The sequence below is a fragment of the Lepus europaeus genome, chromosome 5 (assembly GCF_033115175.1).
Source record: "Lepus europaeus isolate LE1 chromosome 5, mLepTim1.pri, whole genome shotgun sequence".
In the NCBI taxonomy this organism is placed as follows: Eukaryota; Metazoa; Chordata; class Mammalia; order Lagomorpha; family Leporidae; genus Lepus; species Lepus europaeus.
The window spans coordinates 142,518,509-142,590,597 of NC_084831.1; positions in this window are offsets into that span (position 1 = coordinate 142,518,509).

The window sequence follows — 72,089 nt, forward strand, 5'->3', positions numbered from 1 at the left end:
CTACTGAGCCAAACAGCCAGCCCCTGTGCAAGTCTCTCATGTTTCCTTTAACTTAGGCTTATTAACGTTAACATCTACCTGCAGGTTTTGCTTGCCAACATTATGCATCTAACTGTGGATTTCAACTTGGCCTCTCTGCACTTTTTTCTTTGCCCTCATCCTTTTTCTTTTTTTTTTTTTTTTTTTTTTTTTTTTTTTTTGACAGGCAGAGTGGACAGTGAGAGAGACAGAAAGGTCTTCCTTTTGCCTTTGGTTCACCCTCCAATGGCCGCCGCGGTAGCGCGCTGCGGCCGGCGCACCGCGCTGTTCCGATGGCAGGAGCCAGGTGCTTCTCCTGGTCTCCCATGGGGTACAGAGCCCAAACACTTGGGCCATCCTCCACTGCACTCCCTGGCCACAGCAGAGAGCTGGCCTGGAAGAGGGGCAACCGGGACAGGATCGGTGCCCCGACCGGGACTAGAACCCGGTGTGCCGGCGCCGCAAGGCGGAGGATTAGCCTGTTGAGCCACGGCGCCGGCCGAAACTTTGATTTTTTGAATGCCTGTCAAGAATGCCAAGAAGGCTCAAAATCCAAAATATCTGGTTGAAATAAGATTTCTTAAAATCATGACATAACATAGACCAAATTTGATCATTGTTACAAGGTGATTATTCAAATTTTTGAACAAAGCACATATTTAAATAACCCATAGCTCTTACTAAAAATTCAGCTGTTTTTGAACAATTAGAATTTAACAGACATCAAGAGAACATAATAGATTACTTTAACACATTGCTTTAACAGAGCATCAGAGTTTAATTCTATGTCAAAGAGAAATTGAACTTCCTGTGATCTTTTGCTGTGAGGTTTCCTTCCTTTACCTTCTTTCATATTGGTGACCATGTTTCTGTGTTTCTGTGTGTAACACATCTTTAAGCATCTTTTGCAGGGCAGGATGAGTGGCAACAAATTCTTTCAGTTTCTGTTTGCTATGAAAAGTCTTAATTTCACCTTCATTCACAAATGAGAGCTTTGCAGGATATAGTATTCTGGGCTGGCAGTTTTTCTCTCTTAGTACCTGGGCTATGTCTCGCCATTCCCTTCTAGCTTGTAGGGTTTCTGATGAGAAGTCTGCTGTGAGTCTAATTGGAGATCCTCTAAGAGTGATCTGACGTTTCTCTCTTGCACCTTTTAGGATCTTTTCTTTATGTTTCACTGTGGTGAGTTTGATTACAACATGTCGTGGTGAGGATCTCTTTTGGTCATGTTTATTAGGGGTTCTATAAGCTTCCTGTACTAAGATGCCTCTGTCCTTCTCCAAACCTGGGAAATTTTCTGCTACTATCTCACTGAAAGTGCCTTCTAATCCTTTCTCCCTCTCCATGCCTTCAGGAACTCCTAGAACCCGAATGTTGGGTTTTTTAATAGTATCCTGTAGATTCCCGACAATATTTTTTAGATTTCTAATTTCTTCTTCTTTTCTTTGGTTTGCCTGTTTCCTTTCCTGTTCTCTGTCTTCTAAGTCTGATATTCTCTCTTCTGCTTCGCCCATTCTGTTTTTAAGGCTCTCTAATGTGTTTGTCATTTGATCTATTGAATTCTTCATTTCATTATGATTTCTAGTCACTATCAGAGTTTCTTGTTCCACTAGTTGTTTCATTTCATTTTGATTCCTCCTTAATATTTCACTTTCACGAGAGAGATTTTCTATCTTGTCCATGAAGGATTTCTGTAGTTCAAGAATTTGTTTTTGAGAACTTCTTAATGTTCTTATCAATTTTTTGAGATCCGCTTCTTGCATTTCTTCTATCTCATCATCTTCATAATCTTGAATTGGGGTGTCTTTTTCATTTGGGGGCGTCATAGTGTCTTCCTTGTTCTTGTTAGCTTGGTTTTTGCGTTTGTTGTTTGGCATGTTGGAGATATTTGGATTCTTCACTGTGGTGTTCTTTCTTGTTACACTATGGCTCTATATTAAGTGGACTGTCTGCTTTCAGTGGAGCCTTAGAGGCTTGAGATAAGTGTGGACTGTGAGCTGTGTTTGGTTCCTCAGGGTTGAGGGTGTGTCAAAGATGACACTCCCAGGTTAGGCGTGGTAAATCTCTCTCTCTCTTTTTTTTGATTTAAAAGGGAAGTAATTCCGCACAGCTGAACGTAATTGGAGGTAGTTAGCAGGCAAATGATATACCCACAGGAGCCAGAGATCGGAAGCTCTTTCCCAAGGACCACACAGGGAATCTCTGCTGCCCTCAGTGTGGGCTCCAATTCTCCTGCAGTCTCCCACTGGGTTGCCAAGTTAGATGCTAATCTCCTGTTATTTCACCCCTCCCCCCAGAGTCAGGTGTTTCTGCTAGGCTCAGGGCTGGTGCAGACCTGAGGTCGCCCTGCTTATGACGTATGTCCAAAATGGCGCCTGCTCTGTCTTGCTCGCCTTTGAGAGGTGAGCAGAGAGAGAGAAACTTGTGTCCGTATCAGTCACTTTTTTTATTTTTTTTCTCTCTCTTCTAGTTAGCCTAGTGAATTTTTCCCCATGGAGTTTCAAGCCTCGTTCCCTCTAGTTTCCCTTTCCGCTTGCCCGCTGGTGTCTCGGGCTATGGAGGTTCGGCTCACCTCGCGTTCCAGCACTGGTGCGTTGAGTCTGCCGCTGGTGTCCCGAACTTGGGCTCCCACGCTCTCCACGCAGGTCCACTGTGAATCACTAGTTCCGGAAGAGTTTCCTCTGCTGTTTCATCCCCTACTCTTCCTTGACCCTGCAGTATCTCCACTTATATTAAACTTTCTCTCCCCCCGGACTAAGTGTGCTCCCTGCCTATTCCGCCATCTTGCTGCCTCCGGTTCGTAAAAAGGTATTTTAAAAGTGGCAGGAGTAAACAGACACAATTCTAAGGATTGAGGCAAGCATTTGCCCCCATGTCTAGGATGCCATGTGGGATGATGCATTCCCTGTCAGAGTGTCTGGCTTTGAGCTCCAGATCTGTTCCAGGTTTAAGGCTCCCGATAATACCCACCCTAGGAGGCAGCATATGATGGCTTGGGTAGTTGGATTCCTGTCATTCATGTGGGAAACCTGGACTGAGTTCCCCGCTCAGGGCTGCGGCTTAGCACAGTCTGGGCTGTTGCAGACATTTCGGGAGAGAACCAGGGGAGATTTCTGTCTTCTCTGTCTCTATGTTTTTCCTCTATCTATGTCTTTACTTTTGTGATAAATATTTTTAAATTAAAAAATAAATTCTAAGTGTTTATTGATTTCATATCTGGGGAGAATACTAGGCTCAAGCTTCAACGCTGTCAATCTGGCATCAGCTGGTGTGAGATTAGGCAATACTTCAGCTAGTTGCAGAATAAAAAAATGTTGAGGAAAACTCTTCAGACAGGGGGAAAGTGATGGCAGATGTGAATATGAAGACACAGAAAGGAAGAACAGCTGCACTCACTCTCAACCTCCCTCTCCTGCCATGGACCTGGGAAAAAACCTATCTGCCTTCTACTGCTTTGGGTCCATCCCTGCCAATTCAGGATTCCCAGAACGACCTGTGCTTACCCCATGGGATCCATGTGAGTTACCCCTGAGTACTACAGACTGCTGATGCTACATTCCCTAATCGCCTGTGATCACCGTGAAGTATCTAGGGAAGGTCTTACCTGCATTATATTGCTCCAGAACCATCCTACGATCTCTAGAAAAGCCTGCACTTGCCACGTAGGTGTTCCCCAGCATAACCTGCAGCCCTGGGATTGTGGCTGTTAGTTCTCCAAGCCCCAAGAACATCTGTGCTCGCACCATGGGAGCCAGGGAAGACCCTAACTGCATTCCACTGCTCCAGGCTCACACCTACTAGCACACAATCCCCAGCATAACCTGTGCTTACCCCACGGTACTTGAGTAAATCTTCTTTATATCCCCAGTGACAGAACTGTGAATTTTGGTGCTATAAGCCCCAGCATCACCAATACCAACTAGGAGGACGTGGGGAAGGTCCCATTCACAGCCCACAGTTCTTAGGACCACAGTTATCAGTGCTATAAGCCCAAGCATCACCCCCACACACCTAATGAAACCCTGTAAATGGCTCCCTCTATGTCCCAGAAACATGGCTGCTGCCATCCCAAACTCCAGTGTGATTGGCATTCTACCTGGGAGGCCTGAGTGTACACACCATTGAAAGCTCACATCCAGTACTAAGTCACACCACCTACCTCTGAGCTTTGACAGACTGGACAGTTGTGGCAATCAGGATCTGATTTTGATCACAGTTGAAGAAGTCAAGGAGGTTACGTTCTGGGTTTACCTAGAGCCAAAGCCAAAGCAATAACCCAATTGACACCCCATATCCCATATCGACAAAGAAGTGTTTTCCAATGAAATCTACTTCATAAAGAAGGAGCAGCTGTTTTGCCACATACGTAGACATAAGTGTAGGGACACAAGAAACATGAAGAAATAAGGAAGTATGACATCCCCAAAAGAACATGGTTTTTCAGCAGAAATAGATCCTAATTTGAAGGAAATTTTAAAAATGTCTGAAAAATAATTCAAAATAATGAATATCAGGAAATTCAATGAAATGCAAGAAAATGCAGATAGATAATTCAAATAAATGAGAAAAGCAAAATATCATATGGAAGAGAAATTCAGCAAAGGAGTAGAATTCATAAAAAAAAGAATCAATCAGAAATTTTTAACTTAAAATTTATATCAATGAAATAAAACACCCCAGAGGGATTGTGGGATATCACCCATTCTCTTCTGGTCTATAAGGTTTCTATTGAAAAGCCTGCTGTTAGTCTAATGAGTTTTCCTTTATGTGTAACTTGGCACTTTCCTATCACTCTCTTTAAGATTTCTGGAGGGTTAAGCTTGTGATTAGAAAGAAAATTGAAAGTATGTCATTGTGAAAATTAAAAAAAAATACAAGAGAAGAAGGAGGGAGGTTTGGAGTGCTGTAGAGGAGGAAGTATCATTACATCGTAAAACTGTCTATATGAAGTACATGGAATTTATAAATTATTTTATAAAGAAAAGAATTTTAAAAATTTGTAGCTAAATAATGACCATTATAAATGCTGAAATGACAGAAGAATTCAATGATATGCATGATCTTGGAATCTGATTGTCTTTCTGCTTGGCTACAGAGAAATTAAAAATAGATCATAAAGTAGAAAATAAATGTTTTAATTATTTAAAAAATGGAAGTAAAAAATAAAACTCTGCAAACTAAAAATGCCATGTCCAGCAAAGCTATCCTGAAGGAGTAAAGAAGAAATAATGTCTTCCCTGGGTGGGGAGTGGGGAGACCAAGGAAATTCATCCCCACCAGACCAAACCTACAAGAAACACTTAAGGGAATCCAATTACATTAGAAGTAACATCATCAGGGTGGGCATTGTGCTGCTTATAATGCCTGCATCCCATATCAGGGTACCAGTTCTAGTCCCAGGTCCTCTGCTGTGACCCAACTTCCTGCTAATTCACCCAGGGATGCAGTGGAAGCTAGCTTAAGTGCTCCAGCCCCTGCCAGTCAAGTTGAAAACACAGATGGAGTTCTGGGCTCCTGGCTTTGGCCTACCATAGCCTTGGCTATCATAGGCATTTGGGAAGTAAACCAGCAAATGGAAGTTCTCCCTCTCTCTCTTTCTCTCTCTCTCTCTCTCTCTGCCTTTCAAAAATAAAATAAACACTAAAAAAATTTAAAAAGAGGTAAAATAATTATAACAACTGCCATGAAAAGACATTAAAGTATAAAACTCACTACAAGAATGCACAATAAAAAAGAAGAGAATCAAACGTTATCATGACATAGAACTACAAAATAAAAGATATTACTTGAAAGTTCTATATTTTGAAAGGCTTAGGTATCTGGGAAAATTAACCCAGGATGATCAACTCAGAGATATATCTTAGCAAAATTTTAGATTTCAAAGAAAAAGAAAAATTCTCAAGACTTCAAGCAAAAGACCAAATAATTTATAAAGATAAAAGAACAAGATTGACATCTAACTTTTCAAAAAGTAATGTACAAAGGGAGATAAAAATGAAGCAGCATTTTAAGAAAGTATGAACTTCAGAAAACAGTTTTCAGCACGTAAGAAATGAGGGATTTTTTTTTAAGAATTATTTGGAAGGCAGAGTTAAAGAGAGGCAGAGGTAGAGAAAAAGAGAGAGAGATCTTCTATCCATTGGTTCGCTCCCCAAGTGGCCACAATGGCCAGAGCTGAGCTGATCCAAAGCCAGTAGCCAGGAGCCTTCTCCAGGTCTCCCATGTGGGTGCAGGGGCCCAAGGACTTGGGCCATCTTCTACTGCTTTCCCAGGCCATAGCAGAGAGCCAGATCAGAAGTAGAGCAATCGGGATTCGAACCAGTGCCCATATGGGATGTCAGCACTGCAGGTGGCGGCTTTATCTGCTACGCTATAACACCGGCCCTGGAATTCTTTATCCATAAGTCTTTCCAGAAGAATTTAATAGAAAATGAGCTTAATATATTACAGCAACCAAATTGGAACAATTTGGAGAAAAAAAGTAAAAAAAAAAAAAAAGCAGTGGTTAAAAGCTAAGGAATAAATTGTCAATCCATATTAATATAAATCAACTGAAGAGCAAGGCCATTTTTCCTTATAATAGAATTCTAATTAATATATGTAGAATGAATGAGAGAAAAGAAAATATTAGATAAACACTACATGGAAGTTGTTTTAGGCAAAGATGATATATAGTGACTAAAATTAGTGTACAAAAATATGGGAAGAAACAGAATACTTGTATATATTTCAAGAATCTTCCTTCAACATACTTATCAAAAAATAGATAAATCAGAAAAATAATAACTTCCAGTATGGAGACATGTAGCAAAACCTGTATTAACCAAATGATAAAGCTAACATCACTATTAATAGCACATATAGGTGCTTCTTTATATGCTTTACTCAGAAACTGAGATTAAGAAAATGATTCCATTTTTGCAATGTAGTAGGATTAATTTTAACAAAATGCACATATTATCTGTTCATGGAGATATTAATGGTTTTTTTAAAGATAAAGAAGTTAAAAACACATTTACTAATGTGGAGCTATATACCGTGACTCTGGATAGGAAACGTCATTTTACTTGGGTAGTAATTCTCCACAAAACTTGGCACATGGATTCAATGCAATTATAATCTAAATTCCATCTAGGTATTTCATAATTTTGATAAGAGGATTTTAAATTTATGTGAAAATGCAAAGAGTCCTAAATATTAAAACCATCTTGAAAGAACAATGTCAAAGTTAAAAACTGATTCAAGGGGCTGGTGCTGTGGTGCAGTAGGTTAATCCTCCACCTGCAGTGCCAGCATCCCATATGGATGCTGGTTCTAGTCCCGGCTGCTCCTCTTCCTGTCCAGCTCTCTGCTATGGCCTAGGATAGCAGTAGAAGATGGCCCAAGTCCTTGGGCTCCTGCACCCACATGGGAGACCCGGAAGAAGTTCCTGGCTCCTGACTTCGGATCAGCGCAGCTCTAGCCGTTGTGGCCATCTGGGAAGTGAACCAGAGGATGGAAGCCTCTCTCTCTGTCTCTACCTCTCTCTGTAACTCTATCTTTCAAGTAAATAAAACAAATCTTAAAAAAAAAAGACTACTGATTCCTATCATAAAGGTACAGTAATGTAGCTAATGTGAGGGTTTGAAGAATGCCAACTCACAGAGGAATCAAGAAAGAAATCCCATTCACAATAGCCACATAAAAAGATCAAATATTTACTAATAGATTTAACCAAAGAAGTGAAAGATCTCTACGAAGGTTATCAAATATTGATCAAAGAAACCATCAGGACACACATAAAAAATGGAAAGATATTCCTTGCTAATAGAACCGAAGAATCAATATCATTAAAATGTCTATACTACCTATAGCAATATACAGATTCAATGCAATCTCTATCAAAAAATATCAATGACATTATTTACAGGAGAAAAAAATCCCAAAATTCATATGGAATGACAACAGACTCAGAATAGCCAAAGCAATCCTGAATAAGAAAAATAAAGCTAGAGGCATCATTACATGACTTCCAAGCATACTACAAAGTTATAGCAATTAAAACATGATGAAGGCCAGCGCCACGGCTCACTAGGCTAATCCTCTGCCTGCAGCACTAGTAACCCGGGTTCTAGTCCCAGTTGGGGCACCGGTTCTGTCCCGGTTGCTCTTCTTCCAGTCCAGCTCTCTGCTGTGGCCTGGGAAGGCAGTGGAGGATGGCCCAAGTCCTTGGGCCCTGCACCTGCATGGGAGACCAGGAGGAAGCACCTGGCTCCTGGCTTCGGATTGGCGCAGTGTGCCGGCCGCGGCCGGCCATTGGGGGGTGAACCAACAGAAGGAAGACCTTTCTCTTTGTCTCTCTCTCTCACTGTCTAACTCTGCCTGTCCAAAAAAATAATAATAATAATAATAATAATGGTACTGGCATCAACACTGATACATAGATCAATGGAACAGAATAGAAAGCCTAGAAATTAATCCACCTACATACAGCCAACTGATTTTGACAGAAGTGCTTGTCCCATGCAGTGGAGTAAGGATAGTCTCTTCAGCAAATGTTGCTCACAAAACTGGATTTATATATGTAGAAGAATGAAATTAGATGCATAGCTCTCATCATATACAAAAATCAACTCAAGACCTTTTTAAAAAATTGTTGTTATTTATTTGAGAGGCAGAGTATCAGGCAGATAAAGGAAGAGACACAGAGAAAAAGAGAGAGGGAGAGAGAGAGATCTTGCATCTGCTGGTTCACTTTCCAAAGGGTTTCAATGGCCAGAGCTGGGCCAATACAAAGCCAGGAGCTACAAGCTTCTTCTTGGTCTCCCATGTGGGTGCAGGGGCCCAGGCTCTTGGGCCATCTTCCACTGCTTTCCCAGGTCCTTTTCAGGGAACTGTATTGGAAGTGGAGCAGCTGGAAGCTTGAATCAGCACTCATATGGGATACTGGTGCCATAGGCAGAGGCTTAATCTTCTACGCCACAGCACTGGCCCCACAAAGACCTAAAAAACCAAAACTACAACTCAAAAGCAAAACTAAGTACACGGGACTATATCAAACTCAGAAGGATTTCACAGCAAAGGAAATAATCGAGTGTCAACAGACAGCTGACAGAATGGGGGAAAAAAACATTTGCAAACCAGCTCTCTGAAAAATGACTAGTATCCTGAATACTTCAGTACCTTAAAAAAGCTCAACAACAACAACAAACAGCCAATCAGTTGAGAAATGGGCAAAGGACAACAATAGAGTATTCTCAAAAGAAGAAATACAAATGGCCAACAAATATATGAACAAATGCTCAACATCACTATCCATCAGGGAAATAAATACAGACCTGAAACACAATGAGATATCACCTTAATCCTGTCAGAACGGCTAACAACCAAAACAGTAACAAATGCCAGCAAGGATGTGGGTGAAGGAGAACATATACTCTGTTGGTGGGAATGCAAATTAGTGGCAAACAGTGAGCAGATTTCTTAAAAAAAAACTAGAGATAGGCTTGCCATGTGATCCAATAATCTCTCCACTGGATATACACCCAAAAGACTCAAACACAATGTATCAAAGAAACACCTGCACTATCATGTTTAAGGCAGCACTCTTCATAACAGCCCAAATTTGGAACCAACCAAGGTGTCCATCATCGGATGAATGGATGAAGAAAATGTAGCATTTATGCACAATGGGATATTATTCAGCTATACAAAGATGAAATTCTAACATTTGTAGTAAAATGGACACACCTGGAGGACAACATGTTGAGGGAAGTAAACCACACCCAAAAATACAAATACTGCATGTTCTCCCTTGTATGTGGGAGCTAAAATTTTAAAAAAAAAAAAACAAACCAAAGAGAGAGAGAAAGAAATATCTGTGTGTATCATTATTGCTGCAAATATAATTTTGCAAAACTTTAATAAGAATGTTATACTACTGTAGTTTTTGTTTTTTGTTTTTTTGTTTTTGTTTTTTGACAGGCAGAGTGGATAGTGAGAGAGAGAGACAGAGAGAAAGGTCTTCCTTTTCGCCGTTGGTTCACCCTCCAATGGCCGCTGCGGCCAGCGTATTGCACTGATCCAAAGCCAGGAGCCAGGTGCTTTTCCTGGTCTCCCATGCGGGTGCAGGGCCCAAGCACTTGGGCCATCCTCCACTGCCTTCCCGGGCCATAGCAGAGAGCTAGCCTGGAAGAGGGGCAACCGGGATAGAATCCGGCGCCCCAACCGGGACTAGAACCCGGTATGTTGGCACCGCAAGGCAGAGGATTAGTCTGTTAAGCCACGGTGCCGGCCAATGTTATACTACTGTAGTTTTAATTATATGTGATTACTTTTAAATTTACTGTATATGGGTTAAATAGTCATTTTTCCATTTGATTATTGTTGATAGCCATTGTCTACAGTCCCACTAAAATCCAGTCTATTTGTTTTTTACTTATCAAATTTCTTATTCATCCAAGTATTAAGCATTTTTACTGTAATGTAAATTTAAAATGTTATCTCAAATACCAAAGAAAAGAAAGAAAGGGGGATAGAAGGAGGGTGGGAGGGAGAAAGGTGGAGGGAAGAGGGGAGGTGGAAGGGAATATTATTATGCTCTTAGTCCTGACTATTGAGGAACAGTGTCTTTTTCTCCATACTCTTTGTGGGACTCTTTATCTTATTAGTATAAAGTTCACTGAACACAGATCTTTGTAGAAATTATGAAAGGGAATAGGAGAGGGAGGGGGGTGGGAGCATTGGCAGGAGGGAACATAGGGTGGGAAGTATTACTATGCTCCTGAATCTGTATATAGAAAAACATGAGATGTGTAGACATTAACTAAATTTAAAAAAAAATAATTGTATCTACAAATCACATTTAATCTGTTAAAACTAATTAAAATTAAAATAAATGATTTAGAAAAAGAATATCAGTGTTGCCAAATGAATAGAAAAGAGATATGAGAATTAGAACTAAACCTAAATGGTACATTGATTTCAATAGCGTTGCTTAGTTAAGTGGAGAAAAAAATAGACATTTCAACTCTTAACATTGAGACAACTGAATATTTAAAGAGAAAGATTAAGCCTCAGCTAGAAGCCTGAGATTGTAAACTTCTAGAAGAAAATATTGGAGCATTTCCTTGTGGTGTCACAGTTGGTAGGATAGGGAATTTCTTATGTAGGACCCCAAAGCAGTACAAATTTTGTGCATAAAACATATAAACTGATTTAACCAAAATTTAATACCTCTATTCCTGACGTATTTAAATACATGAAAAGGAAAGCTACATACTGGTAGAAAATATTCACAATCCATATATTGACAGAGAGCTGGTATCCAGGTTATGTAAGAATATACAAAGGGCTCTTATTATTCAACAAGCAAGGGGACGTCATTGACAATGGTCAAAAGATACTCTTACCTGCTGACACTTCACAAAGAAGAGACAGAGAGACTCACAAGGTTCATCAGGAGATCCTCAACATACTAGCCATCAGAAGAGTTAAAACAAAAACCACTAGGGTGGTCAATGATAAAAAGACTGACAATACCAACTTGTGACAAAAAGGTGAATCAAACGTAGCAAAGACATGTAGCACTTTGGAAAACAGACAGACGCTGTCTCATACATTGAGGTTCGTATTTACCATCTCTCACAGAAATTCAACTCCTCGGTGCTTAAGACAAATAAAAACAGATGTCTGCCTGAAGACTCGTTTTACTCAGAATAACCCAAAACTAGCAAGGACCCAGTGTCTATGGATGGTTGGAAGGACAAACAGATTCTGTTACATTCATATAATGGAAAATGAACTTACTACTACTCTTGAAGTAAAGGGAACGTCCGACATATGTGATGACATGAATGATTCATAAAAACCTAATGAATGAAACACGCCTGGTGCAGAAGAGTAGAGCACATGACTCAGTTTCATTGCAATCCTATCAGAGCTGCACCTAACCTATAGTAACAGAAAGCACATAGGCTTTTACTACTCCTAAGAGTTAGGAGAATTGACTGAGAGTGTATACAAGGGACCTTCTCGGGGTGATGAAAATGTTCTGTCTTGGAAGTAGGGTTGGTTCCATGAGGGTACACATTTGTGTAAACTTATTGAACGGGGCACCTAAAATGGGTGTTTTTTTTGTTCTGTAACTATACCTCAATAAAATTGATTTTAAAACAATCACCCTTTTGAGGCCGGCTCAAGGCTCGGCATTGCCTCTTATCAATATAATTTGACTGCCTGAGAATAATAAAACCTTGAAAACTTCTGCAAGTCCAATTGATTTTCCTACTTTAGGTTACCTCAAAACACAAAAGGGCAATGAAACTACTTGGAGAATTCTCTGGCTTGCTTGTGCTACACACCCACTTTGCAAATCCAGCTTAGCAAATGGAGAGCACCAGAGAACTCTGTTCACCCACAGCAAAGCAGCAACCTCTGAGCTGAGACCCAGGGCCTGCTCTGCAACTCACAGATCATAAGGAATTTCTTCTAGTGGGAGCTTAAAGTATTTGTGCTTTGGCTTATTTCAAGAAGCATTCAACAACCACTTTGCAATAGCAAAGGCCTTGTGAATCTTGCCATTATATCATCTGTATCTTGAACTCCATTATATCATCTGTATTTAATCAAATACTTGAGTCTAGGAAACACCTAAGTAGTATCTTCTAGGGTCCAGTACTGTGGTGTAGCAGGTAAAGCCGCGGCCTGTGAACACTGGTATCTCATATAGATGCCGGTTCATGTCCCAGGTGCTCCACTTACTATCTAGTTCCTTCCTTACGTCCTGTGAAAAGCAGTGCAAGATAGCCCAAGTGCTTAGGCCCCTGCTACCCATATGGGAGACCTGGAGGCAGCTCCTGGCTCATGGCTTTGGACTGGCCCAGTGTTGGAATGGTATCTATTATATATCCAATTTATAAGTGAGGAGACTAAGGTCACACAGCAGAGCCATGTTTGAACCCAAGCTATTTCTAGTGCCTGAACTCCTCTCCACTGCACCATGATACATGGTTACCACCACCCGGCCTGACTATAATCATGGTATTAATAAGTAGTAGTCAGAGAAATCCATACCCTTAAGTCAAAATGTATGGATGTCCACCACCCACTCCCTGACTTACTAAATACAGATAGGTCTATGGAAATAGAAAATGCTGAAAGCAAACACATTACAAAGCCACCTGTTTGCAGCGGGTGGCTGGGGAGTCTGCTGCTCTCTGGAAGCCCTTAGACACATTGCTGTAATAACTGGCTACTAGTGACAACTGGAGCTCTTAAAATGTGGTCCTCAGTGATCTGTAGTCCCCTAACTTCATAAAGGACATCTAGTTTATTGGAGACCCTTCTGACTCCTTATTTTGTTAAAATGTGATAAGCCTGGATTTCACCTCATGATTTGCATGGTAAGGGCTGATGGACTCACCAAATTGGCTTACTTTTATTATCTCCTCAATATTTTGCAAATATGATTATGTTTTACAATGACATAGTTTCAGTTTATCTTATAATTACAACCTTAATCCTCCACTAAATAAAGAATTCAACAAGCAGTAAGTAGCAAAAGCACCGCTCCTTGAGAGTACAGACATTGGATATAAAGACCATCAAATCTCAAAATGTCAATTCACTCATATACATTACATTTTTTGTAGTCTGTATATTAATTACCACAAATAAGGGAAAACATGGTATTTGTGTTTTGGGGGCTGGTTTATATCACTACCATAATGGTTTCCAGTTGGATCCATTTTATTATGAAACACAGAATTTCCTTCTTTTTATGGCTGAGTAGTATTCCATAGTGTATATATTCCACAGTTTCTTAATCCAGTCATCAGTTGATGGAATTCTGGGTTAAGTCCATATCTTTCTATTGTAAATTGAACAGCAATAAACATGAGGATGCAGATAGCTCGAATTTAAACCAAAATTATATATGGTGGGCAGAGCACAGGTGAGCAGATTTCCTGGCCTTCAATCATACTCTGAATAAAGGGCATGTCAAACAGGTACATGGAGAAAATTTCTACAAATCTCATGGTTAAACTCTCTTACGAATAGTTCCATTGACTAAATCATGGCAAAGCTCCATCTCAAATGCTGAAGGTATAGCAGGTATGAATTTTTAAATTCTCTTCTTAGGTTATGTCTCTGGCACCATCAATAACCCAATTACAGGCCATTATTTATTTGAATGTCCTATAAAATAGCAGAAGGCTGGGATACCTTTCCAGAATGCTAAGGAAATGACACCAGTGACAATGACCACATATCAAATATAATCTACTGACTCTTTTCGTATGTGCTTTGTACTGCAGTTAGTGGTTAGATGCATTAGCACTGAAAGATAGAGTAATTTGTTAGAGGTCACGAAGCTATTAAGTTGAATAGCTGATTTTGATTCTAGCTGTGCTCTTCGTTATGTTGGTATTACCAGAAGGACGTTCAGCAGTGTGGGCCAGGAGAGAGATCACCAACTACCTCCCTGTTTTCCCTGTACTTTGGCTCATCGAGGAGCTAAACGCTTGTTATCTGGCCAACAAGTGATACCATGGACCGTGCATGGTGCGTGACCACTGAAGTGATGGACTTTACCTAACACACTTTCTTGTTTATCTCAAAATTTGTTCCTTTATACTACGTCCCAAGAGTCTGTTAACATTTTTCTAAAAAGTACTGTTACCCAAACAGAAAATGTTGACACCTGCACCTGTTGTGTGGACAGGATATGTTTTCCAGAAAAAAGGCCCCTGACTCCCAGCAGAGTTTAGTACATGTTCAACAAACACAAGTTACAGTTCAAAGACACATGTTTGGGCAGGACCAGATAATATATTTTATATTTCTGTTACCACAAAAAAATGTGCAATAAGAAAACATAATACAAATGAAAAATAATAATGTGGAACTGAAGTTTCAATGCAGGTCCCAAGATGTTTTGATTGGGCTATAAGTTTGGCTATGGACTTAAAAATCCTCCACTGTTCCTTCCTGCCTTTCATTAATATTTCTCTCCTATATAAACATGCATCTTACAGATGAACTCATGATTGCTTTGATCCTTAATAGATATTATTCCTCCACATGAGGACATTTGGGTCATTCTGTTTTATACAGAACTTATATAGAGCAGTTATTTTTATGCAGAGTGTAAGACAATGCTTTCTCCAATTTTTCACTTAGCCACAGTAAAGAACATGTTACTATTTGCATCATTGTCATTGGCACCAACTTAGCTCCTTTTCATGATCTACTCACTCCATATGTGCAAATAGCCTGAGAAAATCAATAGTTCTTAAGGAGGCATTGTGTGTATAAATGATCATTAATTTAGCATGTTCACGCTCTGCTAGAATTTTGATTGATATATTGAAATAAGGAGTTTCTTGCTGACAAATAAATACTATGAAAGACACTGTGTTATTTAATAATGTAAGATTCTATGAAAGCACAAGACATAGACATATGGTTGATTAGTATTCAGAGTTGCTATTTTCAATCAACGACCACATTTAAACTTCAGTGAACAATAAATGATTTATTCTGGAGTCTCACGGAGCAGTAAATTGTCTCCATATTTTGTAGATGTTTTTCTTCTCTTAGAAGTTTGTAAGAACATTCTAAATATGTGAGGATTTTTTTATTACTTTATATCCTTTATATTTAATAGTTCAGCAGTTCTTATCTACAGCCAACACTGTTAAGATATCATTTTGCCTCCAACGGCCATGGTGTTTCTCTGATGGATTGTCTAGGCAATAGATGAGCAGAAATAGATTAACTATCAAGAGAAAAGTGAAAGATTAACTTCATCACTTACCAGCAACAATATATCATCAGCATTTTCTTGATTTAATGTATTTGTTTGAGTCTTATATCTAAACGAATTTTAAAAGATGAATAAGCAGTAATGTACTTTCTGTTTGGTATCATTGAAGAAATGAGTTATGTCATTAATAATAATTCATTATTTTTTCTTATTACAGCAATAATCTATAATCATTTTTAGATGTGGAAAAAGCAAAAAACAATGTGAAAACACTATGATTCTAGCAATGGAGACAGCATTCTAACCATCTCAATTTAAATGGTTTTAGTCATTTTTTTTCCTTTTGCATATTATTTATTAAGACTTACTGTTGGCCGGGGCCATGGCTTAACAGGCTAATCCTCCACCTTGCGGCGCCGGCACACCGGGTTCTAGTCCTGGCTGGGGCGCCGGATTCTATCCCGGTTGCCCCTCTTCCAGGCCAGCTCTCTGCTATGGCCCGGGAAGGCAGTGGAGGATGGCCCAAGTCCTTGGGCCCTGCACCCGCATGGGAGACCAGGAGAAGCGCCTGGTTCCTGGCTTCGGATTAGCGAGATGTGCCGGCCGCAGCGGCCATTGGAGGGTGAACCAATGGCTAAAAGGAAGACCTTTCTCTCTGTCTCTCTCTCTCACTATCCACTCTGCCTGTCAAAAAAAAAAAAAAAAAAAAGACTTACTGTGCATTCGGTTTTATAACATATGCAGTAATTTAATAAATCAGCAAATGTTTTTCTATGCCACTCAACATTTTTCTACCTTAAACATTTTAAAGAATACATAGGATTCTCTCTTTGGAGCTATTCTAATCTGTTTAATCAATGAACATTGTTAAATATTTAGATTTTTAAAATTTTAGGTAGTTTTAAATTATACAGTTATGAGCAGTTACTAAGAAGTACCCTGGTAATTTCTCATACAAACCTGATTATTTCTTTAGGTTAAAACTCTTACCAGTAGAATTGCTATGGTAAAGAGAATGTATAATTTTGAGTCTTTTCGTATGTATTGCCAAAGTGCTGTCCAGAAAGTTTGTACTGATTTACTTTGAAACAAGTAGCTCCGTTTTCTCAAATCTCTCAAAAGCTAGTTACAATATAACTTACTATATTTTTCCTGATAAATTGTAAAATATCTTCCTATCTTAATGCTGGTATAATTTCAGTTTTCGTTATTAACAGTGATGTTTGTTTTCCTTGTAGTGTTTATTCCTGGATTATTTTGGAGGGAGTGTTTCTAACAGATACTATTTAGCTGTAATCTGTCTGTGGGAAACCAATGCCCACCAGCTTCGTGGAATGAAACAACAGGTGTTGCTGGTGTCATGGTTTCTGTAAGCCAGGAATCCAGTGTGACTTAGCTGGGTGTGCTGCATCCGTGCCTCTCACAGGCTGCAGACAGGATGCCAGCCAGGGCCGGGATCTCCTCCGATGGCTCACTGGGAAAGGAGCCTCTCCCAACCCATCTCCCTGGGTTCTGACAGGACTCGGTTGATCCTGGGCAATGGGTCAGCCCTTGGATGCCTGTGAGCTGGAGTTCCTCATCATGTGGCCCTTCTTGAAACTGCAGGGAGAGGGGCAGCTCGAGGATGGAAGCCAAACTCCCATAATCTAAGCACAACAGGATGTCTCTCTCAAACTGAGTTACCCTACAGGTTGGAAGGAAGCTACTCTCAGAGACTCCCTAAGGCTGTGCATACCAAAGTCAGGGATGGCCAGGGCCACCATGGAGGATAACCACCAAAACACACCATTTAGTTTTCTCAAAGATAGGCACAAAATCGTAACTGATGACTCCTAGCCTTGGGTCTAAGTTCCCTCATTTCCAAAACAGGGGTAAAAATAGTAGCTAACTTAATCATGGAATTGTTGTGAAGATTAAATCATTTTGCAATGCTTAGGAAAACATCTGTCATGTTCTAAGCATACATCAGTGAATATAGTTATTCTCAACATCATCATCAAACCCACCATTAGCCTTACTGTATTATAATGCTTCTAAGTATACAAGTTTTTATATCTTTGCTAACTTCTTCAGAAATATTTGTTGAGTATATGACGTGATGAGTAAATGAGTGAAAGAATTAACACCTCCATTATTTTATCAATCCATATTATACAGGTTTCCATGGTGTTCTGTCTTGTAGTCACATTTCCATTGTTGGCCCTCCATACTGTCGGTTTTCTGGTTCCTCCATAACTTCCTTTTCCTATCTGGAAAGTCTGACTAACAGACTAACCCGCAGAACTTGGTTATTCAATCACACAAGGTGTCTAGTTGATTACTTAACTTAGCATGATTGCTGGACAGGAAATCAAGCCTACTCTGGTCTCCTGCTGCTGTGGAGCTTCAGAAAGGGACCAGGGATAGCTTCTTCCTTTCCTCCTCCCTTTTCTACTCTCAGAGGCATCCAGGCCTCTATTCCTAACGTCTAAAATATCTTTGTTTCTGAGGCGTTGACTGTGCGTGTGTGCTTGCTTTAGAACTCTGTAAGTTGTTGCCAGGAACCTGCACAAATGATAACTACGCTTTTTCCCCCAGGGGCAACTTCAGAATGTCTTAATAAAATTGATTTCAGGGGAATCGATTTTCCTGAAGTCAAGTTTACCTAGAATGTATGTCATTTTTACTTAAGTTGCAGATTTTCCTGCCATGGCCTTTTTCAGAAGGCTCGTATACATCAGGGAGGAGGAGCAGAGAAAAAAAAAAAACAAACTACAGCCCATGCCTTGGAATCTCCATGTTGCAGATACAAAGTTTTATAGAAGAAAGGAGAGATGACAAGGTCAAGATCACACCATTGGACTGGGGACCTGGGATTTGAAACCAATCTTCTGCTGAACTCCCCATGCTTGCCAGCAGAGAACATGTGAACGCCTCCAGTATCCACTGGGAGAGCTGGAAGATAAAGACACATCTCTGAAGTCTTGCTACTTTATTCTTAATATATCCAGTAAGGTTTTCTACATTCAAAGATTCTTATTTTTTTCTGTTATCACAAAAAGAACTGTGATCTAAGAACTCCGAATTTTATTTTTGACATTGACCAGCTGTATGGCATAAAAATTGATCTACTTATATACTACATTTTAGGTACTCTATTTAATGATTGTTTACTGCCCTGTCTCTACTGCAGAAGAACAGAGGTTTTTTTTTTTTTTCAGACTTTGTTAAACTCTTTACTTTGTGTAAGGTTAATAGTAAGAGTATAAAGTAAACTAAAAATAGATCTTTGTAAAAATCAAGAGTGGGAATAGTCGAGAGGGATAGGGAAGAAGTGTGGGAATGTGGGCTAGAGGAAAGGTGGAGTGGCAAGTATCTCAGTATGTTCCTGAATCTGTAGATATTAAATACATGAAATTTGTATACCTTAAATAAAATTTTAAAAAGAAAAATAAATGCTATAGGAGAAAAAAATTGATCGACCTGATGCCAAATTTTCCATTTTTCCGTTACTGTTAATTTTGGTTTATGGTCTGTGTTTCCAGCACCAAATGAATTCCGCTAAAAGAGGATATTTCTTAACTAAAATTGAACTATGATTGGCCACATCCACTGCTCTGTGGCCAGTGATATGTTCTCGGCGAGGCTTTGAGAAAGGCTCCCTCAAGGAGGCACAGAGTTGGAGAGCTCCATTCACCCTTCTGTCTCTCTGTTTGTTGCTGCCTGGAATGTGGATAAAATGTTGCAGCCTCTGCCTGGGATTCAGAGGGGAAACCATGGAATGGAAGCTGCATGTGGTCGGGACTTCCAAGGAATGTGAGGCTACCATCCCAAACTGGGACTGCTGCCCTTGGCCACCTTTTATGTGGAATAAAATTTATCCTTGTATGTTTAAAGAACTGTTAATTGGCATTTTCTCTTATAATCAACCAAATCCTTACTAATTCTGTAGTCTGGATCCCATAAATTCACATCTCTGTCCCTGTATTTTTATATTAGCAAAACAGGTTCCTGAGATACATGGGAGAAAGAATTTTGAATTCTGATGAGATGATTTAAAAGGATTTTTCCATCCCTATTATTTTTTGGTTGTATTTGTTTCCCAGTTATCCTACATATTCCAAAGCATCAGAATATTGACTCTTGAGTCTTTGACTAACCTGAAAAAGCCCAAGTTTTAATATGAGTCATTTAACTAAAGGAATGAGAGCAGATCCACTTCTGTGAAGCACCTCTTCATTGTACATGTTTACATCTTTGTGTACCCATTTATCAAAACCTACCTTTATGAATAAATTTAATTCTTTGCATATTGAAACTTTCTTAAATTAGATTCTTTTGGTTAAATTGTGGCTCAAAGATACTGTCAATTTACTATCATCATTGCTATTGAAGGAGGGAGGGAGGGAGATTAGTGGGGAGGGAGGGAAGAAGGGAAAGAGAGAGATGGAGAGTCACACTTCCAACCTTCAATCCATTACCAAATTCTTGCATCTCCTGGGGCTAAGCTAGGTTAAAGGCAGGAACCAGGAATTCAATCCATGTCTCCCATGTGTGTGTCAGGGACCAAACTACTTGAGCCATTGTCTGCTGTCTTCAAGGGTCCACATTACCAGCAAGATAGAATTGCAAGCAGAACCAAGACATAAACTCAGTTACTCTGCTATGGGATATGGATGTCCAAATCAAAGTCTTAACCACTAGGCCAAATGCCCACCCTTAAATTATTTTTTTTTATGAAAATAAAAAGACTTTTCAAATAAATAAGAATTTTAAATAAGGAAATTTCTATCTGCTTAAGAGAGCAAACTCTTCTAAATTTCCATGGAAAATCTAGTTACATAAAATTAATTAGTGCACTAATCAGAAATCATTCTCCCTAAGCTCATTAAGTTTTTCTCACTGGCAACATTTTGCTAGAGATTCTGTATTTAATGTTAGAATAGAACTGGAACACTATTTGAAGTGGAATTCCAACCAAATTACTTGGTTTATGTAAGTCAGTGAGGTTTATTCTTGGTTAATTTACACTTGTAGACACAGAAGCAGAAAGATTAAATGTCATTCCATTGTACTTAAATTATTTTTTATCTCTTTTTTTTAAACTTTTATTTAATGAATATAAATTTCCAAAGTACAGCTTATGGATTACAATGGCTTCCCCCCCATAACTTCCCTCCCACCCACAACCCTCCCCTTTCCCGCTCCCTCTCCCCTTCCAATCACATCAAGATTCATTTTCAATTCTCTTTATATACAAAAGATCAGTTTAGTATATATTAAGTAAAGATTTCAACAGTTTGCCCTCACATAGCAACACCAAGTGAAAAATACTGATGGAGTACTAGTTATAGCATTAAATCACAATGTACAGCACATTAAGGACAGAGATCCTACATGATATTTTTTTAAGAATTGAGTAATTTTCTATGAAATTTCCAATTTAACACCAAGGTGTTTTTTTTTTTCATTTTTAATTATCTTTATATACAGAAGATCGATTCAGTATATACTAAGTAAAGATTTCATCAGTTTGCACCCACACAGAAACACAAAGTGTAAAAATACTGTTTCAGTACTAGTTATAGCATTACTTCACATTGGACAACACATTAAGGACAGATCCCACATGAGACGTAAGTACACAGTGACTCTTGATGTTGATTTAACAATTTGACACTCTTGTTTATGGTGTCAGTAATCTCCCTAGGCTCCAGTCATGAGTTGCTGAGGCTATGGAAGACTTTTGAGTTCACCGACTTCGATCTTATTCAGACAGGGTCATAGTCAAAGTGGAAGTTCTCTCCTCCCTTCAGAGAAAGGTACCTCCTTCTTTGATGGCCCCATTCTTTCCACTGGGATCTCACTTGCAGAGATCTTTCATTTAGGTCTTCTTTTCTTTTCCCAGGGTGTCTTGGCTTTCCATGCCTAAAATACTCTCATGGGCTCTTGAGCCAGATCTGAATGCCTTAAGGGCTGATTCTGAGGCCAGAGTGCTATTCAGGACATCTGCCATTCTATGAGTCTGCTGTGTCTCCCACTTCCCATGTTGGATTGTTCTCTCCCTTTTTGATTCTATCAGTTAGTATTAGCAGACTCTAGTCTCGTTTGTGTGATCTCTTTGACTCTTAGACCTATCAGTGTGACCAATTGTGAACTAAACATGATCACTTGAACTAGTGAGATGGCATTGGTGCATGCCACCTTGATGAGATTGTATTGGAATCCCCTGGCACGTTTCTAACTCCACCATCTGGGGCAAGTCCGATTGAGCATGCCCCAAATTGTACATGTCCTCCCTCTCTTTTTCCCACTCTTATATTTAACAGGGATCACTTTTCAGTTAAAATTTAAACACCTAAGAATAATTGTGTGTTAATTACAGAGTTCAACCACTAGTACTAGAACAAAAAAATTAAATTATTAACGTTTCAAGACTTTACTTTCTTACAAGTTAAGTCACTCCAAGGGTCTCTTGGGAAATGGCTTGAAGGAAATAAACCAAGAGTTACTCTAAAAAGAGAACACGAGTCCTGGCTTCTTAAGAGAAGTGATTTCTGTTCTCTTTTCCCCTTGCAGCCAGGAGAAACAAAATTGATGGTAATACTGAAATGCCAAAGAGAGCTCATGAGCCATCCTTCTAAGACATGGGAGTTTGTTTGGAACAAACACAGAGACTTTTTTTTTTTCATAAGCCAGCTTCTTGGTTGTATACAACTTTGGGCATTTCCTCTGAGGCTGAGAAACAAAGTTTTTCAAAAAGTTGTTTGAAAAGTGCTATACAAATGTGGGTTATTTTTCACTTTATTCAGTTTTATAAACTGAATAGATCAGATTCACTGAAAGTTAGTGGGGAGTAATGGAGGGGAGGGAGGGTGGAAATTCTGCAAATTTGTTTGATCTTTCAACACGTTATCTGGAATATTTATCTACCCTGTGCCTTGACCTATGCACACATGGACTTTAAACAAGCTCAGATATTTAAAAAATTAATCCTCAGGGCAGTGGAAATCACAGGGAGAATTAACCCTTCCCATTTGAACTTGTGTTCTGGATCATTTGGGAAGTTGTACTGAAGCTGAGATTTGTGTCCATTTCTATTTGTTTCATGTAGACCCATGGGTGGCAGTTCCTTGTCCTGTCATATTCTTGCCCTCCCTAAGACTTTAATGTGGTTAGTGAGTTTGTCTTTGAAGGTCACATGTAGGTTAAACATCTTATTGAGAAGGTACAGCTATTTCCTTCCTCTGAAGAGAAAGGACTCTTCCAGCTATCAAAACAAACAGTACGGGCCAGTGCTGTGGCTCACTTGGCTAATCCTCCACCTGCGGCGCCGGCACCCCGGGTTCTAGTCCTGGTTGGGGCGCCGGTTCTGTCCTGGTTGCACCTCTTCCAGTCTCTCTCTCTGCTGTGGTCCGGGAATGTAGTGGAGGATGGCCCAAGTGCTTGGGCCCTGCACCCACTTGGGAGACCAGGAGGAATTACTGGGCTCCTGGCTTCAGATCAATGCAGTGCTGGCCGTAGCAGCCATTAGGAGAGTGAACCAATGGAAGGAAGACCTTTCTCTTTGTCTCTCTCTCACTGTCTATAATTCTCTCTCTGTCTCTCTCTCACTGTCTAACTCTGGCAAAAAAAAATAATTAATTAATTAATTTAAAAAAAACAGTACTGGGGCCTACACCGTGACTCACTTGGTTAATCCTCTGCTTGCAGCACCAGCATACAATATGGGCGCTGGTTCTAGTCCCGGTTGCTCCTCTTCCAGTCCAGCTCTCTGCTGTGGCCTGGGAGGGCAGTGGAGGATGGCCCGAGTGCTTGGGCCCTGCACCCACATGGGATACCAGGAGGAAGCACCTGGCTCCTGGTTTTGGATCAGCACAGCGTGCGGGCCATAGTAGTGGCCTTTTGGGGGGTGAACCAACGGAAAGAAGACCTTTCTCTCTGTCTCTCTCTCTCTCTCACTGTCTATAACTCTACCTGTCAAATAAATAAAAATAAAAATAAAAAAACAGTGCCAACCTCAAAAACATAGTTACTATCAATCCTCCAGTATGTATTATTTCAGTTTATAGAGATTTTGCAAGAAACATAATTACAGTATTATTGGTATTATTAGTTCCAGATGATATTACACATGGCAGTTTTTTTTTAAATTAAATTCAGTATTTAAATTGCCCACATGGAACTTAGCAAGAATAACAATAGGCAATTTGTGTTTTGTCTACACATGTGCATATACTAGTGTTAAACCAATCTCTAGGTTACCTAGTGATCCAGTTTGATCAGGTCATATACATGCTAGAGCTTTTCCTACATTGTACAATGTATGAGTGAGGTTGGGACAGTGACTGTCCCCTGTCCTCAGTGTGGGATACCTCTGAAGGCTCTTAATGAGTTTGGCTGGGGCTACTGGGAGAAATGTATTACAATGCAAATTTTTCCTCTTCCCAATCAGTTCTTCCTGTTCTTTCTTACAGGGGTTGATCCTGAGACCACACCCAAGAATCTTCCTGCAAGCAAAACTCCATTACACAGAATGTATTTTCTACAGACCCAAACTGATTTTCAAGAATCCCCAGACCCTGTATTCTCTGGTGTTCAATTTCTGTCTAAAGAACTACACCTTCTTCTCTCACTTCAAGCTGCCCAACGCCTGTCCCACACTGGTAGGTCTGTAGTATGGTGCAGCCAGCATACATAAGGTAGGCATATTCAGCCATGCTATGATTTATGGCATGCACAAGCAGTTGCATTCCTTAAAATTATTGTGCTTGGAAATCTTTTTATTATAAACCCTTTTTGTACAAAAAGTATGACATATCATTTTAGGGACATGGAAAAATGTTTTTGTATTTGTCAGCTATGGAGTGTTAACAAGGCTATTTCCTGCTGATTTATACAGAAGCAGATTAATTTTTGTGGCTCTGCTACTTGTGTCTTTACATTTCAGAATCCAGACTGAAGAGCAACCCTGGTCTGGAACATACTCTTCTCTTGTAAGAGTAAAAACAGCAAGCCTCAGCTCCAACTCACACAATTGCCTTCAGACTTTCTCCTAGGACAACTATCTCTTGCCCGCTCTCATTGCAAAGGCAAGCCACGTAAGCCAGCCTTCCCATGGGGTGACAGGAAAGCATCACAAGTTATAGGGATGAGTAGATTAAAATCCCTGTGCAGCCTGCATATTCTTTTTATTTGTTGGAAATAATAACGTGATGTATCTTTCTCCCTATGCAAGATATCTTTCCCACATTCCATCTTTGCTATTGAAATTTTACAGCTTCCAATTAATACACTGTCTTTGCCAAAGGCTCCTATTCTAATACAAATACAGACCATCCCCAACTTAGGTTGGTTTGATTTAATGGTTTTTGACTTTCTGATCAATAGTGCAAAAGCAATACACAGTCAGTTAAAACCATTTTGCAGTTCTGAATTTTGATTTTTTTCCTGGGTTTTCTGTGATTGGGTCCTCTCTTGCAATGCTGTTCAGGGGCAGAATTGGGCAGATCCCTGTCAGCCACAGGACCACGAGGGTGAGCATCAAATACTCTCCAGTGTGTTGTGCTGGTCAGCCCCAATGTCTGATGGGTTGGGTCAAATGCATTTTCAGAGTAAGGCATTCTCTTCTGTACTCCTGAGACGTAATACATTTACTTCTTACTCATGTCTTATTCAGCATCTTACTCACATTAATAATCTTACTCTCCCAATGTCTGCTACATAACAGAAAGTAGAAATCTGAGGGCTGAGGGGTAGAAATATGAGGCGGGGGTGGACCACGTTCTGCCTTCCAATGTGCCTACCCATTCATACTAGTGCCAACTGGTTAAAATCATTCTTGTTGACTCCTTTGTAGAATAAAATGCTAAGTCAAACTTACATCATGGAAATTGTCATAACTAAAACTTGTAGGTTCTAATTTCTAAAGTTTAGAATGGATGACCCTCATATATTCTAGTTGGCACTGCATGTGGAACTAGGAAGAGAATCCTACAGACCAGAAGTGGAGTTTTATAACATGTGACATCACTCTCAATTGTAAAGAAAACAGGAACATTGATGAGACAGAGTGAGAAACGTCAAGCTTTGAATGTGACAACATTTCAGGAAAATCCTACACCATCCATTTCCTTTTTACTTCTGCACAGCAGTGGTCTATGATGAATACGACTATCTGATGAAGTTTAAAAGAACTTTTAAAACATTGTAAAATGAAAATGATATGGTTGCATTATGTCCTAGTTTAACTGCCTGATTTTTTCTCCTTTCAATAAGTCCACAGGCCGGCACCGCGGCTCACTAGGCTAATCCTCTGCCTGCGGCGCTGGTACTCTGAGTTCTGTCCCGGTTGCTCCTCTTCCAGGCCAGCTCTCTGCTGTGGCCCAGGAGGGCAGTGGAGGATGGCCCAGGTCCTTGGGCCCTGCACCTGCATGGGAGACCAGGAGGAAGCACCTGGCTCCTGGCTACGGATGGGCACAGCGCCAGCCATAGCGGCCTTTTGGGGGTGAACCAACGGAAGGAAGACCTTTCTCTCTGTCTCTCTCTCACTGTCTAACTCTGCCTGTCCAAAAAAAAGAAAATAGTCGTCAATGATAAGACACAACCCGGGAAGCTGAGATTTGATGAGTAATACTTTTGTTCAGCCAGTTTGTAGCTCAGAGAATGTAGGCACAGCTGAGGAAACTGAGGACCTAGAGCTCATCATGTGTGGGCTCTAGGGTCCAAAATTGCTCACTTTCCCAATAATTGGGCAGAAGGGGTTTCGTTTGCTTTGTGTTGTTTTACACCACCTTCTTTGAAATGGAATTTGATAAGGCTGTACAAGGGCAAGGTCTCGATGTATATACAGTTCTATCCGTCCCATAGCACATCCTCTTCTACAAATTTGTCCATATGGCCTCCTGTAAGTCCGTAACATACCTGGCCTGTCATTCTTCAACCGTGTGATGGCCATCACATCTGTGAGAATCAGGATTTCATCCTGTAATCACTTAAGATACAGTCACTGTGAGACAGAACCCTGGCTTAAAGTCACTTCTTTTTTTTTTTTCTTTAAAATTGCGTTTACTTATTTGAGAGGTAGAGTTACAGACACAAAGAGGGAGAGACAGAGAGACAGGTCTTCCATCCACTAGTTCACTCCCCAAATGGCTGCAACACCCAGGGCAGCACTGATCTGAAGCCAGGAGCCAGGAGATTCCTTTGGGTCTCTCACACAGGCGCAGGGTCCCAAAGACTTGGAGCATCTTCCACTGCCTTCCCAGGCCATAGCAGAGAGCTGGATCAGACAAGGAGCAACTGAGACAGGAACCGGCACCCATATGGGATGCTGGTGCCACAGCCAGAGGCCTAGCCTACTACACCTCAGCATCGTCTACCCTGACTCGATGTTTTCCAAGTTGTGCTGTCTGCCTGCTCACCAGACACACAGGACCAACATATTCATTCATGTCTCTAATGGCCTATTCCCAGGCTGGCCAAGATCAACCTGGCTTTCTAATATTAGACTCGAGGGTATTATGAGAGAAAAAACAGTATTTTGTTTTTCAGGATTGAAGAGCAAGTGGCATCTTAAAGTACTGCCCACAGTGTCTCATCAGAATTTATCTGCAGAGTCACAGAGCAAAAAATAGAGATGGGAGAAGAGGTATAAAAGAATATATTAAATTCTATATCCCCCTAGTCTAAAATTCTGAAGTAAAGGCGATTGCCATGAAGGAAGGGATTCTGGAGAATTTAACACGAATAGCCCATTAGCCTGCATAATTGAATTAGCTATAAAATTCTCATGGGAAAGTAACATCAAAGTGATCAAGGAAAACCCTAGTGAGAATTGGTTGTCATTATACACTAGTGATAAAAAACACCACTAAATCTATCAACTAGTGATTATTGAGTCTGTTTTGTGTTCAGGCTTTAAACTGAGCCCTGGAAAATCTAAGTGGAAAAGACAGATTTATGGGGCAATTTATATTTAGCATTGTCTTCTACTGTTCGCTGGTTTGTTGAATAAGGACCAAGAACTTGTTATTTATGCATGGCAGAGCTAATTATCCAGGAAATGCTTTCCTAAGATATCCCAGAAGGATAAGTAGCTTTTATAAATGTATGGAGAAGAGGAGAGGGCATGGGAATGGGCAGTTTGGAACTATCTGCTCAGCTGGAGAACCCGGGCCAGAGGAACATAGGTGCAAAGTGACATCACATCACTGAGGTGAGAAGGTGAGAGAAGTTCCATCGAGTGTTACCATGTGCTAACTTTTTGTTCTTTAAATCATTTGAATCTCTCTGTCATTATGTTCACTTATGTATTCAGCCCAGTGGGCAATTATTGGGACACACTGCCTAACTACTAACTCGGTGATAGAATAACTCAAGAATTTAGAAGACATATTCTGCCTTCTTTCTTTTTATTTTTAAAAGATTTATTTATTTGAAAGTCAGAGTTATACAGAGAGAGAAGGAGAGGCAGAGAGAGAGAGAGGTCTTCCATCCGCTAGTTCACTCCCTAGTTGGCTGCAGCAGCTGGAGCTGCGCCGATCTGAAGCCAGGAGCCAGGAGTTTCCTCTGGGCCTCCAATGCGGGTGCAGGGGCCCAAGGACTTGGGCCATCTTCTACTGCTTTCCCAGGCCATAGCAGAGAGCTGGATCGAAAATGGAGCAGCCGGGTCTCGAACCAGCACCCATTTGGAAGCCAGAATTGCAGGTAGGGCGTTAACCCGCTGCGCTGCAGCGCTGGCCCCTATTCTGACTTATTTCTCCAACTCAACCATGAGTTATTCTTAAGGACTGTGCATGAGTTTGAAGAATGCATTAGATACATAATAGCTATATGAAATAATCTAAGGAAAACTATGACTTAGTAAAAATGTATTTCCAGGGGCTGGTGCTGCGGCATAGCAGGTAAAGCTGCTGCCTGCAGCGCTGGCATCCCACATGGGCACCGGTTCAAGACCTGGCTGCTCCACTTCTGATCCAGCTCTTTGCTGTGGCCTGGGAAAGTAGTAGAAGATGGCCCAAGTCTCTTGGGCCCCTGCACCCATGTGGGAGGCTTGGGAGAAGCTCCTGGTTCCTGGTTGTGGATTGATTCAACTCCAGCCATTGTAGCCATTTGAGAAGTGAACCAACAGATGGAAAACCCCCCTCCCTCTGCCTCTGTCTCTCTGTAGCTCTGCCTTTCAAATAAATAAATAATCTTTAAAAAAAATGTATTTCCAGTGACTTTTTTAAAAGAATATTTTATTTATTTGAAAGGCAGAGTTACAGACAAAGAGGGAGATATAGAGAGAGAAGTCTTCCATCTGCTGGTTCAATCCTGAGATGGCCACAACGGCCAGAGCTGGGCTAGGCCAAAGCCAGGAGCTTGTTCTGGATCTCCCCCATGGGTGCAGGGGTCCAAGTAGTAGGGCCATTTTCTGCTGCTTTCCAAGATACATTAGCAGGGAGCTGGATCATAAGTGGAACAGCTGGGGTTCAAACCGTCACCCACAGGTGATGCCAGCATTGCATCCAGGAACATTTTCCACCCATTTCAATTCCCATTTAGGTCCGTCTTTCTCATGTACTTAGGTAGCATGTTATACCCTGCTCCCAAGATTTCTTGTTCTGTTTTTTGCTTACTGAAACAAACTTGCTTAAAATTTTTCACTAAGACTTTATAAGATAAGCCTTTATCTTTTTCAGGTAACTCATTTATATATTTACAGAGGAATGACTAGTTAGAAAATTGAGGATGCTGGGGTAGATTTTCTTTGCTAGGAATAGAGATGGGGTATCTCTGTGTTTCTCAATATCACCTAATCAGCCTGTGCTCTTATCAATGGTGATAGTGAACCAGCATTGTCAACATGAGCTGAGTATCAACAGATGTGGGGAAAATGAGGTTTTAGAGGTCACTTGGTTCTATTTTTCTATTCTTGAAGTGAGTAAATGTGTGGGGATGGGGGTTCCTGGTACCCATAAGCAGATGGCCCTTTGAAGCCCCCTGGCCCTTTAGCTCCTTGCTGTTGGCTGTCTTATAAACTTTCTATTCTTGTGGAAAGGCTCTATAGAGTTACTGTTTTAATGCTTTGTACAAAAAAAAAAAAACGGATTAGTGAAAGTTGGGTCTTGAATATCAGGCAATGGACTCAGTTCAACTTTAGAAAACATTTTTCTGTGGCCTGGGAGTGCAGTGGAGGATGGCCCAAGTGCTTGGGCCCTGCACCCGCATGGGAGACCAGGAGAAGCATCTGGCTCTTGGCTTCGGGTCAGCGGGGTGCACCGGCCACAGCAGCCATTGGGGGGTGAACCAACAGAAAAAGGAAGACCTTTCTCTCTCTCTCTCTCTCTCTCTCTCTCTCTCACTGTCCACTCTGCCTGTTAAAAAAAAAAAGAAAAAGAAAAAAGAAAACGTTTTTAGAATGTTTTCTAAACAATGAAGTCTTCAGTGAGTATCATCTCTCTAGAGCATCTTTAAATTGCCAATCATCACTTCTACTTAAGAAACAACCTAAGAACTTTAAGGTGATCAACTAATTGCTAATAGTTTTCTGTCCACCAGCTAGTGAACTTCTAAAGGGCATAAGTGAAATTTTTAGGATGTGCCATTCCTATTCTGTGCAGGGCCTGGCTGTGCTGAGCTTATGGTTGGGTTATCAAGGTGTGTTCTAGAAAGCACCTGCCAGATGTCATACTCTGCTCCAATGGGAATATCTCCCCATGCTCATGGTAAGTTCTCTGAATACAGCTGATTTAAATGTTCATTTGACTGGTTATTAGCAGTTGCTTAGGAGAGAAAAGAGGATTTGCCACAGAAACTACTTTCTATAAGGGAGACCCAATCAGCTTTCAGAAAGAGGAAAAGAAGCAGCAAAATAATTGTTTCCTCAAGCTCAATTTAGATGCCATGAGAGGCAAAGAGAAGTTTATGAGCTATTTCAATTCCAGGAAGCAGGCTTAAAAAGCTAAATAAATAATTGACCATTTTAAATTATTTAAACCAATGGTTCTTAACCTCTTTTGGATACTGGGTCCCTCTGAGAATGTGAAGAAAGTTACGTATCCTGCCTTGAAATGAATGAATGCACAAACTTTTGCAAATAAACTCAGGATATTCAATGTCCACCCTAATGGCTATCCACAGACCATACGTAGAGCTCAGTGGCATCAAATATAGGGCTCATTTTCACCCTCAGTAGCATTCCCAGCAGCAGATTTAGAATTAAGCTGCTCAAAGCAATAGCTTAAGCTAATATGCAAATAGATATTCTAGCTTAAAGTATCACGGAAAGTTCTTACATGAAAATGTTATTGTTCATAGCTAGGAGGAGGGCTAGAGCAGTGACCTGCATTTTTAGGTATTAAAGCTTCGTATGTTGATTTAAGAAGGACGTGCATTTCTCTCAAGGGCTGTAGCAAATTAACCAAAACAGATTTAAAGCAACCTGGGATGCACTTATGGTGTGTTCATGCACAGAGGATGAGGTTCTGTAAGAACAGTGTGATTTCAGCCTCAAGGTCTTCTCCTTCTGTGGATTTCTGGTTTCAGGTTAACAAAGGAATAAGTCTCTTTAATCTCTAAGGGAAATGAGGAGGCCTTGAAAATGAGGTCAAAGACGTCACTAGGCTGAAAACTGAGAGCAGGAGAGGGAGAGAGAGGAAGAGAGAGAGAGTCCTTGTGTTGAGTATATGATCGGTCACAGCTCAGAGGAAGACTTCAGAGGGAATCGAGGAAGATCTACTTCAGAGACCAGGGCATCTAATGCTGAAACAAGAGACCCCATGTCATTAAGAAAAGAAAACTCCCCTTTAGTTTCTAAAGGCGTTTTTCTGAAGATACTCAGCTACAAGTGGGAGTCCCATGAAAGTGATTTGCTAACAAATGTGTTGTGTAATCTCAGCAGGGCTGAAAGTACCCCTTATGAAAGTGTGTCTTTATCAGAAAATTTGTAGACATAGGGTTGAAATTTAGGAAGCTCTATGATGCCACTCATGAGAGACCAGTCACCCAGAGTACTAACAGCCTGCTTTATATAAAATTGGGTTAGATTAGTCAGAGTTAAAATGTTGTCCAAGAGAGTGTGGAATATATGTAATGATGGTGAAGGTGGTGACGATCATATCAGAATCTCTGTGCATCAAGGGCCAAGAGAAAATGAAGACGCTTAAATGAGGAAATACACATTTGGGAATGAATGCTATTATAAGTAGAGGAAAATATTGAAAAGGGAAAGACATTAGGTACTCTGTTCATATCCCATAGGATTCATTATTGAGAAGCTTCCCTTTCATTCACTCATTTATTTATTGAATAAGTATTTATTGATCACCATTTTATCTGAGTCACAATGAAATGCACTAATGCTGAAGTCTTAAACAACAAAAAGGTGAAGAGATTTCAGGGCTGGTGTTGGGGTGCAGCTGGTTAAGTCATTGTCTGGGACACCGGCATCCCACATTGGAGCACTGGTTTGAGTCTCAGCTGCTCCACTTCCAGTACAGCTCCATGATAATGTGCCTGGGAAAGCAGCATAAGATGGTCCAAGTACTTGGGCCCTTGTCACCCATGTGGGAGACCCAGATAGAATTCCAGACTCCTGGCTTTGGCCTGATGCAACCCTGGCTATTATGGCTTTTTAGAGAGTGAACCAGCTGGTGGAATATTTGATTTCCCTTTTCTCTCTCCTCCTTTTTCTGTACCTGTGCCTTTCAAATGAATAAAACCTATCTTTAAAAAGAGAGAGAGAGAGATTTAATGTTTCATATATACTAGCAGGGGGGAAAGATATTAAGCCATAAATTTTACAATTAATCTTTTCCTTTAGAAGTCTGACTCATCAAAAGGGATCACATAAACAAGTATCTGCTGATTCTAACTGATAGAATTAAAAAAGGAGAGAATGATGCAACATGGGAAGCAGGATACACAGCAGACTTATAGAATGGCAGATGTCCTAAACAGCACTCTGGCCTCAGAATCAGCCCATAAGTCATTCGGATCTGGCTCAAGAGCCCATGAGAGTATTTAGGCATGGAAAGCCAAGACACTCTTGCAAACAAAACAAAACAAAACAAAAATGACCTAAATGAAAGATCTCTGCGAGTGAGATACCAGTGGAAAGAACAGGTCATCAAAGAAGGAGGTACCTTTCTCTGAAGGGAGGAGAGAACTTCCACTTTGACTATGACCCTGTCTGAATAAGATCGAAGTCGGTGAACTCAAAAGTCTTCCATAGCCTCAGCAACTCATGACTGGAGCCTAGGGAGATTACTGACACCATAAACAAGAGTGTCAAATTGTTAAATCAACATCAGGAGTCACTGTGCACTTACTCCCCATATAGGATCTCTGTCTTTAATGTGTTGTACAATGTGAATTAATGCTGTAACTAGTACTCAAACAGTACTTTACACTTTGTGTTTCTGTGTGGGTGCAAAGTGTTGAAATCTTTACTTAATATATACTAAATCGATCTTCTGTATATAAAGATAATTGAAAATGAATCTTGATGTGAATGGAATGGGAGAGGGAGCGGGAGATGGGAGAGTTGTGGGGGGGGGGGTTATTGGGGGGAAAAAGCCACTATAATCCAAAAGCTGTAGTTTGGAAATTTATATTTGTTAAATAAAAGTTAAAAAAAGAAGTCTGACTCATTATTTTAAACAAGTACTTTATAAACATTATGATTAAATTTTCACTAACAGTTCTTTTTTTTTTTTTAATTTTTGACAGGCAGAGTGGACAGTGAGAGAGAGACAGAGAGAAAGGTCTTCCTTTTGCCGTTGGTTCACCCTCCAATGGCCGCCGCGGTAGGCGCGCTGCGGCCGGCGCACCGCGCTGATCCGATGGCAGGAGCCAGGTGCTTCTCCTGGTCTCCCATGGGGTGCAGGGCCCAAGCACTTGGGTCATCCTCCACTGCACTCCCTGGCCACAGCAGAGAGCTGGCCTGGAAGAGGGGCAACCGGGACAGGATCGGTGCCCCGACCGGGACTAGAACCCGGTGTGCCGGCGCCGCAAGGCGGAGGATTAGCCTGTTGAGCCACGGCGCCGGCCTAACAGTTCTTATTTCTCTGTATTTATTCTCAAAATGCTGTATAAGAGACATGGCGGCAGACAATGTGCAATAAGGATATTTGACAATTCTTTCCAATGAAATCAATGATAAAACTGGCAAGAGCATCAAAATCAACTTTTCTAGAAAGTAGCTAAAGGCTTACAACAATCCTGGAGAAACTTCCTCAATAAAAGTAGATAAATCTCAGGAAAACCCGCAAGTTTTACTGTGTTTTCACTTGTTCTAATCCAGTTCCTCTTTCCGCAGTTGTGGTAGCCTTGAAAAGCAATAATCTGTATTCATGGTGTAACAAGTTGCCCAGCAGCCGCTGAAGTGGGCAATGTGGGGTACAGGTCCTTCAAAGGTAGAGTGTAGAAAAGATAAACCTGCACACAGCAAGAGCAGAGAGCATTTCTCAGAGATGAAATCCTCCTCGGACATTCAGCAGAGAGCTGAGCATGCCACGCATACAAGGAAATGCACAAACCAGGACTGGAGGTCCTGCAGTGTGACAACAGATAGCAGTGTCCAGGGCTGTTACAGAACCTGGAACGGTGCCTTCCCACCAGCAAGAATGAAAAACTGGTCATTTATGGGGTATTGCGTATAATACTCAGAAGGGACTGCCCTAAACTGGAATAACCAGTTCTGTTCTCATGTACACAATACATTTTTAAAATACCTAAAAATATCAAATTTCTAAACAATTACTTTGCATATATATATTATATATGCAATATATTATATTATATTATATTATATTATATGTATATTATATTAATATATTATATATAATATATTATATGTTATATTAATATATATTATATATAATATAATGTTATATTATATTATATATTATATATTATATTAATACATAATAAAATATATAAATAATTGTATAATATATAATGTATGATTATGTAATATATAATATTTATATAAACACAAAAGTATGCAGCACCCATCAAGCTAAAATTCATAAAGCCTGGTATCCAATCAAGGATTATTAAATATACAGAGAAGCAGAAAATTATAGTTGATAATAGGGATAATAATCAATTGAAACTAAATTGGAAAAGACATTAAAGTTAGAACTAGCAGAGAGAAAAATTAAAGCCATATTATAATTACATTCCACATACTCAAAATTCTAAGTAAAGATGACAGTTATTTTTAAAAAGATATAAATCAAAATTCTAGAGTGGAAAATATATTTTAAAGAAAATATATGCTGAATGGGATGAATGGCATTTTTATGAACACAGAGGAGATTAGATAAAGTGAAGATACAGCCGTAGAAACAACTCAAATTAAACGTAGAGGAATGAAGTATCAAAAGAATAAAATCAACAGCATCAGGAAGTTTAGGACAACTTCATACAGCTTGGTATGGCCGTGATCAGCGTCTGAAGAAGGGGAAAGTGGGCATGACAGAAAAAACATGTGAAGAAAGAATGGCTGACGGTAATTATCAAGACCAAGGGGTTCACTGGTTCTAAAGAAAGTAAAGCTTGGGGGAAACCCAGGCAGGCGCTAGATGTCAACCAGTCAGTAATGCAGACCCAGCTTCTAGGAGACCTCCTGTCCAGTGAGGGTGGTGGGTGGTGTCTCTCACCTCTCCACTGCTACTCTGTAGGCTCGTGTGTTCCTCAGGGAGCTGCCTGAGTAGTTCTTCACATTTGTTTGTTTTCTTTCTAGGAACATGTTTTTGTGTGTGTGGTGCCTCTCTGGCATCTACTCCATCAGCCTTGTCTGCTATTGCACTTCTAGGTGAAGGGCCAGAGCTCCTCTGTGTTTTAGGATCCTCATCAGACATCACCAACATTTCAGCGACTTCCTCTTCCGGTCTTTGGAAGGCGTCTGGAGGATCCTCAGCTGTCTTAGGGCTCTGTTTAGAATGAGCATTAGAAATGCATGTCTCCAGCCCTCTCTGCCTGCTCCAGGCTTATGGGACAGGGCCAGCCAGGAAGACCTGAGATTGCCAGCTCCACATCTGAGATACGGGCGAGCGTCAGGCAGAACAGTGAGGGTACAAAAATGAAACTGTTTCCAGATCCTTCCCATCTATGTGGAATTACTAAAAGAGGAGGGAAAGTGGAGAAACCAAAGACCTTTATGGCCAGGTGCCAAAGGGAAGGGTACAGACACAGGTTCCAGAAAAGCCAGTCTTCAGTGCAAGCAGATGGACCTTCTCACCGAGCAAAAAGGTTTCCTGGGAGAAGTCAGGGAGCATTTCAAAATCTCTCCGAAAATGCTCTCAAATGTTCCTAACGTTAGGAACGTGAAGCCAAAACAATTCAATAGTCTATGTGACCGCATCTATCATATAGTCCTGGAAAATCAGTGTAGACAGAAGAGATTCCCATTAAAATAAACATAATTTCTCACCCATGAAGGGTGATTAATTTTGGAGGCGGGTGAAGAAAGCACTTAATGAAGCTGCAGGTGTTTAAAATCTCATAAAATAACCATTTTCTCTTCCCCCTTCATGGATGAGCTCCTTTTCAGTTCACTACCAGTTATTAGTCCCCACTAAGGGTCTGGAAATCACAGTTAATTCGGGCTGCTCCCCTCAAACTCTGAGCTTTGGTGTGGGAATTTAAAAATTCCTTCCGGAGGCACGATAACTCTTCTCACTTGAGCATCCAACAATGAGAATATTCAATTTTACTTTTTTTTTTTTGACCCTGTGCTAAATCTGTACAAATGAGTGTTAGGTTTTACATTCTCACTTTAAGATACATTTTAAGTTTAGCGTGCACCTAACTCCGTTTCAGAATATATGGTCAGGACTCATAATCCAAGCACCTGCAATGGTTAGCTTTGCTGGTCAGTTTGGCCAGGCCATGAAGAACCAAATACTTGGTTAAACGTTATTCCCTGTGCTTCTGTGAGATATTCTTAAATGTAATTAACATTTGAATTGGTAGAGTGAGTAAGTAGACTGCCCTTCCAAATGTGGGTCAGTTTCATTTCAAATAGTTGAAAGCCTGAGAAGAAACAAACAAAAGACAAGCCCTCTCCTGACTTAGAATTTTCCTTGCATGGCTGGCTTCGAATTGGGATGTCAGCTCTGTCCTGCCTTCTGGCCAGAACTGAAATATCAGTTGCTCCTGGATCTACGTCCTGCTTGCTGGCCTCTGGACTGGAGCCACATCGTCAGCTCTCCTAGGTCTCTAGCCCGCTGCCTCATCCTGCAGATCTGGAGACGTGTCAGCCCCCGTGACTGTGTGAGTCTATTCCTCATACCTTCTCCCAACCCCACCTCTTCCCCACTCCTGTTCCTATTGCTTTGGAGAACCCTGACTAATACAGCGTCTTATCATTCTCTCCCAGGAGCTGCAGGAACTGGCTACAAAGAGACAGCAGGAGGTTCTGGCACAGCTTTTCTCTGTTCTTTGCTCTTGAGGGAAATGTGCCACTCAAAATCACAGCTTGAGTCATAGCAAACCCTCTGTATTCTCTTCTTATGTTAGTGTATGGTCCCTTTAGTCCCCTACACTGACACACACACACACACACACACACACACCCTTCCAGATTTCCTATAACATCTCTTGACAAATTTGAAACTAGTCAAGTACAACAAAACCAGTTGTATTTCTCAGCAGATATTCTTGAATAATGCCTCCATTCCTTTTCGTTACTTCTTTTATTTAAAGAATAATACATTAGGTTTGCTTCCAAATGACAAAGTCAAGGTAGCAGTTTTCCGTTGGACCAAGAGTAAGTTCACGCCTGGATTTGATGGAACAGAGGGGACATGGCTGAGACCTCATCCCATTTAGGGCCCAGGCACAGGAAACAGAACCTATAATGGTAGTCCTCTCTTTTAGATAGTCTCTGTTCCCTTTCAGTCTTAAACCGTTACCCTGGGTAGAGTGTAGAGCTGGTATACTCTCTTTTCTGAGAAGCACCGATTTTACTGGGAGAAGTGCATGTGAAAGAAAATGAGGGAAATCGTTCTTTAGAAAATTTACATCGCTCAATGATTATTTTAAAAACCTAATATCTTAGGCGGGCACCGTGGCTCACTTGGCTAATCCTCCGCCTGTGGCGTTGGCACCCCGGGTTCTAGTCCCGGTTAGGGCGCCAGGTACTAGTCCAGGTTGTTCCTCTTCCAGTCCAGCTCTCTGCTGTGGCCCAATTGCTTGGGCCCTGCACCCGCATGGGAGACCAGGAGGAGACACCTGGCTCCTGGCTTCGGATTGGCACAGCGTGCCAGCTGTAGTGGCCATTTGAGGAGTGAACCAACAGAAGGAAGATCTTTCTCTCTGTCTCTCTCTCTCTCTCTAACTTTGCCTGTCCAAAAAAAAAAATAAAAATACAAGCAATGGCTGAACCCACTGTGCCATGTTGGCCCTTATATGTGTATTCCTTTTTTAAAAATTTTTATTTAATAAATATTAATTTCCAAAGTACAGCTTATGGATTACAATGGCTTCCCCCCCAATAACTTCCCTCCCACCTGCAACCCTCCCATAACCCGCTCACTCTCCCATTCCATTCACATAAATATTCATTTTCAATTATCTTTATATACAGAAGATCAATTTAGTATATATTAAGTAAAGATTTCAACAACAACAACAAAAAAAACCTAAATGAAAGATCTCTGCGAGTGAGATACCAGCGGAAAGAACAGGCCATCAAAGAAGGAGGTACCTTTCTCTGAAGTGAGGAGAGAACTTCCACTTTGACTATGACCTTGTCTAAATAAGATCAGAGTTGGTGAACTCAAAAGGCTTCCATAGCCTTGAAAACTCATGACAAGAGCCTAGGGTGATTACTGATGCCATAAATAAGAGTGTCAAATTTGTTAAGTCAACATCAGGAGTCACTCCTCATGTAGGATCTCTGTCCTTAATGTGTTGTACAAGTTGAATTAATGCTGTAACTAGTACTCAAACAGTACTTTATGCTTTGTGTTTCTTTGTGGGTGTAAACTGTTGAAGTCTTTATGTCTATTCTTACCACCAATTCCATGTGGTCTTGATTAGTATGGCTGAACTGTAGTAAACTACAGGTAGTCTTTTCCAATTTTGTCTTTATTCCAGATTTTTTGGCTATTCTAAGGTCATTTATTTTCAGATAAATTTTTGTAATTTTTCCAACTTATACAAATAAACCTGCTGGAATTTGGAGTGGGCTTGCATTTTATATATAGGGCAGTTGGGTAGACTTGACCACTTCACAATGTTATCTTTTAATTTATGACTAGTATATTTCTCATCGTCTATTTAGGTGTCCTTTAACATTTCTCAGTTCTCAGTTTTATAATTTAGATTGTACAGATTTTGGACACAGTTAAATTTACCCCAAGTTATCCTATATTTTTGATGCTACTACAAATGGCATTTACAGTATCCAATTGTTTGTTGTTATTATAAAAGTACAATTGTGTTTGATATTGACGTTGTATTCCACAACTCTACTAGATGTACACATTAGTCCTAGAAGTATTTTGCAAATTCCTGAGTATTTTTGCATAAGTGATCACATTATTTGCAAAGATGATAATTTTATTCTTAGCCTACTTGTATGACTTAGTTCCTCCGTTGCCATATAGCATTGACAAGTCCATCTAGTTCAATATTCAGTAGGAATAGTGAGGACAGGTATCCTGATGGAAAAATATTCAATCCTTTATTATTAAATATGATGGATTTTGTAGATACTCCTTATCAGGTTCAGGAAAGTTCTATTCTCTAATGATTCATAAATTTTTGTCAAAAATGGGAATTGAATTCTGTCAAATGCTTTTCCACAGCTGTTGGGATGACATTTTGTCCTCCCTTTATTATTTTGTTAATATAGTGAGTTAGGTTGGTGGGTTTTGTAATGTGAAATCTACTCATGCCTCCGAATTCAAACTCTGCATTGAAAGAATGGCTTCCTTGTTTTTCTGCTCTTTGTTTTGGAGTCTGACTACTTGATCATCAGCATATGCTATAATTGGGGTTATGCCAGTTTTCAGGCCTTGGCCTTAGGAAGTTTGAAGTTTCCAGTTTCTGTCCCCAGGAGCAATCGTGGTTAAAACAGCAGCTGTGTTGTGAGGAGGCCCAGGCTGCACGGAGAGAAGCAGCTTGCAAGCCATGTGACAAGCCATCTTGGAAGCACATTTCCCAGCCCTGGGAAGCTGCCCACACGGCTGTCCCGGAGCAGAACAAGTTATCTATGATCTAGTCATATTTAATCATTATGAAGAAACAAATAATTACTCTTTTTTTAAAACCACAAAGTTGTTAGGTGACATGTTGGGGAACAGTAGGTAATCCAAATGCCATTCTTGCACACGGTAGTCATCCCCCACTCCAGGCATCCTCCCACTTGGGATGAGGCCATTTGACAATAGGATATTTACGAAATGATGCATCACTTCTGATGCCCTGTGTGACTCCTTGCATTCCATCTGCTTTTACCTTTCTTTGCTTTATATTTAAGATGTGACTTTTTTTGACAGCATATACTTGAGTCTTGATTTTAACTCACTTCGGCAATCTCAGCCTTTTAATTGGTGCCTTTGGGCTATTTATATTTCACAGGTCTCATTTTTTGCAAGCAGTTTTAGGTTACAGAGAATTCTCACGAACACTCTCTATCATTGTAGCATGCAACCTCCTGCTGTCAAATCCTGCACCAGAATGGCATATATGTTATCATGCACGAGCCAACCCTGACACACCATTATCACCCAAAGCCCTTAGCTTGCATCTACAGTTCACTGTTTTGTTCTATGGGCTTTGTCAAATGCATAATGATATTTATTCATCATAGCAGAGTTACACATAGGAGTGTCTTTGCCCTAAAATCCTCTGGCTCCTGTTCTTTCCTCTCTTCCCTGGAACTCTTGGAAATTACTGATGTTTTTAGCATCTCTACAGTTTTGTCTCTTCTAGAATGTCTTATCATTGGAATCATATAGTATATAGTCTTTGCTGATTTGCTACATTCACTTAACAGTATTAGGCTATTTGCATTTAATATACTTATTGATGTCATGGGACTTAAGTCTAACATCTCACTACTTATGTCTAGTTTTCCTTACATAATCTTCACTTTTTTATCTCTCCAATCATTGTTTAGAATAATCGAAAAATTTTTGACATTCAATTTTATCTTTAACATGTTTTCAGTTATCCTTTTATTTTTAGTGATAATTCTAGTATTTAAACACATTTTCATGAAACTTATTTACCACAAGCAATACAGAGTATCATAGCTCCATTTCTCCATCCTGTTTTTGCTTCATTGCTAACATTCAGATATAATTCCTACATGCTTTCTTTTAAAAAAAGATTTATTTATTTATTTGAAAGTCAGAGTTTCACAGAAAGAGGAGAGGCAGAGAGAGAGAGAGAGAAGTCTTCATCTGCTGGTTCACTCTCCAGTTGGCTGCAACGGCCGCAGCTGTGCCGATCTGAAGCCAGGAACCAGGAGCCTCCTCCAGGTCTCCCACATGGGTGCAGAGGCCCAAGGACTTGGGCCATCTTCCACTGCTTTCCCAGGCCACAGTAGAGAGCTAGATTGGAAGTAGAGCAGCTAGGTCTCGAACCAGTGCCCAAATGGGATGCTGGCGCTTCAGGCCAGGGCGTTAACCCACTGCGCCACAGTGCTGGCCCCTTCTACATGCTTTAAATCCTATGATACATTGTTAGTTTTTGTTTAATGCTATAACTAGTACTGAATCAGTATTTTTACACTTTGTGTTTCTGTGTGGGTGCAAACTGATGAAATTCTTACTTAGTATATACTGAATCGATCTTCTGTATATAAAGATAATTGAAAATGAAAAAAAAACCCTTGGTTTTAAATTGGAAATTGCATAGAAAATTAATCAATTTTTAAAAAATATCATGTAGGATCTCTGTCCTTAATGTGCTGTACATTGTGATTTAATGCTATAACTAGTACTCCAACAGTATTTTTCACTTTGTGTTGCTATGTGGGGGCAAACTGTTGAAATCTTTACTTAATATATACTAAACTGATCTTCTGTATATAAAGAGAATTGAAAATGAATCTTGATGTGAATGGAATGGGAGAGGGAGTGGGAGATGGGAGGGTTGGGGGAGGAGTTATTTGGGGGGGGGGAAGCCACTATAATCCAAAAGCTGTAGTTTGGAAATTTATATTCATTAAATAAAAGTTAAAAAAAGTCAATAACCTTTCAACTAAGTTTTTAAAATAATAAAATGAATATATTTTAAAACAAAAATACTTTTTGTTTTTTGCTCTAACATTTTTCTTTTAACATTTCTCATTGAACATGTCTGCTAACGATGAATTCTGTCAGTTATTGTTTGTCTGAAAGCATATAACCTTTTTAATTTTTTTTTAGCATAGCAAGATTTACTTAAGTCAGAAACCCGCAACAGCATTCAGGAGTTGGGCTCTAAGAGAGGAAAACCCAAGAATCTTAGGAGTCTGAAAGTATTAAAGTTTTGCTTTAATACTCTTATTTTGATCTTCTGTATGATTATCCTACTTGAGGATAAAACTTTTAAACCCATAATTCTATAGCTTTTATAATCAAATATGTAAAATTTTTAATTAATTTATTCAAATATTTTACCTCCACTACTTTTGATAATCTGTTATAGGTATTTGTGGATTTTCCTCCAGTAATTTTAAATTTTAAGTACTGCACTTTTCAGCTAACTCCAAACCACAACTTGTACTTTATTTTGATATTTAAATATTTTCCATTTTTTTATTAGCTTAAATTCTTTTTTTTTTTTTTGACAGGCAGAGTGGACTGTGAGAGAGAGAGACAGAGAGAAAGGTTTTCCTTTTCTGTTGGTTCACCCTACAAATGGCCGCTGCGGCTGGCAGGCTGCAGCCGGCATACCGCGCTGATCCCAAGGCAGGAGCCAGGTGCTTCCTCCTGGTCTCCCATGGGGTGCAGGGCCCAAGCACTTGGGCCATCCTCCACTGCACTCCCAGGCCACAGCAGAGAGCTGGACTGGGAGAGGAACAACTGGGACAGAATCTGGCGCCCCCACCGGGACTAGAACCTGGTGTGCCAGCGCCACAGGGCAGAGGATTAGCCTAGTGAGCCACGGCGCTGGGCAATCAAATTCTTGAACATATTTTGTCTCTTAAAAATATCTTTCTGTAAACTTTGTTGTTTATGTTATTCTATTTTTTAAGGTTTATTTATTTATGTACTTGAAAGGAGTGAGAGAGAGGAGAGATAGGGGAAGGGAGGGTGGCAGGGGGAGTGAGGGCAAGAATGAGAGTGCTTGAGCTTCCATTCGCTGGCTCACTCCTCAAGCATCTACAAGAGCTGGGGCTGCCAGGCCAAAGCCAGGAGCCTGGAGCTCCATTTGGGTATCCCACACGGGTGATAGGAACTCAACTATTTGAGCCACGATCTGCTGTCTCCCAGGTGCATTAGCAGGTAGCTGGTTTAGAAGTACTGTAGCCAGGGCTCAAGCCAGCCTTCTGATAAAGTTTGTGGACATCACAAGAAGTAGCTTAACTTGCTGTTCCATAATGCCTGCTCCTCTGGTTCTATTTATATCTACCAAATTTCTTGCTAGTTATAAGTGGCATTTTCTTTTTAAAAAAATTTCTGTTTTTCCATTTATTTTAGAGAAAGGCAGAACTCCCATCTACTTTTCACTCTCCAGATACCCCCAATGTCCAGGGCTGGGCCAGGCTGGAGCCAGGAATTAGGAACTCAAATTAGATTTCCCATCTGAATGGCAGGGGCCCAATTACTTTACCTGGCACCTCTGCCTCCCAGGGTGTACCCCAGCAGGAAGCTGGAATTGGGAGCTGGGCCAGGATTTGAAATCAGGCATTCCAGCATGGGATACAGGTGTCCCAACTGGCAGCTTAACCAGCGTGATCGCCATGATCAGCCACATATTCTTGGTTAATATCTCATACCTTGTATGTGTGAGTCACTATGAATAGTACCTTGTGACATTCTGCATTCTGTTTTTCCCTTTAAAGTGTATTGAAGCTTATGTGCTTTTTCAGGAAAGCAATTTACTAATGAATCAATCAGGTGGAGCATTTTGATGGTTCTTGTAGATGTTTCTCCATGTGGATCTTTGATAGCCTTTACTCTGAAACTGGTTTTGCCTTGCACCGTATACCCAAATGTTTTGGGGTCGCCACTATGTGCCTGAGTTTCACCATGGTGTGTTACTCTGCGCTGTCTTGCCCAGAAAATGATGGGCATCTCAGCCTTCCCAAACCGCAATCTCAGACTGATGGGTCACGGAGTCTCCTGTGCTCTGTGTGCCTGGTCGAGAGTCATAGTTTCCAGATACAAAAGCAGGTGCATGGGAAGGCTTACCTCGATTGTTTCTCTCCTCTCAGAATTCAGACTCCTGCACCATCTCTCATTCAACGTAAGACAGCAGTTCTTTTATATTTCTGTCACACTTTCTGGCTACTACAGCAAGAGGTGAACTTGGTATTAGTTACTCATGGCCAAGAGCAGGAGTGATCATATAATTTATCTATAAGGGTGTAGCTTCAAGACATTTCTATGCCTCATTGAAACACATTTCTATCTTAAGAGGCTTTTATGATAGGTTTTGCTACTCAACACAAATTTTCCTTCTGCCTTCTCAAAATGTTTTACAAAATTGATCATAATAATACATCAAATTTGAATAATACTTCAGATTTTTAAGTGCTTCCATGCTCTGTAGTGCATCTCATCAGCTTAGAATACAAGGTGTACCTCTGGAGTCGAAGTATAAGTTGATCATGTTTCTGGCCTCACCCTCTATGAGATGATACTTATTTTGGACAATGCATGAATCTGTGACACACACTAGCACTATAACCACTCTGTGGTCTCATTGCTGACATACACATTGTTTGAGACACTCTGATGAGCCCTTTGTACCTTTTTTTCATCACCTATACTAACATACAAGGAAGATAGAGCTGAGTGATGTATAAAAAACCAACCTTCTGCAGAAATCAGTTTTAATTTTTGCACCACTGTTGCATTGAGGATATTAACTTTTAAAATGTTCAGGAGTAACTGGGCAACTCGATTGGCCAACAATAGCACTAAGCTTGGTGTATAAATCTTTATGAGCAAACAGGAAGAAATTCATTAGTCACATTATTTTCCTTTATATTGTTACTCATAAAAATGACAGAAAATGTACTTGGGGAAAAGCTTTTAACACTATTCTTATAACATTTTCCCCGTTCCTTTAACTCAATGTAAACATCTTATAGGCTTTCAGATCCCCATTGGAGAAAGATTTAATGGGCATTATAATTTCATAAAAACTAAGTATTGAATTTTAGATTTTAATATCACCTTTTTTTTCTGACAAAATCAGAGAAAAGGCTGCTGATTGAGAAAATTTAAAGTAGTTAGCTTTTGTTATAACTCAGAAGTGAAACAATAGTTTATTAAGGACTTAATCTTTTTGGGCAAAAGTATCTTTTGATGATGCAAAACCATATGGCATCAGCATCGCCTGGAGTGCTGGGGAGACAGGTGAGTGGAGTCACCACCAAGGAAGCAGAAGTTCATGTTCTCGTGAACGGCATAATTTTCTCAGGTAAACAGCACCAAACGATGCAAGGACGGGTATAACTCATTATGGTTATACACTGTAACCATAATGCACATGCAAGGATGGGTATAACTCGTTATGGTTATACACCGTAACCATGATACACATGCGAGGACGGGTATAACTCGTTATGGTTATACACCGTAACCATGATGCACATGCGAGGACGGGTATAACTCGTTATGGTTATACACCGTAACCATGATGCACATGCGAGGACGGGTATAACTCGTTATGGTTATACACCGTAACCATGGTGCACATGCGAGGACGGGTATAACTCGTTATGGTTATACACCGTAACCATGATGCACATGCGAGGACGGGTATAACTCGTTATGGTTATACACCGTAACCATGATGCACATGCAAGGACGGGTATAACTCGTTATGGTTATACACCGTAACCATGATGCACATGCAAGGACGGGTATAACTCGTTATGGTTATACACCGTAACCATGGTACACACGCAAGGACGGGTATAACTCGTTATGGTTATACACCGTAACCATGGTGCACACGCACGGACGGGTATAACTCGTTATGGTTATACACCGTAACCATGATGCACACGCGAGGACGGGTATAACTCGTTATGGTTATACACCGTAACCATGATGCACACGCGAGGACGGGTATAACTCGTTATGGTTATACACCGTAACCATGATGCACACGCGAGGACGGGTATAACTCGTTATGGTTATACACCGTAACCATGATGCACACGCGAGGACGGGTATAACTCGTTATGGTTATACACCGTACCCATGATGCACACGCGAGGACGGGTATAACTCATTATGGTTATACACCGTACCCATGATGCACACGCGAGGACGGGTATAACTCGTTATGGTTATACACCGTACCCATGATGCACACGCGAGGACGGGTATAACTCGTTATGGTTATACACCGTACCCATGATGCACACGCGAGGACGGGTATAACTCGTTATGGTTATACACCGTACCCATGATGCACACGCGAGGACGGGTATAACTCGTTATGGTTATACACCGTAACCATGATACACACGGAAGGACGGGTATAACTCGTTATGGTTATACACCGTAACCATGATACACATGCGAGGACAGGTATAACTCGTTATGGTTATACACCGTAACCATAATGCACATGTAACAACACGTAAATGCACTCACGAGATATCGGGGAATTGAGAGATGAGTGAAAACTAACTTCATGACATTCAGTTTGGAAGTAGATCTTATTATTAGATCTATTAGATCTTATTATTAGACAGTGACATTTGATGGACATGGGGAAAAGGAGCTTGAGATTCAGTTGGGAGGCAAAGAAAAAAAGACAGAAACTAAACCCTGTCACTTACTAGCTGGGTAGTAATTATTTTACCACTCTATGTTTCAGTTTCTTCAACTGTGAAATAAGTAGAGGTAATAACGCAGTGCAGTCAAATACCACATCTGTCAGCATAGGCTAACATCTTATTGGGTTAAAGTGTAGTTTTTATTTTTCATACAAGAAATATGTTATTCCTCAAGGACCCACACTGAGGGACCAGCCAGCACCTAAAAGGTATTTATTTGTCTTTGGGTCACATGGACAAGAGCATCCTGGAGCGAGATTTCAGGTCAGCAATGAAATGTTCAGCCTATAAGTGACAAATCTGTAACCCACTGGCCAGACCTCATCTCTTCTACTACAGCAGGCCCAGGGGGTAGAATCCTACCATAAGTTGGGTGTGAGAAAAAATAATAATAAAAAATTTTTGTTAGCATCAGTTGTTACTACACATAGGTTCTCAGAGGACTGAATAAAATCATACATACCAAGAGATTAGCACCATGTCTGAACCATGGTGAGTCCTTGGTAAACGTTAGCTTTGGAGATTATTAAGGAGTGAGCCTGTGAAGGTTTTAGTAAATGCTCAGGCATATGCTCTTTGATGATTATTTTACCATATTAGTTGTAAGCTGTATAATTCTTAAGCAGTATAATTATTCGTAAACATGGAGGCACTGAGCAATTAAGCGATTTCCCTCAAATTGCATGGCTGTTAATCATCTAAGCTGACTGTTAGCGAGGTAAGTTTGGATCTAGATACTATTTTTGCTACACACCTTTACCTTTGCAGAAGTGCCTCTTCAATGTTATGATTGTGGATTACGTGTGTTCTCCAGTTCTGCAAGTGAATTCATTCACTTCCCACAAAAATGATACTTAAGAGATAAAAGATCTCTACCTTCAAGTTATCCAAATAACAATGCGAAAGGGAAGTACATAAAAGACCTTGCAATACTGTGAGATAAATAATCTATCAGAAGATGTTATCAAGTACCATGAAAACACAGAGGAGGCACCATGAGTCCAGAATGAAAGTGTGACAGGGAAAACTCTTTAAAAAAAGATTTATTTATTTATTTATTTATTTATTGAAAGGCGGAGTTACAAAGAGGCAGAGGCAGGGAGAGAGAGAAAGAAAGAGAAAGATCTTCCATCTGCTGATTCACTCCCCAAATAGCCACAACAGCAGGAGATGGACCAATCCAAAGCCAGGAGCCAGGAGCTTCTTGTGGGTCTCCTATGTGAGTGTAGGGTCCCAAGCACCTGGGCCTACTGCTTTTCCAGGCCATAGCAGAGAGCTGGATCACAAGTGGAGCAGCTGGGACTTGAACTGGTGCCCACATGGGATGCTGGCACTGTAGGCAGTGGGCTTCACCAGCTATGCCACAGCACCGGCCCCAGGGAAAACTTCTTAAGTTGGATTATATCAGGATGAGTCTACCAGGTCTAGCAAAAGATAGTTGAGTGAAAAGAGGATGGTGTGGAGGCACATAATCCAGGCTGAGAAAACAACAGATGCAAAGGCACCTTAATTAGAAAGCAAAGCAGAGACCAGGAAACTCAGTGGGTGGTTGTGCTATGGTATGGAGCAGGAGTGTTGGTGGAGGAATGGCAAGCGCTAACCCTATTTAAATATACCAGGGATCTCATGAAGGGCTTTCTAAGTTGTCCTGAGAGTTTGGATTCTACTTCAAGGCAAAGAGGATTTCAAGCAGGAAAGTGACATGATGAATCTGGAACTTTAGAGAACAGCATTTGAGGGGCAGATGTTTGGTGTAGCAGTTAAGACGTAGTTAATGACATCCACTCCCTAAATTGGAGGACCTGGATGGTATCTTAGCTCCACTCTCAGTTCCAAATTCCTGCCAATGTGCACATAGGAGACCCCAGTTGATTTTCCTTATCTTGGACCAGCCCAAACTGTTGCAACCATATGGGAAGTGAAACAGTGGACTGGAGATTTGCAGAGTTAGGCATTTCAATGTTTATTTGAATGAACAGTGGTGCACAGATGATCAATTTAAAATAAATCAGAAACCAGGAGGAAATACTAAAGGCTGAGATTAAAGGGAAACATTTTCCTCTCTATCCATTTTAGTTATGCACATCGAGATTCGTTAACAGGGCAAACAATGAAATCCATATTTTATTTTTGTTTTGCTGTGTTTTGATTATTGTTGGTGCACCAGAAGCAGTAACTTTCCAGTAAATAGGCTTTCATTTGATAGAATGCTCCCATCAACTAGGGTTTCCCCTATTTGGAAAACATGAATAAAATTGCTATAAGTAAGTTTTATGTTATGGAATTTAAATGTCTTTTTAATGTTTCTCAGAATGAAGTTATTGCAGATACATCTGCCCCTCCCTGCCACAGGGCTTGTACTTCTTTAAAGAATGGAAACATCCTGAAAAATATATGAGCATGATATGGTCTTTTGTATATTTAAAAGGAAATTGATCAATCGACCAAGATATTTTCCCTAGGAGAATTGCTAGGAAGAGACAGCTCATGTGTTTTGCTTTTGAGACGAGCCAGCGTGCTACTGCAGATGGACACTTGCTTTCTGAATCGTCTCCCTGGGAGGAAGTCTCTACTCTTCCGCATTGGAGACCTTTGGGGACCTTCCGTTCTGTGAGGCTCTGACCTCTTGCCCCACCACCCACCGCTCTATACTGCACATGTCTGCTCTGATCTCAGGAAAATTTCACCAGTGCAGACATTTCCAAATGCTCCTCATATTTTCTTCTTTGAGGCTGTGTAACCCCTACATCACGGCCATTTCAGGCCTGAAATTCGATCATGAAAGCGACTTTAAGGGGACCTATTGGCCATTTCCCCTTTCCTTCATCCTAACTAGGTACATGTAAACTTCATTCTGCACCAAAACACCGGAGTGAAAAGCTCAAGAGGACCAAAGTACAGGATGTTTTTACATTCTTTTACCGTTTTGTTTACCATCATTTGAAAATCTCAAATGAGTGCAATATTCCTTCTAAAATGTGGGACTGAGAACTTGAATCCCAATATTCAATAACATGTCTACCTAAAAATCACACGATGGGTCTGGAATGTCGCATAAAGTCAGAAAATAAGAAAGTGGGGTAAAAGATAGAAGCTTGTCAAAAAAGGTGACAAGAACAGATCTGAAAGAACTTCCAGTGACCAAACCAGAAACAATTTGAGAAAATAAATACTGATACTGCACTACTAAAACCTAAAAGACAAAACAAACACTCATACATCTAAGTGACATAAGTGATTGAATAAGTAGATAAATACAGATGAAAGGAAAATTCTTCCATACAGAATTTTATTTAGGAATGAGGAAGTAGAAAATCACCATTATAACACTACAATAATAATTACTACAAGAAAGATTGCCTGATTAACGTTAAAATTAGTGAGCAGAAGCTTAAGGTTAAGAAGGATATTCAAGGTATCTCCTCCAAAATATTTATTAATTACAGTGGGGAAAGTATTACCTTTTCAATGAAGTAACCTTGAAGATAATGCCTTAACCAAGTGATCCCTTGCTTACTTACGTACCAAGACATACCAGTATCTGGCACCCACTGGCACTGCAGGTGGAGGCTTAACTTATACTACAGTGCCTGCTGTGTTTCTCAGAACATTTTTATTCCTAGATAGCTCCCTGTTCTTTTTTTTTTTTTTCTTTTGACAGGCAGAGTTAGACAGTGAGAGAGAGAGAGAGAGACAGAGAGAAAGGTCTTCCTTCCATTGGTTCACCCCCTCAAATGGCTGCCACGGCCAGTGCGCTGCACTGATCCGAAGCCAGGAGCCAGGTGCTTCCTCCTGGTCTCCCATACAGGTGCAGGGCCCAAGCACTTGGGCCATCCTCCACTGCACTCCCGGGCCACAGCAGAGAGCTGGACTGGAAGAGGAGCAACCGGGACAGAATCCAGCGCCCTGACCAGGACTAGAACCCCGGGGTGCCGGCGCCGCAGGCAGAGGATTACCCAGGTGAGCCGCAGCGCCGGTGGATAGCTCCCTGATCTACAGGAGAGTCAGTTGCTTGTAATGTGCTTAGCCACTTATCTAAAATGTAATTTCCTGTTGACATAACCCATTGTTTGTGTTTTTTCCTTTCTGGAGACCCACAGCATGTTTAATTCATATTCTTTTTCTTTCTTTTTTTTTTTTTTTTTTAGGTTTCACTTCTTTACTCACTTGTATTTAAATTATTAAGTAGTATTTTAAATTAAGTGATTTCTGTTAAAATAAGCTTTCATGATAATTTTGACAATGCTTCTTGGGCCATGTGCTACTTGTTTTTTTTTTTTTTTAATTTAACTTTTATTTAATGAATATAAATTTCCAAAGTACAGCTTATGGGTTACAATGGCTTCCCCCTCCCAAAACTTCCCTCCCACCCACAACCCTCCCCTTTCCTGTTCCCTCTCCCCTTCCAATCACATCATGATTCATTTTCAATTCTCTTTATATACAGAAGATCAGTTTAGTATATATTAGGTAACGATTTCAACAGTTTGCCCCCATATAGTAACACAAAGTGAAAAAAAATACTGTTGGAGTACTAGTTATAGCATTAAATAAGAGTGTACAGTTTAATTCATATTCTATGTTCAGCTTTTAAAGGAATGAAGCTGTTAACACTTCTTCCTTCATTTTTGCATGTTTGTTAAATATATTAAATATCTCCAGTTTTTTCAAAACCATACTTGATTAAAATTTGAAAGGCAGGGAGATGGAGAAATAGATAGAGGAAAAGATAGAAAGAGATCTTCCATCCTCTGGTTCACTCCCCAAATGGCTGCAACATTCGGGGCTGGGTCAGTCCAAAATCAGGAACCAGGATCTCCATCCAGGTCTCCCACGTGGGTGCCCACGTACTTAAGCCATCTTCTGCTGCTTTACCCAGCACATTTGGAGGGAACCAAATCAGAAGAGAACAGTTAGGGCTCTGAATAGGCGCTCCGATATGGGATGCTGGCATTGCAGGCGGTACCTGCTGTCCTACAAAGCTGGCCCCAATTGAGTGGCTTAACACAGCAATGAACATATTATAATAATTTTTTGGTTTCAGGAATTTGTAAGTAGATGTTAGTCAGCTATGGCTTTTTCTTTCACAGCCTTATAGTCAAGGTATGAGTGTTGCATTCCTTTAAGAATTTCAACAAAGGAGATGAGTTTTCACCTGAAAAATGTGTATATGTACATAAAACATGTACACTATTTTAGACAACTCATAGGCCAACTGAAATCATTATGGTTTGATAATGTGTGTGCATGTCTCTGTGTGTGTTCTAGTGTCGTAGTGTGTTTGTCCTGATTTGTTCTTGGTGAATCCATTCTAGTTTTTGCCCATCATCATGTTCTACGTAGGTGCTCACAAACCATTCTGTAAGTAACTTGTTGCCAAACTGCGTAGGTTTTGGGATCTATCATTCTCTTTTTAGGATCCACCTTTCCCTTGGAAATATAATTAACTACAATCAGGCCACCATCATGTCCTATGTGTTAGCAGCTCTGCTTTTTCTCAGCTCTACATATTCTATTGCAATTGCTTTCAGTAATATAACAAGAAATTCATGTAGCAAGGATGATTCAGTCAAGTTGACCAGATGTTCTTCTGCCAGAACTTCATTGCTGTTTGATTTCTAGTTGTTGTATATCCTACCTTTGGCTTGAAGTCTTTCTCCTCACCACAGGAAGGAAAGCAACACAAGATTTGAGAAATTATATTCAGAGGCCATGGTTTACATTACATTCTAAATATTGAATGTCATTTTTTTCTTTAAAAAAATTCCCAAACATTGCTACATTTTCCAAACCTTTGTGAGCATTTGCATAAATGTCACTCAATGTCAGCCTGGAGAAAACAGGTGGGTGGAGGAGCAAATAAGGTTGGAGTTAGGGGATTGGTTGTCTTCTTAGGTTACAAGTTCTTATGGGCCTTTTTCTAGTTGACAAGTGCAGAGACATTGAAGGAAGTGGCCATCAATACAAAAACAATCCTAATATATTTCGTTTCATATATCCAGAGCCTAGATATATCCCAGGACCATCATCCTATAGGAACAAACTATTTAAAACTGTGAAATCCTATTTTCCCTAGCTTTATGATATCACCCCCAGCATTCTGAAACTCCCCCTTGAAATGTTTCTTGACACAGCAAACAGTATCTCATACATTTGTTCAGTTAAATGCAGTTACTTGTTCCCCACCGTGCCCGCCTGCTCTCAGTGCCTCTTCTCTGGATTCTCCACTCAGAAATGCTTTGAAGTGAGCCTCACTCAGATCTGCCCAGTCAGGCAGCTTGTGGTTTCTGTGTCAAAGGCGTATCTTTAGAAGACGCCTGTGTCCCTGGATCTTGAGCAGATAGCCCTGCGGGGCTTGCTGAGCAATCTAGGGAAGAGTCCTTTTCCCATTTTGGTCCAGACATGAACACAAGCAGCACTGCCTTAGCACCCCGGTTGCTAAGTCTCCCACAGAAGTTTCTGCTCCCTCCTCCACCTCTAGCAAGCCCTTTGCTCTCAGAACCCTTTGAACCCTTGGAATCTCTTTGACCTCTCTTTTTCTTTAAGGTGCTCTTGCTAAAACCAACCCATTTATCCGAAGTGAGTAAATAAGCAATCTCAGGCAAAGTCTGCATGCCTAGAATTCCATACAGTGAACATCCCTAAGGATCATCTGCCCAGGACTTCACAAGTGTTAAAATAAAATACAATGGAGACCTCGCCCAAACATTCCCCAAGCAGACAATGTCAGTTAAGCCAATTAAGCAAAACTTAATCTGGTTCACATAAGTGAAAATTAACTTGGACATTCTTGAAAATTCTTCTTTTGATAATCTATAACAAAACATAAGTCAACCTCCAAAAACAATTTTTAAAAATAATTATTATTACCACACTGCTGTCTGGAAATCCCTTTATATTACCTAATCCCTGTAAAGGTTAACAGCTTTCCGTTATTTCTCTATAAGCCTACCTGAAACAGTTCACCTGTACCTACTTTCAGGCTTAAGTCTCCCAACCCTGTACTTGCTGTTTTTTTTTTTTTTTAAGATTTATTTTATTTATTTGAAAGACAGAGTTACAGAGAGAGGTAGAGACAGAGAGAGAGGTCTTCCATCGCTGGTTCACTCCCCAGATGGCCAAAATGTCCAGAGCTGCACCGATCTGAAGCCAGGAGCCATGAGCTTCTTCTGGGTCTCCCATGTGGGTGCAGGGGTGCAAGGACTTGGGCCATCCTCCACTGCTGTCCCAGGTCATAGCAGAGAGCTGGATTGGAAGAGGAGCAGCTGGGACCAGAACCATATGGGATGCTGGAGCTTCAGGCCAGGGCTTTAACCCGCTGTGCCACAGCACCAGCCCCAGTACTTGCAGTTTTATGCAGTAATAAATAAATTCTACATTTTTCTTGGATGATTTGATTTGACTTTGACAATTCTTGATATCACAGTGGATCCTGAAGAACACCACTGCCCCAAGGCAGGCAAGAACCAGGTGTCCGGGCACATGGAGACCATTGTATTCACTGCTGTTTGCCAACCATGGAGTTTATTAGGCAAGCTCCTTTTGGATCCTCGCTCTGTTCTGTGCTTTTGAGCTCTCCATTTGTTCACATAAAAGAAGTGTTTTCTGCTTGCTTGGTTGAACTGGATAAAGTCACCCTTTCTTATCCAAAGTCACCCTTTTCTCTCTGTGATTTCCCAAGTCCCAGGTGGACAACAGTCCCTCTACCTAGACTCCCATAGCTTACTTGGTGTCTTTGGGGAACAAAGGGTTCCGTTGAGCTCCTCCTATCCAAAGCATCCAAAAATTCTCCCCTTAAAACCCTGACTTGTTTAAAAATTAAAGGTCAGGCCTTTGTACCTTCCTAGAAATTTGGGTGAACTTTACTAAGGCTAATTTCAAATGCAATGACCACTTTCGGGACTCTTAGGTAAAATAGTCCATCTTGGATATGCCCTCGGAAAAAGAGGATAGAAACCTCTCAAAAACAATGGAAGGCACTTTTTGATTGGTATGCAGAGGCTTCTAAAAGACAAAATGACTCTAAGATATTTCCTGTACAAAATTCCTTGCAGCATGCTAATGAGAAATTAGAAGCTATACTGCCAACTGATCTAACACGACAGAATTGTCCCCTGTGAAATGTTCTGCTCCTCTCTACCTGAACCCACCAATCCTTTGAAACTTGGCCCTTTCCTCCTAGACTCCCTCACCATCTGGGGTTCTCTAAATTAAGATCTCCAGGCGCAGGCATTTGGCATAGCAGTTAAAACGCTGCTTGGGGCGCTCATATCCCATATGGGAGTGCCTGGGTTTGATTCCTGGCTCTGCCTCCTGATTTCACCTTCTTGCTAATGTACACGCTGGGAAGCAGCAGGTGAGGTCCTTGCCACCCACATGGCAAATCTGGACTGAGTTGCCTGCTCCTGGCTTTGGCCTGTTGCAATCCAAGCTGTTGCAGACGTCTGGGGAGTAAACCAGCAGATGCAAGGTTTCTATTCATTTTCTCTTTTCTTTTCTTTTCCTCTATTTTCTTCTCCCCCCCCACACACACCCTTCCCTCTCTCCCTCCCTTCTGCCTCTGCCTTTCAAATAAATTAGATAAATAAAAAAGATATTCAAGTGAGCCAATAATTCTGACCTCAGAGGGATTAGACCCTGGTCTCAAGCTGAACTTCAAGCAATAAAATATTTTCCAAGATCTCCAAAGAGCAAACTCAGTTTATAGAAGAATTACAATTCTTTATGGTGCTTTTGATCCTGGACTGTCTTATTTACGCCAATTTTTCTACATGATATATAATCGAGGAGATGATCCAAAATGGCTTCAAATAATAGGTTTGGAGACTCTACTAGAGATTTTAAGGACAATTTTAAAGCTACCTCCAGAAACAGAGTAAAAAGAATCAGAATATTAGGCCACAGCTCCTGAATAGTAGTTCCTGAAGTTTTTTCTATGAAGATATACTGGACCATAATATACTATTGAAAACAGAAAATGAATGGACTGGTGGCATGTTTCTTAACTTGTTTAGAAGAGATAGTCAGGCAACACTCTGGTCCCAAACACCTGGGACTTGTATTGTCTCGTGGACAAATTTTGTTATAGGCTTTCCCTAAGAAATCTGTGATTTACCAAATAAATATATATTTAAGTGGGAAATCCTTCCTCTCGCAGATTTCACCATCTTGCTAGACATTTCAAAAGAATGAGAGGAATGGCCGGCGCTGAAGCTCACTTGGCTAATTGTCTGCCTGCGGCACTGGCACCCTGGGGTTCTAGTCCAGGTTGGGGCACCGGATTCTGTCCTGGTTGCTCCTCTTCCAGTCCAGCTCTCTGCTGTGGCCCGGGAAGGTAGTGGAGGATGGCCCAAGTGCTTGGGCCCTGCACCCGCATGGGAGACCAGGAAGAAGCACCTGGCTCCTGGCTTCGGATCGGCGCAGCGCACTGGCTGTAGCAGCCATTTAGGGGGTGAACCAATGGAAGGAAGACCTTTCTCTCTGTCTCTCTCTTTTTCTAACTCTGCCTGTCAAAAAAAAAAAAAAAAAAAAAAAAGAATGAGAGGAAGAAAAGGCTACCAAGCAGAACAACAAAAACATCATGGCTCTGTACTTAAAACAATTGCTGGAACTTGAATTCCGTTTTAAAGATAGACTCCTTTGGGGCCAGTGCTGCTGCTCAGCAGGTCAAGGTGCCATCTGCAGTGCTGGATCCCATATTGGAACACTGGCTCAAATTCTGGCTACATCTCTTGTAATCCAGCTCCCTCTATATTTTTTTTAAGATTTATTTTATTTAATTGAAAGGAAGAATTAAAGAGAGGCAGAGAGAGAGAGAGAAAGAGAGAGAGAGAGAGAAAGAGGTTGGTCTTCCATCCGCTGGTTCACTCCCCAGTTGGCTGCAATGGCCAGAACTGTGTGGGTCCATAGCCAGTAGTCTGGAGCTTTCTCCGGGTCTCCCACAAAGGACTTAGGGCATCTTCTACTGATTTCACAGTCCATAGCAGGGAGCTGGATCGGAAGTGGAGCAGCGAGGACTCAAACAAGAACCTATATGGGATGGCACAGCCCCTACCATTGTGGTCATTTGGGGAGTGAACCAGCAGATGGAAGATCACTTCCTCCTCCTCCCCCTCCCTCTCTCCCTCCCCCTCCCCCTCTCCCCTCCCTCCTTCTCTTTCTTCTTCTTTTTTTTTTTTTTTGACAAGGACTTAAATGATAATTAAACAGTTTACTGCTTAATTAATGGGAAACACTCTAAACCATGAAATATCTTTTTAGATACATCACTGTAAAAATATGGCAAATTTTCTGATTGTTCAAGACATTCTCAAGTTGTATATTCACATTTGGAAACTGCATCAAATAATTTATATTTGAGAATCTTTTTTTTTTTTTTTTTAGCATAAGAAGAGTTACTTATTCTTAACTACCCAAAAGTATTTCTCAAAACACTTCTTGTGGGCTCTGGCACATACTGACAAACTGATTCTCTCTCTCTCCTTCTCTTTCACTGTCACTCTGCCTTTCAAATAAATAAAATAAATCTTAAAAAAACACACCTCATATCCCCTACTGAGAGAGATGCTTGTTGTTGCCATCAGCAAAAGAAATATGGGCAAAAAGACTGTTCTCTTTGAAATCTCAGGCTATTAAACTTCCTGGTTGCCCTGTAAGAGGAAACCTTCAACTTCTGGATTCTAGTGAAAACTGTCAACTTTGACAGATCTCTGAGGATTTGCCGAGGAAGATGCTTCCTTTAAATCATGATCCAGCCATCCCACTGCTGGGAATATATCCAAAGGAAATGAAAGCAGGATTTGAAAGAGTTACTCCCATATTTATAGCAGCTCAATTTATAATAGCTAAGACATGGAACCAATCATGTCTAACAGCTGGTGACTGGATAAAGGAAATGTGGTGGAGTATTACTCAGTCATAAAAAGAATGAAATTGTGACATTTGCAACAAAAATGGATGCAACTGGAGATCACTATATTAAGTGAAATAGGCCAGACCCAAAATGAAAAATATCACATATTTTTTCCTATTTGTGGTAATTAATATAGATAGATATATTACTATAGCTTTAATGGTCTCTGATCATTTTAACATTTCCTGTATGATTGAAATGTACACCTATTCATTTGAATATTATTTATAGCCATCACCTATATTCCTGCAGAATGATGGTCTTTCAGTTCTTGAGCTCTTTAGTGGAACATTAGGCCTTTGACTGTAATGTAAATTAAAGTATGTATCTCAGAAATTAAGAAAAGAAAGAAACAAGGGGAGGGAGGGAGAGATGGTTGATGAGAGAGTGGGGAGAGGGAAATTATTATATTCTTAGAATTGTATCTATGAAATACATTGAATCTTTCTCTTTGCATTAATATCATATTTACAAAAGAATTGAGAAAAAAACATAACTTAAAAGCACAACAGAAAATAAATTATTAAAGCTGAAAAAATCAAAAAAGGAAATTTAAATTTGAAACAAATGGGCGAATTTGTATTGTTTTGGTAGATACCGACATTAAATGCCACTACTAGACATCAAATCTTCCTCAGAGTAATGAAATTATCCCAGTGATGGGAGTTTCCAGTCAAGTTCATGGGGCGTTTTCATTAGACTCCTCGTTTGCTTTTCCTGGCCTTTCTGAGAAAGCCATGCCATTTTGTTTTGAGGAAACCTGGTCTCTGTAAATTTCAGCTTTCTGAAACAATGACCCCAAAGGGAAATCATTCAAGTAGCTCAAGTAGCATAGATGGAAACAAGCCTAAAAATTCCCTGAGCAGGTAAGGCCAGGTAAGCCACCTAGGAAAATTTAGTCTTAGTTGGATTATAAACATAAAGAAAAGTTAACTTGGGCTATTTCTTGAAAAGGTTTGTTCTGATAATCAAAAATCAAACTTTCAGGGCTGGCGCTGTGGCATAGTGGGTAAAGCCGCCGCCCACAGTGCCAGCATCCCATATGGGTGCCAGTTTGAGTCCTGGCTGCTCCACTTCCCACCCAGCTCTCTGCTTTGGCCTGGGAAAGCAGTAGAAGATGGCCCAAGTCCTTGGGCCCCTGCACCCACATGGAAGACCCGGAAGAAGCTCCTGGCTCCTGGCTTTGGATCAATGCAGTTCCTGTTGTGGCTAACTAGGGAGTGAACCAGCGGATGGAAGACCTCTCTCTCTCTGCCTCTCCTTCTCTCTCTGTGTAACTCTCACTTTCAAATAAATAAAGAAATCTTTAAAAAAAGTTAAATTTACATCACCTTTCCCAAAATGGTAAAACGCTAATTACTATAAACCAGTTTGCTGCTTTCTGGAAACACCCATTATGATAACCAATCAATTACTGGCAAGGTTGAGCAGCTGCCCCATCTGCACCATATAAGCCGGCCTGTAACAGCCCATCTGAGGTTCCACAGTCTCCCAGACGGCAATCTGTATCTGCTCTTTTATATGACGATAAACTTTAAAGTTGCACTTGCCAACTGGATGCTTATTTTGTCACAATCAGCCTACCTCTGAAGTCCAGTGTGGAATCAAGATACTCAGACGCCGAGGTTGCGCAGGCAAGTTGTATAGCTCAGTCATGGCATATTCAGGTCCAAGTAATTGCAGAGCTACGGATCGGCTAGTTTGGCTTCGTTTTTCCAGCTGAGTTGAATTGTGATAGCTGAAACCTCCTCCACCTGAGGGTCTTGCTCAGCTCAAATGCTTGGCATCTGTGGCTAAGAAAAGGCGAGGCCCCTAGGAGCTTCAGTCCCACCACGAAATAGAACATTGAATTAATGTTGCCACTTTTGAAATTGTTTTTTGGTTTGTTTTCTTTTTTCTCATACTATTTATGGTGGATCCTGGAAACACCTACACACGGTAACCGCCATTCTCCCACATGGCGGGATTTCTGCACTGCTTTCGTCCCTAAGGAATCGCAGCCCAACTCCTTGAGCTTCCTCAATCCAAAACATAATCTCAAGGCCTGAGATCGTCTCTCAAGTCCCACAAATCAGCTCCAGCTTGTGTTAAACCTGTGTCCTCAGACAATGTTTACTGCTTCAACAGGTAAATGACCTGGAGACATATCTGTACTTCCAATGGCTTCTTAGCATGTCATACCTTTAAAGGGTAATTGGTCAGAATTTTTAAGATCAAGCCTGAGTTTTTCACAGATGAACAGAAAACAGAAATATCCAATTTAATGTCATGTGGAATCTTGGATCTTGGTGGTCTTCACTCTGCCCACAGTTAATCATTGCCTCATAAATACCTACTGTAGTGTACCCCAATGCCTGATGTCCAGCACCTGTCAGCTCCTCGGACTTAGAATTAGATGTTACCAGATATTGTCTGAAAAGGTATTTTAGTGTTGCTCTAGACCCACCATCTCCCCTCTAGAAACTGTCGAAGTGGAGGTGAGAATAGATGAAACAGGAGTTGTCTGAGCTATGTGCCCAAGAATCCCCAGGAGAAGGAAGGGAAGGGGCAACTGGAGGTGTGTTACAAATCCACCTCCAGTTCTGGAAGGTGGGAAACTTAAATGAGTTCTTACTCAGAAACCTCCATATGCCTCTCGCCACCCCTATCAGAACTCATGGACCTGTGTTCTAGCATTGTCTGTGTTTTCTAGTCTTAATCTGATAAACCAGTAGGACTACTGAAAGGCAAAGGGTGAACATGAGTTGACATGTTTATCTTTGTGGTGGGTGCTGCTTTCTTTTGATGTGTTATTTGTTTTTGCTTTGACCCAGTGGTTTCAGGATTTAAGTTTGTGTCTATCAAATATTTGCATCAAAATAATCTGGAAATATTGTTCAAACACAGATTTCTTTGCTCCACTCCCAGAGCTTCTGATGCTGTGCTGAAGCCCCAAATTTTGCACGTCTAACAAGAGTTCAGTTGATGTTGTTGGCCTATGCACCACACTTTGATTGATTTAATTTAGATTTCAATTATTTTTGTGTGTGTGTGTGTGTGTGTGTGAGAGAGAGAGAGAGAGAGAGAGAGAAGGAAAGTGAGAGGAGGTAGAGAGAGAGAGAGATTCTATTGCTGCTTCCCTCCACAAATGCCTATTAACAGTTGGGGCAAGGTCAGCCTGAAGTTGGGAGCCCAGAGCTCCATTCAAGTCTCTCATGTGGAAGGCGGGAACCCAAGTACTTGAGCTATCAATCTGTTTCCTCACATGTGCGTTAGCAGGAACCTGTGTAAGAAGTGGAGTTAGGACTCAATTTCATGGGATGTTGGTGCTGCAAGTGGCATTTTTTTTCAAAGGTTTATTTATTTATTTGAAAGTCAGTGTTACACAGAGAGAGAAGCAGAGGCAGAGAGAGAGAGAGAGAGAGAGAGAGAGAGAGAGAGAGAATGGTCTCCTATCACTGGTTCACTCTCCAATTGGCTGCAACAGCTGGAGCTGCGCCGATCCAAAGCCAAGAGCCAGGAGCTGCCTCCAGATCTTCCACATGTGTGCAGGAGCCCAAGGACTTGGGCCATCTTCCACTGCCTTCCCAGGCCATAGCAGAGAGCTGGATGGGAAGTGGAGCAGCCGGGTCTCAAACCGGCACACACATGGGATGCCAGCACTGCAGGCAGCAACTTTACCTGCTATACCACAGCGTCGGCCCTTGCAAGTGGCATCTTAACCCATTGCACCACAACACCCACTCCACCATGCTTCTAAAACCCTGCCTTCCGTAGTAAGACTTCTATGTACTGTAGCAGAGTTTAGCATATGATTATTTGAGAGGAAATGTGAAGCAAATTTCAGATCTGGGTATGACCTAATAAACAAAACCATACGATAGTAATTACTGGGTATTTACTGTCCTTTATGCACAGCATGCTGGGCAGTTGTTCAAATTCAACATATCAGTTTCTCATAAAGACATCCAAATGGAAAGCAAGCTCCCAATTGTTTCTCTTGGTTGAGAACATGTTCCACAGTGTTGTGCCCCTGCCCTCCGAGGACTAGGTTTCCACAGGCAGCCTCCCTGCATAGCTGCCTCTAAGAGGTGGCCTTATGCCCCTGAGGCCTGACGAGGCTGGAAGCCAAGGATTATTACCCCATCTCAGACAGCTGTGAAAACTGAGGATCCAAGCTGAGGATCAGAGTAACTATCCACATTCATTCCAGCCATCATCCTTTGAGAATGTTTCCTGATATGCTTGTGCTATCTAAAATAGAGGTGATGAAGTTGCAGGACAAAGGGCAAGATGAAATGTGGACTGACATGGGTTGGATATTTTGCCTTTTTTACTATATTCTTAGCAATTGATGGAATAAGGTGAGGAGTTAATATAGTGTAAAACAGACAAATCTATCTCTTCAAGGAAGGAGAGAGAAATTGCTCTGTGTGTGTGTGCACACAAACTCACACATGCACCCACATACACATCTGGAATTCCTTCGAGGGGAGATTTATATTATAACACTTTCATTAGACAAGCACATTCTATATCTGTTTCTATTCAGGATCATGGGAAGGAAATTACATTTACTCTCATGGAAACAAAGGAAGTAATTTAAATTTTACTGTCAATTCTGAAGATCCAGAAACTACATTGATTTTTTTCAAAAAAAAAAAAAAAGCATGTTTTAATATCAATGTGTTTTGCAGGGAGTTCTCATTTCTTTGTTTTGTTTCAATCAATCTTTTTTAAGGAGTATCCGGAAGCAGTGAGGAACTCTGAGTTGAGAATTTAAACAAAAATCACATTTTTTCCCTCTCTTTGATGATATGAATTTAAAATTTTATCAATATTATGACTCATTCACATACTTATATTTTCTGAGTGTGCACTATGTGCTGAAACTTCGCTAAGAAATGTGACTACAACAGTAAGAAAAATCAAGACTGCATTTGCTGTCATGGAGGATATAGCCTACTCACACAATAATGACAAAGCCAAATTGTGTTAAGTTCTGTGAGATCATACAGAAAGATAATTTTAAAATAAACTAATTAGCTAGAAATACATATTTAAAATGGGATTTAGCATTGGCAGAAATTCCAGAGGAAATAACTAATGCGCTGCAACCTGAGGGAGCATGTTTGTGTTTGCATAAGTATTTGCATGAGCATGCTCACAGGCGTGCCTGTGTGTATTGGTAGACACTTGAGTGCTGGCAAAGAATATTCTAGAAAGAGACACCAGCCTTGGCAAAGATGCATTATAAAGGAATGGATGATCCTAAGGTATTAAAAGACAGTGGTTTTGAAAGGGTGTGGAGAATATGGGCATGGGAAGACTGGACACAAATCCTTGAGTATAGATCTTCATGCCCTGGGGGATGTCTTTGTTCCCATTTTCTAATGACACAGGAAAGTCATTGTCTTTCTGTTCATTCTTGATCTTCTCAAGTTTTAAAAGTTGATATTATTGCTCTTGGTGTATGGCAACTGTCCCTTTATACCCTTGATTTGTTAGAGGTCTACGGAGTCAACATTATTTTCATGAAAATACTGTGTCATCATAGTATTAGGTATTTTTAAATTGTTATTCTCTTATGATTAAGTAGTGGAAAATTCATTAACACAGTTTTATTCCACATTGCAAGTAATCTTTAAGGAATTATCACTTATCCATTGTTGGCATGAAATCAAAGAAGAATATTCACAATCTCCTTAAAAGTTTATTAAAATAGTCCACCTTCTTTAATTTCATTTCCTATCTCTGTGAAGCCAGGTTTTCTTTATATTCCTTTATGAAAGCAAGGCATTTGCAAGAGATTGAATGCAGGAGCAAATGTGAGAATCCAGCTGTTTTCTCTTAAGTAGATGGTAATAATATTTGAAAAATATAGAATAATGGCAATCTTCTTGCTGTGTTTTTGAAAATACAGTTTTTAAAATTTTATTTAAATTATACAAGTTTGAAATATATCATATATACAGTTTTAGAACCATAGTTGCGCTTTCCCCTCTACCCTCCCTTCTGCCCATGCTCCAACACTTCCTCCCCTTCTCTCTTGGGTTTCCACTCTTAAATTTTACAATGATCTATTTTTAGCAAGCTTAATGATTGTATAATTAAACCTATACTAAGTAAAAGAGTTCAACAAATAGTATGAAGGAAAAAAAAATCAACAAACAAAAATACTGTTCCTCAATGGAAGAGATAAGGATTATAAATAATCATCAAATCTCAAAAATGTCTATTTCACTCCAATACATTACATTTCAGGTACTCTATTAGTTGCCCTGGATCAGGGGAAACATGATATCTGTCTTTTTGGGACCGGCTTATTTCACTAAGTATAATGATTTCTAGTTGCATCCATCTTGTGGCAAAAGACAGGATTACATGTTTGTTTTTTTTTTTTTTTCTACTACAGCTGAGTAGCAATCCATAGTGTATGTATACCGTAATTTCATTATCCAGTCAATAGTTGATGGACATCTGGGTTGATTCCATATCTTAGCTATTGTGAATTGTAGTGCAATGAACATGGAGGTACAGGTAACTCTTTCCTATGCTGATTTCCTTTGGTTTGGGTAAATTCCCAGGAGTGGGATGGCTGGGTCATAGGGTAGGTCTGTATTCAGATGTCTGACTTATCTCCATACTGTCTTCTACAGTGACTGCACCAGTTTACATTCTCACCTACAGTGAGAGTACCTTTTTTCCCACATCCCTGCCAGCATTTGTTGTTTGTTGATTTCTGTATGACAGCCATTTTAGCTGGAGTGAGGTGAAACCTCACCATGGTTTTGATTTGCATTTCCCTGATGACTAGTGATTCTGAGCATTTTCTCAAGAGTCTGTTGGCCATTTGAATTTCCTCTTTTATAAGGCCTGTTCAAGTCCGTTGACATTTCTTAACTGGATTGTTTGGTTATTGTTGAATTTCTTGAGTTATTTATAGATTCTGTATGTTAACCCTTTATCTGTTGTGTAGTTTGCAAATATTTTCTTCCATTATGTAGGTTGCCTCTTCACTCTGTTTAGTGTTTCCTTTGCAGTGTGGAAGCTTTTCAGCTTGTTGTCATCCCATTTGTCAATTTTGGCTTTGATTTCCTGTGTTCCTGGGGTATTTTCCTGAAGTCTTTGCCTATGCCAAAGTCTTGCAGAGTTTCACAATATTCTCTAGTGATTTGATGGTATCAGATCATAGATTTAGGTCTTTGATCCATTTTGAATGAATTTTTGTGTAAGGCGTAAATATGGGTCTAGTTTCACACTTCTGCACATGGTGATCCAGTTTCTCCATTTGTTAAAGAGACTCTTCTTACTCCAGGGATTGATTGTAGCTCCTTTGTCAAATATAAGGTGGCTGTATATCCAATTCTATTCCACTGTTATACAAGTCTGTTTTTGTGCCAGTACCAGGCTGTTTTGATTATAACTTCCCTGTAGTATGTCTTGAAATCAGGTATTAAATCATATCATGTATCTTCTCTGACCACAATGGAATAAAGCTGGAAATCAACAACTCAAGAATCTCTAGATCATAGGCAAACACATGGAGACTGACCAACATGGTCCTGCATGAACAGTCAGTCATAGAAGAAATCAAAAGAGAAATCAAAAAATTTCTGGAAACAAATCAAGATGACAGTACATCATATCAAACTTATGGGATATAGCAAAAGCAGTGTTAAGAGGGGGAATTTTATAGCATTTGGTACCTATGTGAAGAAATTGGGAAGGTACTAAATAAATGAGCTATCAAAGCATCTCAAGGACCTAGACAGATTATATAATTATTATAGATCTGGAGGGGTATAAGTGATATTAAGAAAATAAAGTTGGATGAAGTGCTAGGCAGTACAATGAAGTAAGTAGATGTGATAGTCTAGATATGATTAGAATTGAGGAATGAACGTTTCATTTATTAAATGATATATATTTCAGCAACAACCTGAAGGAAGGTAAGCAAGAGCAATGAGAGCATCAGGGGAAATAGCATTGCATGTAGAGAGAAAAAGCAAGTTCAAAGGGCTCAGATGGGAAAATGATTGGGCAGTATCAGTATGAGAAGTGACAAGGCTGGCAATTTGGCTGAAGCACAATAAGAAATGGTAGAAAATGAAGTAGTTGTGGAAGAAAGAGTGCAGTATAGGCAAAATATGGCCAGATAGGATATTATTAGTGTTTTTGACTTGTGTTTACCAAAGATCAGTGTGCAGTGATATAAAGAACACTCTGTTAGGGATTAAGAAAGGAATGGGGAAATCAGTTAAGAGATAAGAAATAAAGGAAGTTTGATCAGGGGAAGAAACAGTAGAAGTGAAGAAAATTTGTCTGACAATGAATAATATTTAGAATGTAGAATAAGAATTTGCTGCTGTGTTGGATATAGGGTGTGAGAGAAAGGGAGGGGCAAAAAATTATTCCCAAGTCTTTTGGCTTGACCAACTGGAAGGTTTGAGTTACCTTCTACTAAGGTGAGAAAAATGAAATAATGAACAGGTTTTTGTTTTTGTTTTTTTATTTGGGAAGGGGCACCAATACTTGGAGTTTCTATATAAACCAAATGAGACATACACACTAGATAGCCAAGTAGAGATACTTGGGGTTCAGTTGTATAGCAAAACCAGGAATTTAAGGAAGAGATCTGAGATGGAGACATCAAGAAGAAACATCCAGAGATACTGGAAGAGAACCAAGAACAGAAGCTATGTTAGCCACAAAGCAAAGAAAGCTTTTCACGAAGGTGGTAGTGATCCCATTTTGTGATACAACATGCTTATGCTAGCTTGAGTACATGGAGACCAAACTAACCATTTTATTTGGCAATGGGAGATGTACTGTCCTTGAAAAGAACAATGTTGGAGGATGAAATACAGCATGGAACAAACTGATGACAGAATGAAAGGGAAGCACGTGTTAAGAGGGTCAATGGACAGATGTTTCATTCCTAAAGAGGATCCATTCTTAAGTTCCACTCTTAAAGAGGATCAGCGAGAGCGACAGTAGCTAGGAGGACTTGTGGGGGCACAAAAAAGGCTTGTGTTTTAAGTGTGGGAGTTAGCAAAGCATTTTCATGTGCTTATAGAAACTCTATAATAAAGTAGAAAAATGGATGATGCAGGATGGTAAAATTATGGTTCCTGAAACAATATCCTTAGGCATATGTGTCTAATGAATATATTCTAGAAAAAAGAATATACTAGCTATTAAGAGCTAGGAGTAATTTCCTTTTAGGAAATTATTAATTTAGATAATTGGTAAACAATTTTTAGCAGAAAGGCAAAATTAGTTAAATAAGAATGTATAAGCTGCCTTTCCCTTCAAAATAAAAATACCTATATTGAACTCAAAGTGAAAAATACAAGCAATAATTATGTGATTTAAATATTTTATTGGGAAAATAGCAATAAGAAAATGACACTCTTAAATCATTGCTTTCTAATTTATAGATATTTAAATACATGAAAGCATCATTTCAATATTTCTTCCTTTGAATATGAATATATATTGAATGCCTTAATGTTTAAGAGCATTACACATTTAATCTGGGAAGACACCCAAACATGCCCCATGGCAGTCCATTTACAAACTCAAGGCCCCACTTGCTGCATTTCTTTGTCCATCACCAAAGCCGTGATTACATAGGCTACTTCCACTTACTGACCGAGGCAGCCAATTCTCAGGAGACACAGGGAGCCTCTGATGGCGGAATCTACTGAGGATTCCTTGATATTCTGACAAAATTTCCATTAAATGCACAGCGGTATAGGATGCTTCCACCCATCTTTTCTTCCATTTTTCACTTGAAGTTAGATTTATATTGAAGTTGATACCTCTCCCAGACTCATGAATCCCTCCGTTTTCTATCACAGGTGTTTCTTCTAATACGATATTTGAACATTTAGTCACATCCTTACATCTGCTTCTTGGAGGATCCAGATCTATGCAAGTGGCACCAGGAACAGTCTGGAAATGTCATGTAGGACTTGGGATGGGCCCCCCTTCTTCCAGACAGGTAAGGAAAATGCTATCATGTGTTGTGGATGTGATGTGGAGTGTCTCTGGCAAAAGGTTTCAAAGTAACTTCTAAACAGGTCATTAATGGTAACCTGAGAAAATGATGGAAAGAAATTCTATGAAAATGAATGCTGCAAGCATTTGAAAATTATGGAGTAAGGGGCAGATGAATAGTGCCTATAAGAGGAGTTAGCTGGTTACTGATAAGTTGTATTGGCTTGCTACAGAATGATAACAATAGACTGATGGATGTTAACAAGAATTTAATGGCTCCGGCTAAAGAAAGACTGTCCCTGTGGTCATTTACAAGGAAAATAAGTACAGGCACAGATGAACAGCCAACTGGAGATTGCAATCATTTATTATAAGAGTCATAGGTTAGGGGAATGCACAGCCAGATGAGATATATTATGCAAGCACAGAATGCTGGTGGAGAAAATTTGGAATCTAGAAAAATGAGTAGGGTTATCTGGATGGACACTGGTGGTATTGACTCTGTAACTTCCCATGGTTCTGCAAGTCTTATAGAGATAGCTAATACATCCCTAGGAAAAGCCAGCCCTCCCATGATTAAGCCTGCTCATTTGGTGGCTACCCTATCTACTCTCCAGGCTGCCAAAGCAGTGTAGATGGGTTGAATTCCAGCATAACCTAGAGGGACATATATTGTGCCTGATAAGAGAAAATGAGATGACATATTTATGAAACTACAAATTTAGTAGGCATATGCTGGCAGAAAGCATGGACATACCCTTGGAGTTGGATCTGATGATATATCATCAAAAGTTTCAGAATGTATAATGGCATAAATAAGAATTGATTGATTGGAGGGAAGCTCATGAGGACACAGAACTTAAACACCCAGCAAGGACTCCAGAGGATAGGGCAAACTTGATGTTGGGATGACTATTAGAAGTCTAGGGAAAGATGATGGACAAGTCTTAGGGAAGTAGAAATGATACAGCTGTCAGGGCAAAGGTAGAGGAAGGAATAGAGTAATTACGGGACATGGTTATGATGAATGAATGAACATATAAGGCTAGAATGTGCTCTTGAAGATGGTGTTCCAAGAAAAGGCTCAGATGACTCAATATCACACAAACCCATTAGGAATGTGGTGAGAGGTGATTACCAGGTTCACCAAGGAATGTGTTGGTTGCTGTCCTTTGCAGGCTAGGAATGGGTGAAGGAGAAGCAGTCACAGAGTTCGACTCACTGACATTTATGGGTGATGGGGCCTTGAAGTAATAGTGTCTGGGAAATATTGCTTGCCAGCCAGAAGATAAAAAACCACCACCACCACAGTGAATGGCAGGGTCAATCCTCTAGGAGATTAGGTGCTTATTATTTTGCTATGTCTGGATTTTGTGGGGTGGACCCTGGTCCCCAAATTGAGCATACACTTACCAGGGGCCACAGCAAGGGTCCCATTGAACTAGAAGAAATACATGTCTTCAGGGCATTTTGGACTCCTCGTGTCTGGTGATCAACAAGCAAGAAGTGCCCTACTGACAATAATTGACTGATCAGCAGGAGGAAGTAGGACAGTGTCTGCAAAATGCAGGTTGGAGGAATGCAGGAGGAACCCAGACAAACCACTTTGACACCTCTTGATACGTCTTTGTCCCATTGTAACAAAGAATAGGCATGTGATGCAATCCTTAACTCAGAGAAATATGATTCTTGAGTGTTTAGGATGCTCAATAGTGAAAGTTTGGATTACAAAGACCAGGAAAAAAAGCGCCCAAATCTGCTGACGCGGTATCTGAGCGTAAGAATACTCAAGTGAACGGGTGGTGAAGGACCACAGGGTGAGTGCAACATGATTCCTCCTGCTAATCATCTTGGAGTTTCCCTGGGAGAAAAGCTCATGGGAAACGTGGAGGGATTTTTCCTCAGACCTTCTTGGAGAAATAGTTTGGTGCATTTCAATGAGTGTATTATGGTGGCCATGAGAATGCACCTAACAGACCTCCAACTGAATTGAGCTGCTTGCTCTGAAAACCAGCATTTTGCAAAGACCACTCCAATCTCCGCAGTCCACTCCCTCCTGCAGATGGACTGGGGCACATTTACTGAGGCTGGCTCATGCCTGGGAAACATGAGACTCCTCCAATGGATGGCTTTGGCTCAGGGACTCCTGACCACCTCACACTGCGATCTACAATAATTTCACTCACCCTTCCTTTCCTCTCTGTTTCAATTGCAGTCACTCTTGCACTGAGGTCTGATGTCATCCCCTGGGTTACGCATACAAGAATTTTCCACTACAGAAATCTTTGGGCACTTAATTTATCTGACCAACATTTTCCCAGAGATCCCAAACTAACATGCAATGTTTCGTTCAGTTCAGTGTGACATATGTTTTATTTATCATCAATTTATGTAGGTGTAAGCTGGATTATTGGCAATTTATGCCAATTGTCAAAATCACAAAAAGACCTAGCAACAGAGTTGGGGGGAGGTTGGTCTACTCATGCAATTCCATTTTGTGATAGATACTAGAACAGGTTGTGAGAGTTCAGACTAATTACATGCAATTCTCCTCCCTCCTTGGAAAAATCCCATTCTATCCTGAAGTTTTAGGACAATCTCTCTGTTGGATTTGACCAGAAGGGATGGATATGCAGCCTAGGTGGGTTGAATGCCACCAGTTTGTAAGCACTCACTCCCACAGTGTTCAGACTGTTGATGCTGTCCTTAGCTGGGAAGAGGCTCCAGGGTCTGCCGCCTTTGAGCGTCTCCTCTGTGGACACAGCACCTGCACAAGATACACCTTTGCCAGTTTCCTGCTGCTGTGCTCTCTGGGCCAGGGCACACAGCATGTCCTAACAGGTCCCTCCCTGGGCCCACTGTGGTGATGAGTGCCCTCTTTTGTACAGGCTGTGTCTTGATTAGAAATGCAACATGGGACAAAGCCAGGCAGGTGGAGGGCTATGCCACAGCAACATACATACATCCTCTCACTATCTTTAATCACGCCTTTCTCTTCCTATCACACCCACCACCCTCTGACATATCTAGGGAAGATGTATCTTTTTTCAACACAAAGAAACTTGAAGATCAGTACTTTGGACATGAGCAGTGCTCAGATCCGTTTATCAGTGTATAATTACAAATGGAATCTTATTCTTGTTATCCTATATTCAGAACTAAGCTGTAGTTGGAGATAAATTGGTGACAATGATATAATTGCACTGGTAGGGGATGGCAAAAGCTTAATTAATGGGAATGTCCAGAGTCCTCAGATAATTTCTATGAGTCTCCTAAGGCCCTTGTAACAAAGTACCACAGACCTGGTACCAAAATTAAGAACAATTTATTTCTCAATGTTCTGGAGTCTAGAAGTCTAAGATGAAGGTCTGAGCAAGGTTGGTTCCTCCTGAGGCCTCTCTCATTGGCCTCTCACACACTCATCCCTCCATGCATGTCTGTGTCGTGATCTCCTCTTTGAATGATACCAGGCACATTGGACAGGGACCCCCTTGTATAACCTTATTAGCTTAATATCTACGACACTATCACTAAATGTAATCACCTTCTGAGGTACTGTGGGTCAGGGCTTTAGTGCATGAACTTAACGTTTCCATCTTTGGCTCTGAGGAGAAAAAAAATCAAATTTGTTTCCTTCCTTCCTTTTTTTCCATATATAGGAGGCATTTATTTTTTAAAACCTTTACAATGTATATTGATGTGTCAAGACAGAATACATGTAATGTGTCACACATACGTGGCTTGCAAGGATTCTGTAATCCTTTTGAACCTGGGGGAAGATGAGGGAGGTCTTCTGGAGACTGGCTTTTCCGAATGACAGAGTCTTTCCTGAGCCAGAACAGTCTCTCTCCAATAAAGGAGCAGCTCCATGAATAATGGCCTCGTAGGGGTAGGGGACAGGACAGACTGCAGCTGCCCCTGCCTCTTTTTTGTATTCTCTCTCCATCTCTGGGCCGTATTCACACATGTTCTGAATGGCGGCCATCTTTTCTTGTTCCCTCTCTCCAAACTTACAAAACACTGAGCCTTTTCATTGAGCTATTAAATCAGAAAAAACAAACTAAAAGAAATTAAAAGTTGTTGACAATATAGACCACCTCTTGGTATTTCAAGTCTTCTGAAAAATCCAAGTGTCCTGTGTTTGGTTCTGGCTAAATTTTCTAGGGAATGCTATTCCTAGACCATTAGTAATCAGTGGTCATATATGGCAAAGAAAACTGGGCCACATTGCAGGTAAAGCAGACTTTCCCAAGGACAGTGAGGGAGTTGGCTCTAAGTATCTGAAAGGAATCCAGTTACCTGCCATGTTGTGTAGCATCTGCTGACTTGAGTTGTTCATTATGAGGGCTGGTGATTAGGAAAACCAAGACAACACAGCTATGAGATTTCAAAGGCAAACAGGTCATAAGTTGTTCCATTTTCCAACGACAGCAATTAAAGCTGAAAATTGTAGGCAATTTTTTCCTCAATAACAAATTCAATTTTTAAAA